Source organism: Lissotriton helveticus, chromosome 2_2 (assembly GCF_964261635.1).
Source record: "Lissotriton helveticus chromosome 2_2, aLisHel1.1, whole genome shotgun sequence".
In the NCBI taxonomy this organism is placed as follows: Eukaryota; Metazoa; Chordata; class Amphibia; order Caudata; family Salamandridae; genus Lissotriton; species Lissotriton helveticus.
In genome coordinates this window covers 224,484,405-224,556,493 of record NC_136060.1, presented here as the reverse complement: position 1 = coordinate 224,556,493, position 72,089 = coordinate 224,484,405, and positions in this window count along the sequence as shown.

Sequence of the window (72,089 nt, the reverse complement as noted above, 5' to 3'; positions counted from 1 at the left end):
CCCTGGAAGTGTTTCAGCCGGGGTGACACTGTTATAATCCAGTAATCCAGGAGGCAGGAACTTGGGTTAAAAGTAGTTTATTTGAATACAACTACATAGCTCATCATCTGCCAGCATCTTCAAGTTTAACAGTCTGTCTTATCTTCAATCATAACATTCTACTTTGCACTGGATGTACATGACATCATAGACTGGATGCTAAGTATGACAAGCATCTTAAAGGAACATTGTACATTCTAACACAATGTAAAATACAACATACCTCCCTTTGTTCCAAAGGAAGAATAATTACAATTCAAAACAAATCAAAAGAAAATAAAAGGAAACTTAACAATAAAAACATCAGGATACTATTCGCGGAACCTGCAAGGCAGATTGATAGATCTAGAACTTTTCCTACTGGGAAACTTAGTACTGTTGGTGGGTATGTCACATTGCTGAGGAGCGACAGTAACTTTTTTAGCTTTCACAACTTTCGAAACATTCCACCAACAACCTCCTTCAAGTTGAACAGCATTACCACCTATCCTCACTATTTTGACAGGCTCACTGTACTTACTTCTCCCTTTCTTTACATGTGTAGAGTTCTTTATTCTTATAAAATCCCCCACACACAGAGTGACCAATTTCGTTTTTTTTTTTTGATCAAACCAACTTTTCTCTTTATCTTGAGCCACCATAGAATTAGACTTGACTGTTTCCAAAACAGACTCTAGATTAACAACAGAAGAACATTTAGACATCCAGCTAGGCCTAAAGCTGGTATTAGCTTTCCTTCCCCTTAAAACTTCAAAAGGAGAAGTCTTTGTGGAGGAATGAGGTGTTGTTCTATAAGACCAAATCATATTTTCTAAAGAAACAAGGACATCATGCCTCGCCTCCACAGCCCACTTGATACAGTCCCCTACAACACGATTCATCCTCTCAACAAGACCATTCGTTTGTGGATAGTAAAGCGAACTCTTGAAATGTTTAATTCCACATGACTTAAGAAATGATTGAAACTCCAAACTAACAAATTGAGTACCATTGTCGGAGACAATTGATTCAGGAAAACCTTCTCTCATAAACACTTCCTTGAGGAATTTAACCACAGTGGAAGAATTAGCTTCCTTCACAACTTTAATTTCAGGCCACTTCGACGTATAATCCATTAAAACTATAATGAACCTCAAACCAAAAGGCAAAACATCAAAAGGACCCATGATATCTATGCCTACTTTAACCCAAGGACTGCTGGGACACTCAATAGGAGACAAAGGTGCTACGGTAGTTTTAAATGACTTCTCAGACACAGAACACACTGGACAGTTCTCAACAAATGTGCGAATCTCATTGTCCATACTCGGCCACCAAAAATACTGTCGTACACGACGTGTTGTTAAAGACATACCTAAATGCCCTTCATGAGACTCCTTCATGATAGTAGGTCTGAGATCATGAGGTGGTATTAATTTGTCACACCTCACCAAAAGACCATCTTCTATAGAAATTTCAGACTCAACCTTCCAATATGGCTGCAGTATAGAAGTTAAAGACCTTTCTTTGGGCCACCCATTTCTGACATAATCAAACACCTCCTGTAACACTCTGTCTCTTGACAACATATCTTTCCAATTCTCTTCAGACCCCACAGCTAAAACTGGTACGTCTATTGAAGCCACAAAACAATCTTCCTTGTCTTCTTCATTCAAATCATGAAAATTCGTGCCTTCCTTCACACCATCACTTTGAGGATAACGTGACAGATAATCTGCCCGTGTGTTTTTCCCACCAGAAATGTGTGTGATATCAAAATGATATTGGAGTAAATTGGTCACCATTCTTGTGATTCTGGGAGTGCAACACTTGCTTGGACCAGCAGATAAAATGGAAACCAACGGCTTGTGATCAGTAATTAAATTAAAACGCCTACCCCAAACATGCGGCTGATATTTATCAATAGCCCACACACACGCTAGTAACTCCTTCTCTATAACGGAATACTGAACTTCAGCACTCCTAAGTACTCTGGAAGCGAAAGCAACTGTAAACTCTCTCTCACCAGAACGTTGAGTAAGTATGGCACCTAAGCCTACTTTGCTCGCATCTACAGTAATATAACAAGGTAGATCCGGATGAAATGGGGTAAGTGCATCACCCTTCCTAAGAATGGCTTTGACTTTAGAAAAAGCACTGTCACAGTCACTAGTCCATGAGAACTTCGTGGAGATCTTGAGTAGATTGCTGATGGGTCTAACAATAGACGCATACCCTGGTATAAATCTCGAATAATATTCCAAAAGCCCTAACAAAGATTTAACTCCTGACCTGTCCTTTGGTATTGGTGCTTTCATGATGGCCTCAATCAACCCTTCCCTAGGCTTGATCCCTTCGGAAGACAATAAATGTCCAAGATACTCAACTTCACTGCAACTGAATTTGCACTTTTCAGTTTTTAGGACAACACCACTTTCTTTAAAAATATTCAACACCTTTCTGACAATATTATCATGCGTCACATCATCCTTAGCATGGATTAGGACGTCATCTTGAAAAACAAGAACGCCCTCAATATCTTTCAACAAGTTCTGCATAACTCGTTGGAAAACAGAGGCTGCAGAGGCTAATCCAAATGGCATCCTCTTGTAACGAAACGTACCTAGTGGTGAAACAAAAGCAGTAAGAGATCGTGAATCAGGGTGAAGTTCGATTTGATGGTATGCGCTGGCTAAATCCAGCTTTGAAATTTTTTTAGCTCCTTTGATGTTGGTGAAAAGATCAGTGATCTTGGGCAGGGGATGAGAATCAACCCAGATCTCTTTGTTTAAGGACCTGAGATCCACACAAACTCTGAGTTTACCATCCCTCTTGCGTGCGACCACAAGAGGAGACAACCATAATGAAGATTCTGTGGGTTCAATGATTTCCTTTTCACACAGCATGGTTATTTCCTTATCTAGGTCTTCTCTGACGCTAAAAGGGACACTCCTGAGTTTGTGTTTTATGGGAGTTGCACCATCCTTTACAATTATTTTGTGTTTGAAACCTGTAATTTTGCCAAGTTGGTTTCCAAACACTGAAGGAAATTCATTGACCCATCTAGTGTTTTCCTCTTCACAGGAAACAAGTAAAACTTGCTCTCTCGTGCCTGGTCTTAGTTGCATACCAAACAACCCTTGGTGGAACCATCCTAAGATATTCAACCCATCAACAGCCACGTATACCTTTCCCCTGATTCTTCTACCTTTGAACTCTAGATAATCTTCGAAGAATCCTGAGAGAGCTATTTTGCGTTTTTGAAATGAAATGGGTTTCCTATCAGGAGGAAATAAAGTTCTTTCACCCCATGTGTTACGGAACAAATCATTGGTAATTATAGTGATTCTGGCACCTGAATCTACTAATAGATTGAGTTTCTTATCACCCACGAGAATTTCAACAATGGGATCTACACAGGTTGAAGGATCGCCAGTGAGTGGGATAGATTCAGAATTAGCATCATCAGTAACAATAGAGATAGTTTCTGTGTCTGAATCCTCATCTGATTCTAAAACACACGCTATAGTTTTCCTTTGAAACTTTTTCTTTAAACAAACAGTAGCTTAATGTCCTACTTTTTTGCAATAATTGCATGTAGAATTTATGGCAGGACATCTTGAACCTTTGTTGTGAATGGGACCTCCACAACGCAAACACATGTTGTTTGGTACAGGACTACCATCCTTGACTCTTGTAGAAGAACTGTCTTTGAGTTTGGAAATAAAATTGTTAACAGGTTTAACAGATCTATTTTTGCTCTTCTTTGATCCCCCAACAAAATTAACAAAATCCACAGGCTTGTCTTCTAACTCTTTTAGAGAAACATGAGATGTTTCAATACTTTTCGCAATCTTGATGGTTTCATCAAGAGTGGGATTGTCCATAGTGAGTAGCTTCTGTCTCGTTTGCTTGTCTTTACAATGACCAACAAATTGATCACGAATCAATTGGTCAGTGAAATTTTCAAACAAACAGACAGAAGCTAGTTTCCTTAGAGTGGAAAAATATGTATCAACATCCTCACAATCCGACTGTTTTCTCATAAAAAACTTATGTCTAAGTACAATTAAGTTAGGTTTCTTATCAAATCTCAATTTAAGTTTCGTGACAGTGGTTTGATATTCATCAGTAACAACTTCATTATCTACAGGAAGTTCAGGCAAATGTTTGAATATAGTTCTACCCTCAAATCCGAGAGAATGTAGTAAAAGACATTTCTTTCGCTCAGGGCGAAACCTCGATGCTCCAATGGCACCTAAATATGTTTCGAAAGCATCAAACCATATGTCCCACTTCACAGGAGGGTCGCCAGGAGAATCAAGAAATGCAGGCGGAGCATTAATGGATTGTAAAGAAGACATTTTGAATTCAGAAATTGGATATGCAAAGTTTGAATAATAAATAAAAGGAACTTTTTCACAAAGATGTCTTCCTCAAGTATTCACATGTTTTGTTCCACAGTAGAGAAAGAAATAAAAAATTTTCTTCTATGATGTCACACTACTGAGAAAAAGAAACGTGGGAAAAACTGTGTGAAAAGCTTCTGGAACTGCTTGTAAAAAGAAACAATTGATTGTCAAAACTTGCAGAGTTCTAAGAGTGTTCAAAACAATTAGCAATCCAGGCTGGAATCTGTCGCTAGGCAGAAGAGATTCTTCAAGTTGTAGATAGGTTGCTTGGCAACCAGACGAAGAATGTAGAGAACGAATGCAGTAAAGGAACCCTTGAGTCAATGGCCAGTCGCTCAGCAACGGAGTAAATAAGAATTCTGCCTTCTTGTATGACAAGCATTAGTCATCTTTAAAAGTAAATAGTGGAAGCGAGCGAACGCGAGAGAGAGTTGACGCGTGCTGGGTTGAAACGTCAACAGTGAAAACGAGCTGCAGTTCGAGGGGGTGAGCGCGCTTGAGAGCGAGCTCCTGCTCGAGGGAGAGAACGTGCGTTAAATTGAAATGTCAACAATGGGAGCGAGCCACCGCTCGAGGGAGTCGACGTGCTGAAGAGGACGTTAAGCCAAAAGTAAACAATATGCAATTGATTGCGCTTAAGCGACAAAATTGTCTTTTGAAAAATGGCTTTAACGCACTAAACACGCTGCTGAATTGAAGTGCTTTTGAAGTACAGCTTTAATGCACCAAACACGCTGCTGGCATTCAGTAGAAAAGCAGGTGATCCAGCGGCCTATAGAAAATATATCATAAATAACGCTACCCAACTTCATAACCTATAAACAAAATTCTATACTAAACTATGGACCCATTTATAAACCTGACATATTTTGGGCCTACTGAATCAGGTGGTCGGATTAAATCTATATACACCTAATTTACAAACTATATACAATATTAAACATTAGCGGAAAGAATATTGTCATTATAACAAATCCTAACTATTTAGACGACCACCATTGGCGACGTGATCTAGCTAATAGTAACCTACACTTCTGAATAATCAAGACCAGCTTGTTTGTCAAAAGTAAGATTTTATTTACTAAATTATGGTATTTCAATTGATAGTTTTATAAATGTTATTTATTAGCATTGAAGCAAACATGATTGTAAAGAAACATGAGAAAAATACAATTTAAGCAAGTGAATCAAAGTTAAAGTAAATATTTAAAGTTTAGCATTTCTAAAACCTAAGTCCCTAACTGAGCTAAATAGATAGAAATTAAAGTAAAGTTCTTTGAGGATTCTTACGTGCTCCACGCAATGTCCGACAGCACTTCACCCTCATCAGAAAGTCAGAAAGCAGCAGCCAGCCCATTCCTAAGGGCATGACTTTTTATACCTTTCTACTCTAACTAAACTACGCAAAGGAAAGTTTTCAGAAACCTTCGACGTCCCATTGGCTGAGAGTGACAAGTGACATGTCACCCACATTTCAAATCTTCCATTAGGTCACTTTTCTTAAAGACCATTGTCCTTTTCGAATGCAACCAGGAGCTTCCTAGGTTTGCAACAAATGTACAATAATGTTCTCACTGCTTCCAATTGACTTCCGCGGATGCCAAGTTAAGGGCTGACAAAATGTTCTTTTTCGACCTTGGCCACGTCCGACAGAATGATGATAGCACGTCAGTTTTTGCTTTGTGAATGCAGCTTTTGACGAACACTTTATTTCAGAATGGGCGTCTCGTGACTTTTGCAGAAGTAAAATTCAGCTCTTAGCAACTCGAGCAAACTAGGCCCAAAAGCAGGCAACTTATGCTTTCTAGTATAAAACAAACACAAGAAAAGTATTAATGTAAGAAATAATGTAGATTCTGTATCCACCCCAGGATTTACTAATTAATTAACCCACCCGATTAATCAAATGTTACCTAGCAAATGCAAACAAATAAAGCAGCGTTTATATCTACCAGTCTTCATTAATCCATGAGACTTATGTGCACCTAGAATAGTAGAAATAACATCACTCAGACAAGGAAAAGCAAAACAAGCACATGCTTCTTTTAAGTTTGCAGCAATTAGTAGTGACAAAAACGAAAACAATAAATTATTTTATTATTTTGCACGAACAAAAAGATGCAACAATTATGCACGTTTATGAGCACACATGTTAGTTCCCCCCATGTGTAAAGTTTAATCTAAGTTGTATTAGCACGACATATCACAAATCATTAATATTATTATTCATGTTATGGAAATGTGACTTCACGAGTTTAAACAAAATTTTGTTTTCTATCTCGCTCCATCAACTCCCTCATCTGGTGATTAACAAATCACCACACCAGCACCCAAAATTTTGGTAATTTAAACTTCCGAGAAATCGATTCAAATTCATTTGTATCAGTAATCCTAAAAGTCTGTTTCTGCATAATCTTTGGAATTAGCATAATGCTCTCTATGTAACTCCTGTAATTCGATCTCCCTTTCTTCTTCTTTTCTAAGTTTATAGATTCTTTTCTTCTCTTTCAACTGCTTCTTTCTTTTATGTAACAAACAACCTATTTTGGTTAAAATAAAAATGAATACTATTATAATCAAAGGTGCCAAAATCTTGCCAAGAATTGAACTTCCAATATCATGAAACCAGTTTTTAATTGCTTGGAACCTTTTTGAAAGTTTCCCTGTAAAATCTTCTTCTTCTAAAGGAATTATCTCTGAATGCATTTGTGTAATATTCTTGATGTACATTTCAATATTCTTACTTTCGTCAGGTATATATGTACAACAATGTTGTACATGTAAAATGCCACAGACTCCTCCCTCTTTTGCTAGGAGTATGTCTAAAGCAAGGCGATCTTGAATTACCATGGATCTAATTGCAATAACTTCAACATTTACTAATTGGAACCCATCAGCTGTGTCTGTTGATAATCTATCAACTATAGTGGACAATTTTCTGATTCTCCCTGCATTTAAGGTTATACCAACAAAAGGTATTACTGCTTGAAAAATATCTCCCAGAACTTCAGTAAAAGTTTCTCTTTTAACCCTATTTACATAATTATGAATTTTAAACAATCCTTCTGAATCTCTGTCAACATGAAACACTTTAGGAAAAACAATTCCCACATAACAAGTTCCATACCAGTGGTCTGGAAGGTTGTAGTAGGCTTTGTCACCACAAACAAAATAAATCCCAGGAAAGATTGGATCCTTTCCACCTTTGAATCCCCAACCTCCCAAAATCTGATAAGTATCTTCACAGTTACTTGCACCAACAAAATAATTATCAAAAAGTGTGTTATCTCTTCTAATGCAAAGCTTTCCACTAACTGGTTTGTCTATGTGAATTGCAATATTTTCAAGCATTTTGCCATTTAACTTTTCATCCTCTTTCTGCCAGAATCTAGACTTAGTCTGCTTGACTAATTCATTCCTCTTATAAATTGCTCTTCTCTCCTCAACCATATTCAAAAATGTCTTTCCTTCAGCACTTAATTTGCAAGTTAGATTATTTTTATAAGCATACTCATAAGTGAGTTCGTTAGTAACTAGGAAAAATTCTCTCATTTGCTTTGCTTTCTTATGCTTATTTAAAGCATTTTCAATCTTAATATTTGCAAAAATCTAGTCAAAATCTGAATAGTAATATTCTAAGCGTCCAGTTTGGTAAAATAAGCTAGTTAACACACTACATGTTACACCATAAGTGAGAGGAAGCATATTATATGTTACTCCCTCAGAAACAGAAGCAGGTAACTTAACGCAGACGTAGCAGTCTTTTGCATCCATTACCTTAACATATTCACTCAATAGCTTTGTGAATGTATTACTTGAAAAATCACTAATTGATTTATCTTGATGAATGTTAGGCTGATGATCAATAACTTTTGCAGATGCACTATGTTTAGTTTGGCTAACCAAAGCTTTGCTTGTTATGTTAACTTTGTGTAATTCTCTGTTCATCTCCAAAGGGATAATCACAGCTAAAACTAACCAGAGCAGAATTAAAATGAGCAGACACACCAGAGTCATCTTACAGCATCTCTTAAAAACAGAACACCTTGAAGTGCTCTCCTTAACATAAGGCATTTTTGGTTAGTTTAGCCTTAAAATAAAATAAAATAAAACAAAACAACATTTTTAAAATCTAAATTTATTTACACCCCCCTTTTAAAAATTTTTTTTTTTTTTTTTTTTTTTTTAAAACCCTAAACAAGATTTCTTCGACCTTATGTCATACATAAGTTTTCTTCAACTAAACAGTTTTTCTTCGACCTTGTGTCAACTAACAAATTTTCTTCAGCCTTTTGCCAATTTAATATTTCTGTACTTCAATCATTGTCACTAATTTCTTGGATTTCGTTTTCTTCTTCACTACTACCATATATGTCAATAACAGGTGGAATTACTAAATAAGTCCACTCAGGAGACTTGTATTTTTGGTTTGGTCTTACTATTCTTTTTCCTTTTCTCGACACCACTTCAATTTTCCTTCCAACTCCAACTTCTTTTCCAGGACTCTTTTGACTACTGATTTCTTTGACTTGTTCTTTTGGTTTCTTGATCAATCTGACTCTCAATCTTCCACCAGGCCAGTAGTCTGCTTTTCTCACGTACTTCTTCCTTGGTTCAGAATTATTTGATTCTGACTTCCAAGTCCTTTTCTTTCTGTTTTCACTTTCACCATCCACGTCACTTTCTTCAGTTTCGTAGTCTGAAATTTCAATTGACTCAGGAACTTCTCTATTCGGCAATTTCACTCCTTCAGGAACTTCACTTTGTTTTCCATCACTGGTACTCGGTAATTCGTCTTCTTCCTCTTCTTCAATTACCCCCAACTTCCAGGATTTCGGATTTCTGTTCCTTACTCCAGAGCTTGTTCTCTGCCTTTCGATACTCTCCTGGTCTGAAACTTCTTTTTGTTCTGCTTCTTTGTCTTCGATAGAGACAACCGAATCCTCAGTTATCTTTCCCTTTAACAGATTCTCTTCACCTTCAGAATCTATTTCAATGATTTCCAAGTCTTTTCTTGTCAAATTTCCATTCACTGGCACAGTTTCCAGATGTCGACTTTCTTGTCGATCTTCAGAATCTGGATTTATTTCACCTTCTGTTTCGCCTTCTACTTCAGAATCAGAATCATCTGTGGTATCACTTTCAACATCAGAACTCTCAGGAGTTGGTACTGGAATAGTATGACTAGGATGAATCCAGCGTTTCAATCCTCTGCACTTTACAGCATTAGTAGTGATCAAAATTATTTGCCTAGGCTTCTGCCATCTAGGAGCTAGACAATTCCTTCTCCGATGTACTTTTGTTCTGACCCAATCGCCAGGTCTCAGATCATGTGTCAAAACCTTTTCATTTGATTGTGCTTCAGTTCCCACCTGATTAGACACAGAAGTTACCATATCAGATAACCTTTTACAGTAATCCAAAATAGCACTGTCATTTATGCTCAACAGTTTACCTACAGGTACAAAAGCTTGTCTCATAACTCTTCCCATTAAAATTTCATGAGGACTCAAACCTGTCTTTTTATCTGGTGTACTTCTTAATGACATCAAAACAAGTGGAAGAGCGTCAGTCCACTTTACACCTGTTTCAAGACACATTTTTCCAATTCTGTTTTTAATTGTTCCATTAATTTGTTCAACCACCCCAGATGCCTCTGGTCTGTATGCACAGTGTATTTTCTGCTCAATGCTCAAAGCTTCGCAAATTAACTTCATCAGTTTGTTATCAAAATGGCTTCCTCCATCACTCTCAATAGTGACTGGAAAACCGTACCTTGGGATGATTTCTCTGAGCATTAGTTTTGCTACTGTAATTGAATCACAATGTCGTGTAGGGAAAGCCTCTACCCATCTTGAAAACAAGCAAACAATTACAAGCACATATTTCAAACAATTGTGTAAGGGCATTTCGATGAAATCCATTTGTAACCTGGTAAAGGGACCACCCTCTCGACCAATTATTCCTGTCCCCACCACTGATTTTCTGTTTGGATTCATTTGTTGGCATGACAAACACCTTTGACAAAAAGATTCTGCAATAGTTCTGAACTTAGTATTGAACCATGTTTCTCTGAAAAGTCTGACCATAGAATCTCTTCCCAGATGTGCTGGACCATGATATAATCTAGCCATGTCAGCAATCAAGCAATTTGGTAAGACTACTCTGCCATCTTTGTAAACCCACACTCCATCTTCTTCACGTGGTCTACAATCTGATCTTAACCACAAGTCTTTTTCTTCATCATCTGCTTCATTTTGTAAATCTCTAATCTCATGCCATGTTTCTACAATTGTTGTTAGCATTAATGAATTTGAATCAGTTTCTTTACTCCTCTCCCGATTGTATGAATAATTTTTCCTTGCGCAGTATTTAGCTGTTTCATCTGCGAAGGCATTGCCCTTGGAAATATAATCAATTCCTCTAGTGTGCGCTGCACACTTAACAATGGCGATTTCTTTCGGCAATTGTATTGCTTCTATTAATCTCCTAATGAAAACTGCATTTTTAATTGGTGATCCTGCTGATGTCATGTATCCTCTCTGTGACCAGAGTTGTCCATAATCATGTACAACTCCATACCCATACTGACTATCAGTAATGATGGTAACTCTTATATCCTTTGATATTTCACATGCACGAATCAAAGCAATTAATTCAGCCACTTGTGCTGAACGAACTCCTTCAAGACATGATGCTTCTTCGACATCTTTAACTGTACAAACTGAATATGAAGCTTTCAAGACACCTCCTTCGGATCTTAAGCATGAGCCATCTACAAAGTAGACAAAATCCGATTCAGATAAAGGTCTGTCTTTGATGTCTTTTCTTGGTTTAGTGCAGAATTCCATGACATCTAAACATTCATGTTCTGTTTCAATGTCATCAACAATTTCAGAATCAGGCAGTAATGTAGAAGGATTCAGATTCAAACATCTTGAAATCGAAACATTATCTGCTCCTAGTATGATTTTCTCATACTTTGTCAATCTGCTACTTGTTAAATGCTGAGTCTTACCTCTTGTCAGTAATATTTCTACTGAATGAGGCACAAAAACTTTCACAGGAAATCCCATAATGATCCCCTCACTTTGTTCGAGACTAATACTTGTAGCTGCAACTGCTTTTAAGCAACCTGGTAATGCTTTTGCAATTGGATCAAGAACTGCAGAGAAGTATGCAATAGGTTTCTTTAAATTTCCGTGTCTCTGAATCAACACAGATAATGCACATCCTTCTCTCTCACTGCAATACAGTTCAAAATCTTTCTCATAATTTGGCATACCTAAAGCAGGAGCTTGGCATAAGCTCTTTTTCAGGTTTTCAAAAGAATCCATCTCAGCATCATTGAGAATAATTGGATCTTTTACATCTGACTTTGTCAATCTTTGTAGTGGTTTTGCAATTACTGAAAATCCACTTATCCATTGTCGACAGTAACCAACCATTCCCAAGAACATTCTGACCTGTCTCTGTGTTCTTGGAGGTAACATTGCTTGTATCATTTTTATTCTCTCAATTGTTACTTGTCTTTTTCCCTTTGCAATTCTGTGACCAAGATATTTTACTTCTTGTTTGCAAAACTGTAGTTTTGCTGGGGACACTTTATGTCCTTCTTCTGCAAGGCGATTTAACAGAATTATTGTGTCTGTCACACAATTTTCTCTTGTCTTTGCAGCTATCAACAGATCATCAATATACTGCACTAACGTAGACCTACCAGGTAAGTCTAGGTCTTCTAATGATCTCTTTAACAGTTCATTAAAGATTGAAGGACTTTCTGTATATCCCTGTGGGATTCTTGACCATCCGAGGGTCTTACCTTGGAATCTGAAAGCAAAGATTTCATAACTGTCTGGATGTAAGGGAACAGTAAAAAATGCATTGCAAAGATCAATGACTGTATACCATTCAGCATCATGTGGAATCTGATATAGAATTACTGCTGGATTTGGAACCACAGGACAACATGGAACGACAATTTGATTAACTTTTCTCAAATCTTGTACGATTCTAAATGTTCCATTTGACTTTTTAACTCCCATAATTGGTGAATTACAAGGACTACTCTCCATTTCTTTTAATACACCTTGTTTGATTAATTTTTCAATTATAGGTGTAATACCTTCAATTGTTTCTGCTTTCATTTTATACTGTGGAATGTTTGGAAATTCTATTCCCTGTTTCAATGTAATTTTTACTGGATCTACGTTTTTCATTAGACCCATCTCGTTCCCAGTAAAATCCCATATATCAGATTTCACTGTTTCTTTGAGCTCTTCAGGTAAATCCTTTTCTTCAAATGCTGGAAACAATTTTGTTTCTTCTGCTTCCATCATCATCATTGTCATTCTGTATAAACCATCTTCCTCCATTGTTTGTAACTCAACTCCATCAGGAGAACAATATATTCTGCAATTCATTTTACATAGGATGTCTCTGCCTAATAGATTCACTGGACTGCTATTACAAACCACAAATCTGTGTTTGTCTCTGTAATTTCCAATTTCAACTGGAACTGGATCAGTTAAGTCAGTCTTAATTTGTTGATTACTTACTCCGACAACTTGGATGGTATCCCCTGAGAGAGGTAGGTTTTCAATTTCCACTGATCTAACAGTAGAACGGGTAGCACCAGTGTCCACTAGAAAAGTGATGTCTACATCATTAACTTTCCCGTTTACAAAAGGACCAGACTGGTCAACCTCAAGAGTGGCTCCAACAACACACTCTTCCTCCTCTCTCGGGCACCGTCAGCAATAATCATCAGAATCGCTGTCTTGACTTTCTGCTAATAAAAACTGTTGTGAAGCATTTTGCATTTGAACTCTTTGCTGCTTTTGCTGTTTCTGCTGTTTTATTACCTGTTCACTTCCCTGAAATCCCACGTTTGGATTATATTTTTGAACTCCCCCACAATTCGGAAAAGGTGGTTGTGGCAATTGATCCTGACGATTATTCACCTGTTGCTGTTGCTGCAACTGTCGCTGAATGTTTAATTCGTTTAACCCCTGTTGCATCTGTAGCTGTCGCTGCAGGTCAACACCATTCTGCATCTGTGGATTCAATAAGGGATTCTTTAAGTTTTTAGGAGGATGAGGACACTCGTCTCTCCAATGTCCAATTTCGCCACAATTAAAACAAGGTAATCTTTGTTTCAACTCCTCAATCTTTGGGCTAAATTTCTTTGGGAAATTATTACTTTTAAACTTTCCTTGTATTTGGTTTGTATTTCCATTTTGAACAAAATTAGTGTTCTTATTACCCATGCTGGCAATCTGTTGCTCAGCCACTTTTACCTGAGCCCACATGGCTTTCTCCTTGAGCTTCTTCTGTTTTACTTCTATTTCATCACTACAGTACTTAGCCTTTCTTAGAATATCATCTACAGAAAGTGATTGCCATCCTACAATGCTATTTCTGATCATTTCTCCAATTTCGGGTTTTAGTCCATAAACAAATCTATAGACAAAATGACTCATATCCTTTTCATCTAGTTTTTCATAACCACTGTATTGTTTAAAGATTAACAGTAGTCTTTCATAAAAAAAATGAACTGATTCTTTTGTTTCCTGTTCTGTCCTTTCTATTTTAACCCAATCGACTTCTTTGGGTGGAATTTTGTTTTTCATCCAAACAATCACTTTTTCATAAAAATCCATTACAAGAGGATTAGGAGCACCTGTTTCTTTGATTCGCTCAGGTTCTGTTTTTGGCCAACTAATCGATATTTTGCATTCTGTCCAAAGATCTGATGGAACGACAATGTCAAAAAATCCATCTAAATCAATCCACAGAACTTTTGACACTTTGATAAATCTATCTACTTGTCTGTACCACTCCACTGGTTTCTCCCTCAATTTTGGAAAGTCATTAGTAAACAACAGAATGTCCTGTCTCGACCAAGGGACATGAACATATCCTCCACCTGCAATTTCTCTCATTGGAAATTGTTTTGACAATTTTTCCAATCTTTCATCTTCCTTCTTTTTCGTCCATTTTACTCTCCACTTATTCAGTTCTCCTAGCTTCTTGATATAAACAATTAAATCTTTTATATGTACTATTCTTCCCATTGAGTTCAAACTCTCGATGTCACTTTCTGAAAAGTCTAATCTGTAATGTTTCGCAAAATTCTTTTGTTTGCTCACATCTATTTCAAGTTCCGCTGCTAGATCCTCTAGTTGATCATATTTATTTTTTGTTTTCCACTGAATGCTTTTACAAATGAACAGTAGTTCATCATCTCGATAGTAATTTAAACTATCTGGACCGATTGTTCCGATTATTAATTCTTCGATATTCGCTTTTAATTTGGCCACATCAAGTTTTGGTGTGGTTACCCTGACTTCAGGACTCCCTACATCTGATATAGCACCCATTGGTGTTTTTGGAGATAAATCCTCATTAAAGGTTAAATCAGGCATTTTTGATCTAGAAGAGTTTATTTCAGATAAGTCTGAATAAAATTTTTCAGTAACCTTTTGAATTTCTGCATTTAAAGGAATAGTTAATCCTGTCTTGTTTGTTTCCTTTTGGTCAAATACAGGCTGAACAGGACCAATCGTTACTGGAACTGTCACAGCTTCCATGCCTTTTGTCATTCTTTTTATTAATTCTTCTTTAGATCTTAAATATTCATTAAAATCGACATTTTCAACATTTCTTGCCTCTCTTGTATAATCTTTTGGAGCTTCTCTTGCCCTTGGAGCCATTGTGAAATGTCTACCTTCATTTCGAGCATTATCAAATTCTGGTCTTCTAGGAGTTTCAATGATTTCACAATTATTTGGATAAAGTTTAGAAGCTTCATTAATTGGAGGTGCACTCGGTGAAGTTTCAGTAGAAACCACCGGAGTAGACCATGATCTAGGAGGTCTCAAAGGTTGATTCTTTCTAGCTGTAGTATATATTTCTTCCATTACTGCATCCTCAGATTCACTTTCCATGGATTTCCCTGTAGGAGTACCCATCACCATTTCTTGAATTAAATACAATCCTTCGCTCATGTTTCCCTGTCTCCACATTCGCAATCTATCTTCATGAGTTTCTCTTCTCCAAGGTGGATTTTTAGAAGGTCTTTTAATTCCACTAGCTTCTCTTTGTAACTGATACATCTCATCTTCCCACTCAACTAAAGCTTCAAATTGAGTTGGTCTCGGTTTTGGAATAAGAGCATTCATTTTCTCTCGTAAATTTCTCAAAACTTTTACGTTAAATGAACCATCATCAGGCCAAGTTAAAACACCGTCGTTCTTAGTATAGCGTTTCCAACTATCAAACCATAAGACAGTATGATATCCATATTCACCTTCCATGTACGCTGCAGGTGTTTTATACTTATGAAGTAGTTTACCACCTCGCGTTTCAATTTTCTTGTCAGGTGAAAATAAATTTTTAAATTTCTGAAATAATGTTGGCTTTTTCTCAACATGTTTAAAATGATAACTCATTTTTATGAGTTAAATCTAATTCATAAAATCGTTCGTAAAATATTTCCGGGATGTTCCGCAAAACAACCAATCCGTGCGCGAAACACACCGACAAGCCAATGACAGTTGAGCTACGTCACTTTTCTGCTCAACCAATAAAAATGGAGTTTTCCTAAAGAACCAATTAGCTTACAGATCGTCAGAGACTCAAGAGTCAATCAGAGTATAGTTTGTGACGTAGGTCACCCAATCCCAGCGCGGCTCTGTGACGTACACAGCAGCTGCGGTTTCTCGTTTCTCACTCCTGGCGCTTACCCCTCCTTCACAAAATCTTTTCACAGCGCCATTTTAAGAACACTTTTCAGTGTAAATTAATTCTTAACAATGACTATAAGGACATCATCTGTTCGTTTCACTATTTAGGATAGTTTACATACATTCAAGTATCCACACTTCGGAATAGACGGCGCTATTCACACAAAGGATAATATTCAATTGTCAGTAGAGTAACCCTTACTCCACCCTTCTAACACGTATAATTAAGTACTCGCTTTCCTCTGAACGCACCGCGAAGTGACAGTTCTAAGAGTTCCACTTGAACATAAATTACAAATCAAACTCGCACTTTCACACTGAAAATTCCCTAATTTCGAACACACATGAAATCCGTACAGGACTCTCACCTGTTTATAGAGATCATGCACCGTTAGCAAAATAACGACGTTATCCGTACAGGGCTCTCACCTGTTTATAGATAATCATGCACCGACGCTACTTTACCCTTCACTCAAGCTCGGATATAACTAATACTCTTATCACAGTGAGTTTTATGGAAGGCGCTTTGTCCCTATTCTCATGCTGCTCTAATTTCTTAGAAAACCCTCACTATTCAAGATTCACACCTAGCCCTAAAACTGTGCTGCTCGGCGACAACACTATGGTACACGGCGATACCTCTTGTGATACTCGGCGATATCACTACAAACAGAACAGATGGCTTGCGTGACTAATTTCTCGTCACACAATCTATACCGGTATAGCTTACAGATAGCACGAAAAACGAACTCAACATGTGTTAAAACATCGATCCTATTTCCATACCATAACACTTTAGTAACCCTTAGCAACCAACATATTACCTTGGTTACCCTTAGCAACCATCAATTTCTGCTACCAGAGAATTGATCCAGTGGCCTATAGAAAATATATCATAAATAACGCTACCCAACTTCATAACCTATAAACAAAATTCTATACTAAACTATGGACCCATTTATAAACCTGACATATTTTGGGCCTACTGAATCAGGTGGTCGGAATAAATCTATATACACCTAATTTACAAACTATATACAATATTAAACATTAGCGGAAAGAATATTGTCATTATAACAAATCCTAACTATTTAGACGACCACCATTGGCGACGTGATCTAGCTAATAGTAACCTACACTTCTGAATAATCAAGACCAGCTTGTTTGTCAAAAGTAAGATTTTATTTACTAAATTATGGTATTTCAATTGATAGTTTTATAAATGTTATTTATGAGCATTGAAGCAAACATGATTGTAAAGAAACATGAGAAAAATACAATTTAAGCAAGTGAATCAAAGTTAAAGTAAATATTTAAAGTTTAGCATTTCTAAAACCTAAGTCCCTAACTGAGCTAAATAGATAGAAATTAAAGTAAAGTTCCTTGAGGATTCTTACGTGCTCCACGCAATGTCCGACAGCACTTCACCCTCATCAGAAAGTCAGAAAGCAGCAGCCAGCCCATTCCTAAGGGCATGACTTTTTATACCTTTCTACTCTAACTAAACTACGCAAAGGAAAGTTTTCAGAAACCTTCGACGTCCCATTGGCTGAGAGTGACAAGTGACATGTCACCCACATTTCAAATCTTCCATTAGGTCACTTTTCTTAAAGACCATTGTCCTTTTCGAATGCAACCAGGAGCTTCCTAGGTTTGCAACAAATGTACAATAATGTTCTCACTGCTTCCAATTGACTTCCGCGGATGCCAAGTTAAGGGCTGACAAAATGTTCTTTTTCGACCTTGGCCACGTCCGACAGAATGATGATAGCACGTCAGTTTTTGCTTTGTGAATGCAGCTTTTGACGAACACTTTATTTCAGAATGGGCGTCTCGTGACTTTTGCAGAAGTAAAATTCAGCTCTTAGCAACTCGAGCAAACTAGGCCCAAAAGCAGGCAACTTATGCTTTCTAGTATAAAACAAACACAAGAAAAGTATTAATGTAAGAAATAATGTAGATTCTGTATCCACCCCAGGATTTACTAATTAATTAACCCACCCGATTAATCAAATGTTACCTAGCAAATGCAAACAAATAAAGCAGCGTTTATATCTACCAGTCTTCATTAATCCATGAGACTTATGTGCACCTAGAATAGTAGAAATAACATCACTCAGACAAGGAAAAGCAAAACAAGCACATGCTTCTTTTAAGTTTGCAGCAATTAGTAGTGACAAAAACGAAAACAATAAATTATTTTATTATTTTGCACGAACAAAAAGATGCAACAATTATGCACGTTTATGAGCACACATGTTAGTTCCCCCCATGTGTAAAGTTTAATCTAAGTTGTATTAGCACGACATATCACAAATCATTAATATTATTATTCATGTTATGGAAATGTGACTTCACGAGTTTAAACAAAATTTTGTTTTCTATCTCGCTCCATCACAGGAAAAGCTGAATAGATATGCGTCAGCGTAGAGTAAATATTTGCAGCTTGTTAGTAAAGAATGAAGGTATTTGCGCTTAGTAATAAATTTTTGAGGATATTGATGCCATAGTTCTCGAGTAGAGTTAGCAGGTGCTGTAAGGCGCTGTGAGGCAGAGTGTCAGGGTAGAAAGCGCAGCTAGAATTGATTAAAGAAAGTAAAAGCCACTTATCTGTAGTTGAAGTTGAAAGGCATTTGAATGTAGATTGAAGAGATAAGTTTCATGCATAGATGGTTGAAAGTTCCTTGAAGGTTCCTTGAAGAGTTGAAATAGAAGTTGAAAGAATTGGCAGATGGTTTGAAGAAAAAATAATGTCTTGAGGTTGAGTACGTGGGTTCAGCTGTGTAGGACCGCGTCGCCAAAAATATGTTATAATCCAGTAATCCAGGAGGCAGGAACTTGGGTTAAAAGTAGTTTATTTGAATACAACTACACAGCTCATCATCTGCCAGCATCTTCAAGTTTAACAGTCTGTCTTATCTTCAATCATAACATTCTACTTTGCACTGGATGTACATGACATCATAGACTGGATGCTAAGTATGACAAGCATCTTAAAGGAACATTGTACATTCTAACACAATGTAAAATACAACAGACACACAAGAGGGGGGCGGTGACAGAGGGTGACATAAGGAGGGAGCGGGACGGAGACAGAGTGAGAGGGAGGGAGGGAAAGGGAGGGAGGGAGATGGAGACAGAGGGAGGAAGACAGAGTGCGACAGAGGGGGAGCGGGAAGGAGACGGCGACAGAGGGAGACAGAAAGGGAGGGAGACAGAGGGAGAGAGTTAGGAGAGACAGAGGGAGTGGAAGGGAGACAGAGAAAGGGAGACATAGGGATACAGACAGAGGGAGACAGACAGAAGGAGGGAGACAGAGGGAGGGAGACAGAGGGATGGAGACAGAGGGAGAGGGGGGAGTGGGACGGAGGGAGATAGAGGGTGACAGAGGGAGGGAGAGGGAGGGAGACAGAGTGATTGGGAGACAGAGAGAGGGAGACAGAGAGATACGGAGACAGAGAGAGGGAGACAGAGGGAGGGAGACATAGGGAGGGAGACAGAAGTAGTCATAGGGAGGGAGACAAGGGTGACAGACAGAGGGAGACAGAGTGAGACGGACAGAGGGAGGGAGGGAGACAGACAGAGGGAGGGAGACAGAGAGAGGGAGAAAGAGAGAGACAGAGGGAGACAGTGGTAGGCAGTCAGGGGGAGACAGGGGGAGGGAGAGGGAGACAGAGAGAGGGAGACAGACAGAGGGAGACGGAGCGAGACAGAGGGAGGGAGACAGTGGGAGAGAGACAGAAGGAAGGAGACAGTGGGAGAGGGAGACAGAGAGAGGGAGACAGAGGGAGACAGACAGAGGGAGGGACAGATCTGTGTATGCTGGGTCTGGTGGCTCAGTGGATGAAGGCGTCCCTACAGGGACCTGTGTTCAGCCTCATGGTCACAGTTCTTTTTTGTTGCTCTAGCCCCGCCCCCACCCCTACTGACCCCACCCCCGCCGGTGCAGCCCTCAGCCACAAACCACACTGTAAATTTGGTGCCGAGATAAAGTTTGTGAGTACCCGTGATCTAAACTAAACAAGCCCAAAACGACAAAAATACAACATACACAGTTAAAAATATGACTTTCAAAATGTTTCAAAAACTTGTACCATAGAAAACTATGGATGTGCGACTTTTCACCAAAGCACCTGTAGATGCGAAAGTTCCAAAAGCCAAACAGCCACTGAGTTTGAAAATAAAGAAATGCATCACTCCTGAGACCTTGAGGAGGCGATGCAACAGTTCTGTCGCCTGCAGAAAACAAGTTGCATCGAATCCGGTCTGAATGGGGAGTGATGCATCCATTCTTCATGACGGTTCAGGTGCACAGGTAATGGGTCGGGAAAACTTGCCGCACAGGTACGATACATGGAAATCGGGGGTGCTTCGACGATGGATGCGCTGACATCAAGTGGTGCTGCGACGGTCCTCCAGCCGCGATCCCTCGATGCGTTGATTCTTGCCGCTGTGACAGGCGCTGCGTCGGTCTTTCACAGCGGCATGGCGATATGGGAAATTCTTCTTGTGCCGTGAAGATGTTTCGGAAAAACAGCTGCAGGAAGAGCATGGTATTGATTTCTGTAGTTCTTTGAGTTTCTTCTTTCTTCCCGCTCCCACATAGCTGTATCAATCTCCAGAGGCCCAAAACTGGCACAGGCACCTCTTGGCAAGTCATAACTCACAGCAGCAGAGTTCAGGGGAGCTGCGGGTGAAGTATTTGTGTCCTTGATACTTCAGAACAGAAGGCAGGCACACACAGGCCCTTGGAGATCTCCTTCAAACATGAGACACAGCACACAGCAAAGTCCTTTTCCTTTCCTTGGCAGAAACTGCAACTGCAGGCCAACCCCACACAGCACACAGCAAAGGGGCAGTGCTTCTCCTCAGTCTCTCCAGCTCTTCTCCTTGGCAATGGTTCCTCTTGAATTTCAAGAATGATCTAAAGTTCAGGGGCTTTAGGTCTAATACGTATACCCCAAAATGTCTTTGTTCTCTTTGTGCAGAGAAGGCCTGTGCCCAGCCAAAACCAGTTCTGTCCTCTCCGGTGCAGCTTCCTGACAGGAGGTGGAGACAGCATTGTGCAAAGCAGACCAGGCCCATTCAGGTGAGACAAAATCTCCTCCCCCTACTCTAAATGCAGCCCATGTCTATTCAGCCCAGCCCTGACTCATCAGGCTTGATGGAGCCACTGTTCCTACCTAGCCCATGACACTCCAAACCCAGACGGTCAATACAAATCCTAGCAGAGGCGCATTGGATGGCTAAACAAGAAAATACCTACGTTCTAAAAGGGGTATTTCAAACACAGAATGTAAAAATCACCCTCAGTTAAAGATGCCTTTTAACATTCTGAGTTCAGGCATACTAAACTTTATTTTCCTACCTTGTTCTTATATTTATAAGATGTTATAAACAAACTCCCCATTCTGTCCTAAGGGAACAGATAGCCTTGCAATAGAGAAAAAACAAAATTGGCAGTAATTCACTATCAGGACATGTTACACACGTCAGCACATGTCCTACCTTTCACATACACTGCACCCTGCCCAGTGAGGTTCCTTGGGCCTTCCATAGGGGTGTCCTATATGTTAGAAAGGGGAAGGTTAGGGCCTGGCTAGTGGTTGTACTTGCCAAGTCGACATGGCAGTTAACAAACTACGCAAATGCACCGCGCGGCAGGCCTGAGACATCTTTTCAGCGCTACTCATGTGGGTGGCACAATCAGTGCTGCATGCCTACTACTCACATTTGATGTACCAGCCCTGGCACACTCAGTGCACTTTACTAGGAAACTACTGGTACATCAATTATGCCAATCAGCGAGAACCAATCACAATACCTATTTACACTGGGACAATTGCACTTTGACACTGATCAGCAGTGGCACAGTGCCCTAAGCATCTAAGCCAGCAAAAACAAAATTCCTCACAGCATCAAAAACACAGGAGGTTGAGGCAAAAAGTCAGGGAAAACCATGCCAAGGTTGACAGGTCTAACACTGGGGAATAGAGGAGAATGGGAAAGGATAAAAGTCCATAGGAAATAAAAAAGAACGAAACTCATGAAATATCTGTATTCTATTCCTGCCATCACATTTTTCACCTCATTGAAACGCAAACACGAAGACCAGATTTCCTTGACAGAACTCGGAACTACTGATATCTTTACTGATCTGATCAATTAATTGATTCAATCTTGTTCTTTGTAGACTGGGTGGAGGAAGAAACAACAAGCGGGAACATGCAAAAGCGGCCACCATGCTTAAAGATAATGCGCAGCAGCAATGCTGATTATAAGCAAACTCATAACCCACAACCGCCCCGCATGCCGGCCCATTAATAATAACAAGCAATGAAGAAGGGAGGGAGAAACAACTAGTGGGCACATGCTTAAATATGAAGCAGAGTGACCAAGCTGATTATAAACATTTAGATAAACCACACAAGCTGTGCATATCGGCTCATTGATATTAACAAGCAATGGAGCAGGGAGGGAGAAACAAAATAGCGCAAAAAATGCCGGGTGGCAAACCTGTCGAAACACATACATCAGAACACGAGGTGTAGCAGGAAACAAAAAAATTCTCTGAACAATAGTTAAACAGTGTAAGGAAACTGCATTTGGTAGGTGCTCCTCAGCTAAGAATAGAAGTGACATATCGGCTGGGCGAACCAGTTAGGTAGCTACAAAAAAAAAGAGCAACACTGGAGTCAACCAATGGTAAGCAGCAGGCAGGATCAAAGTCCTTTTAGTGAACCCAATAGATCTAGGTTCGACCTAACAAACCGCATCCTAGAGTGCTGTCCATGAACCAGAGAACCATTAGAAATCGGTTCCTTAACGGCCTGCTCACAGACCGCATATCAACGCTCCCTGTCCCAGCCTTGCACATGAACTGGGAGCGCAGTCACAAGCAGTGTAGTGAAAACAAAGCATGCTGTTTCAAATACTAATGCTCTCTGTCTCAGTCTCACACATAGATGTGGAGCACAGCTAAAACAAACAGTAAGTACATATCATTACAGGCAGATATTAATAGACGAAAAGCATGATGCTTCCTTGTCTCAGACAGGAGAAATAAAAGGTCTGTCCGAGAGAGGGAGGAGCCTCTAAAGGGATAAGAAAAACAAGCATTTACAATGCAATGGTCTCGGCATTGTTAAAGTTAGAGATATTGGCATTGCTCATGACATTATTTTTATTTATGTTTTTGTTTTTAAAACATAAATAAATGGCATTGTCATTTACAATGCCAATAGCTTAATCGCTCGCAAATGCAAGATCTATTGCATTTGCACCCACACAGAGCCACACACACAAAGCCACCCACACACACATACAGAGCCACCCACACAGAGTCATTCACATAGAGCCACCCACACACACACACAGAGCCACTCACACACACAGCCACCTACAAAAAAGCTACCCACACAGAGCCACACACACACAGAGCCACACACACACAGAGCCACACACACACACACAGACCCACACACACACCGACCCACACACGCACACAGACCCACACACACAGAGCCACACACACACACACACAGAGCCACACACACACACAGCCACCTATGAAAAAAGCTACCCACACAGAGCCACACACGCACAGAGCCACACACACACACACACAGAGCCACACACACACAGACACACACACACAAAGAGCCACACACACACACAAAGAGCCACACACACAGAGCCACACACACACACACACAGAGCCACACACACACAGAGCCACACACACACACAGAGCCACACACACACACAGAGCCACACACACACACACAGACCCACACACACACAGACCCACACACACAGAGCCACACACACACACACACAGACCCACACACACACGCAGAGCCACACACACACACACACACACACACACAGCCACACACACAGAGCCACACACACAGAGCCACACACACACACATACACGTGTTACCATCCTTGTGGGGACTATGTGTGAATACCTGCATTGTGGGAACAACAGAATTGAAGGTGGTTCCCCGTTGGGATTTAGTATACTGGCAGGCCAAAAAGGGGGTATAGCAGTACAATAGAATCAACAAAACCCTGCCAGGGCATATATCACAGTCCCATAAGGGATCCTTCAATTTAAATGAGTGGTGACAAAGATATGTATCAGAGCCAAATACACATCACACAATTTTCATTTTACATTTTTTCATTAATTTATTATTTTGTTTAGATACTTTCGATTTGCATGGGTCACAATAGGATCACCATAATTTATTCAATAAATACATATAACACAAGTTACAAAAATGCAAATGCGTCCCACACACTCCCATGCAACCAAGCTAAATTCACACTCACTTTCAAACTAAACGGGTCAGTCAATTCCACATACATTTATACATAACATTCATACTGGGACAGCAGGGCCAGCAGTGAAGATGAAATATAACTGCATAAACAAAGGTAGAGTCTGTGGGGGCGAAATACGTTGGAAAGAGTTATTAACAATAACTAGGCTTCTGCCATCCACAGGAACCACGCCAACGCGCGTTTCGGTGTAGGGCTTTTCAGGCCGCACCTTCTTCAGGGCGGTGATGTACCATGGGGTTGGGGACACACAAACTGCAGATAAAAAGTTTTTTTCATTAAAAATACATATGTACAGAGTGAAATACAATTGATAAACAATGCCAGCATATAAATAACATTTTACTTAATAGTTTGGTGTGTGAAGGCTCTGATATCATGGGGTCACTCTAAATATTAGATTTCCTTCCTCAATGGGAAAGAACGCACGGTCAAACATGATGGAACAAGGGGAGAAATGTAAGCCCAGTGTTTAGGCATATCTTAGACGACATTCATCAGTCATCACCCATTCAGAAAGTTAGTCGGGACAGCTAGATTAAAGAGGGGAAAAAAGCCCTAACGGCAGGAGAATACATCCGTTAAAGACTTCTTTATGAGTGGCCGTGTAATGGCCATATTGGCGTTATAGTGACAAGGATAGCATATTAGGTCATCAGATGGTCAAATCTTAGTTACCTTTAGTTTAGGCTCACATAAACAGTATATATATATCCCCCAGTCTATGTCCAGGCAAAAGAGGGGTCAGGATTGAGGATGCAGTCTCCTGAAATACAAATAGTAAGACTAAATCAAAATGGCGCGTACGCCCCGCTCGTAAGAGAAAACTATGTCTAGACGGTCTAGGTCAGAAATTACATTTGATTACATCATGTTACAAAAGCTAACCTCAAAGGGCAGATTCCATCCGAGTTTGAAGATACCGTCAAGTGGGGGATGTAGGGGGTCCGGCTTCGAGGCATTTTACTAAACTGATTGACGGATCCCCTGAAACATAAACGAGGGTCTCAGATAATTCCACAGTTCTTCTCTATAAATGCCCAATTAAAACCGAGATGACCAACAAGCCAGATAGAGCGGGCATAAATGGCCATCAGAGCCATCTGTAGAGAATAGACTTACCCTGAAGAGGCGAGATCCGTGTGGACCGCGAAGCTGCTGAAATCCTCGACAAATCTGGCGTGATTAGCCACGCAGGCGAGGACATTTAAAGCCCGGCATTCGTTCTAACAATTGGCCTCTGGTGTCTCAGATGTCGGCATGGAAAGCGGACTGGGTCCGGATCGTTCCCAGAATAGTCGCCATCTTTGAGTGGGTTCAATTCTCACAAATTTAGAGGAGCGTGATGTATTTACTTATTTTCGATGGTCATCTGCCTGTCCACCCCACTGACTGCAGACAATCTGCAACCAATCGGGGGGGGCTCAGGATGGTTATCAAAGATTTTGGGGCATGATAATCAAATTAAGGTCTGACATCAAGTAAACATATTTATATAATGAGTATACATGGCCCATAGGTGTCAAAGCCCAGCTCACCTGAGTATCCGTTCAGTTTTGATGGAGGTTAAAGATAGTCCAACCTCACCCTGAAACTGCTTGTTCCAGCACACTAGTTTTAGACAGTGCACTAAGAACCAGAAGCTCAAGGGAAGGGGGGAAGTGGATAAAATAAAAAAAGAGAGACAACACCGTACTTGCGTTTCCACTGTTGAAGTGCTGCTAAAATCTGCGGCCCTCTCTGACTTCAGTAGAAACTGGTGCCTAATGAAACATAAATAAAGAACAGGTAAGTGCAACCTATTCCTAAATGTGTTCCTGACTATCCCTTTATCTATTAGAAATTCTCTTCTAAAAGTACCTCTTGGATCCTGGTATCTAGCTTCCAGGTTTGGAATGTGTTACTGTTCTGGGATGTGCTTTCTATTACTGTAAAGCTTCAAAAAAATAAACAAATACCATAATCAGAATTACCAATATCAAACATTCACCTTAATATAATTAAAGCCTAAATTCTTAATAGCAAACTCACTTTTCACACATTTCCAGAATTTTTATAAAACGAATACTGTACTTTTACATCAAAATACAGCAGGTAATTTGTGCAAGTCCTTGATTTACTGTTTGCCTTACTGTCAATGGTTTCCACTGCTCGATTCTTAAAAGTTCCATGTAAAACAATGTTTATTTCACAAAGTTCCACAAAGTATTCTTGTAACAAAGGGTTTGAATCACAATGTTCGTGGGAGGTATCTTGTTCCAAATTGTCTATACACAAATCCAGAAATCGCTGTCAAAGTTCTTTCAGGTAATAAAAAGTTTTGCACTTACTTGTTGCTGGGAAGGGATACTGATCAGTTTAACCTTGTCCTCTTTCTCTTTTGCAGATCGATTGTATTGGACAGGAGAGGGTCTGAGGCAAGGAGGAGCCGGAAACTGGAAGAAGGAAGAGCCACCAGCCGCGCCCGTTGAAGCCGATGAAGGTCTGTAGAGAGCAGGAGTGCCAGCGCCGAAGGATCTGTTCTCAGGTAAGCGGGAGGTAGACGAGCACAAGCACTGGGTGAGGCTCGGGGGCTGCCTTTTATAGACAGGGCTAGGTGCGGTTCAAAGAGCTGGGTGTGGTTCGAAGAGCTGGATGTGGTTCTCACATGCTGCACATGTTCTTGAAAGGTGTGCAGAGCTTCAGGTATTATCCAAATGAGTTGAATTAACACATGGCCTAGGGAGGGGTGCTCTAAAGAAGCCTTGGTAAAAGCAAGGTCCAATGTGTAAACAAGACAGCAATGTCCAAACTTGTGAGTACATTGAGCAACATACACAGAAGCCTCAGGGGGGGCTGAGATAACAAGAAAGGCTTTCAATAGTATGTTTAAAAGAGAACTATTACAGAGACCACTAGTGCAATGATAGGGGACATGCTCTTTGCTGTGCAGAAACCCTAACAATAGGTCACATCGTACGGGGGGGTCAATCAAAATCCTTTTTATAAGAAGGCATTAGGCCATGGGAACGCTTCATTGAGGCCATTTTTATCAGAATTAAACATAAAAATCCAGAAAACCTCTCTCTTTTTGCGCAGGCATGTGGGGTCTACTCCAGGTTTGGCCAACATTTTCTCCAGTATAAACCACCTGAGATCTTTCTCCATATGTGATTTCTCCAACCAATGAGAAACAATAGGGGCAGAGGTTTTCTTGTTTCTAATGTTAGACTTATGTTCACCTATCCTCAGGCGGCATTCACGCCCGGTTTCCCCTACATAGGGTAAATTACACGGGCACAGACTAACATAAATGATGTTGGCAGTACGGCAGTTAGTCATTTTCTTGTTGTGTGCCACTGATATGGTGCGTTCAGTGGTGCTCACTGAGTCGCAGACCACCACATGAGGGCATGCGTGCCAGGTGTCACATCGGTGATTGCCAAAGATGGGATTTAAATTGGTAACCGCAGTTTGAACACTGGAAGGGGCCTCAGGTATCTTGCCCTTTACCAGGTAATTCTTTAAGTTTTTGTTCCTTTTAAAGGCAAATATAGGTCTCTTGAGGGGAGTTTTATCTTTCTCCAGGTTTAGCAAATGCCAACTAGAGTTTATTATCTGTCGCACCTTGTGGTTCAAATTGGAGTGGCGGGCGATACATACCAGCTGATCAAGGGGTTCAGTTTGTTTTGGTAGGAACATAAAGTCCCGGTTGGAGTAGCTCGATCGTTTGAATGAGTCTTTGACAAGTTTCCTGGGATAACCTCGGTATAATAGTTTTTCTTTTAAGATATCCATTTGAGTCAGGAAGTCCCGCAAATCAGTGCAATTCCTTCGGATTTGGAGGAATTGGCTGTATTGGATACTGTCCTTTTGGCATTTCGGGTGAAAGCTGGCGTATTGGAGCAGGGTGTTCCTGGCAGTGGGTTAAGTATACAGTGACACCCTTAATGCGTTGTCAACGTGTTCCACCCAAATATCTAGAAATTCGATTCTAGTATTGCTGGAATGGCAGGTGAAACGCAAGTTGGGATCAGCCGCATTGAGCCAGGAGATGAATTTATCTAAGGAATGATGGTCCCCGTTCCAGATGAAGAAAATGTCATCGATAAATCGAAACCATTCCTTCACATTCTCATGGAAGGGGGCCATTTCATTAAAGATGTTGGTTCTTTCAAAGTCACCCATGTACAGACACGCGATACTCGGGGCACAGCTGGCCCCCATGCTGACACCTTTCGTCTGTCTGTATACGGAGTTGTGAAACTCAAAGTAGTTCTCGTAAAGTACCACTTCAAGACACTGCAGAATGAAATCAGTGTTGGTAATGTCCGATCTGGTAGTCAGTATTTTCTCAATAGTATTATAGGCACCTCTCTGGGGGATGTTAGAGTTTGAAGATTCAACATCCAGGGTGACTAGCAACTCACGAATTTCAAAATAGGGGACGCCTTCTACCTTGCTAATAAAGTGTCCTGTGTCCTTGACATAGGATTCCAATTCAGTCACCATGGGTTGAAGAAATCTGTCTATATATTTAGACAGAGGTTCAGTAGCCGACCCTATAGTAGAAACTATGGGTCGGAGGGGTGGATCTACACAGTTTTTATGTATTTTAGGTACCCCATATATGATGGGTATTCTAGTGGTACTAGGGGTCAAAAATTCTGTTTCCAGTTCGCAGTTCGAATTCATATCAACAGCTTTCTCTACAAGGGCCAGAATTTGTTGTTTAAGCGAGTTTTCATGGTTAAGGGTAATCCTCTGATAGTGGCCTGAGGAGGAGAGAAGTTCATTCATTTTGTTGGTATAGTCAGTGTTGTTAAAAATGACAATCCCTCCCCCCTTGTCACACGGTTTGATGGTAATATTTTTATCGCCCTTCAGTTCCCTGAGGACAGTGTCTTCATGCTTGGACAAGTTTGGGTCAGGGATGGGCACATATTTAATAATTTTCTCAACTTTTCCAATCACCACCTTCTCAAAAATATTGACTTCAGGGCCAACCATTTCAAGAGAGGGGGTGAAGGAAGACGGGGGTCTCAAACCAGATTTGTTGTCTAGGTCTTGGGTGGGAGGACACTCAGAAAAATACTTTTTAAGACAAATTTTTCTGAAGAAAAGGTGGAGATCCCTTGTGAACTCGAACTTATCAAAGTTCGCAGAGGGGACGAATGACAGGCCCCTGGTCAATAGATTGGTGGCAATGGGATTGATCTCTTTGCGGGTTAGATTGAAAACAGGGATACCCCTTATGTTTTCCAATATTGATGGCTGCGTGTTTGGACACACATCTGGGGTTGTCCCCGACCCGGATGGAAATTCGTCGAGTGGGGGGTCCGCATGGTGGGGCGCGAGTTGCCCCGGCAGTTCCCCAAAAAACGAGTCTGAGGGTTATTTCGTTCATAGCCTCCAACTCTGTTCGATCGGTTGGTATTGTATCCCTGATCAAAATTGGGGTCATATTCCTCTAGTATCTCCCCTTCTGAGTCTGTCGTATCGGAGAAGGTTGTGACCCTTTTGTTGCCCCATCGAGTGGAATGTCCGCGTGGGGTTACTTCATCATGGTTGGAATAAAATCCTGTGGACAAATAGGGATATGCCCGCTCCTGGGAAAAGAGACGGATATCCTTGCGGGACTTATCCGATTTTCTTTTAAGGAGATATTTCGTAAAGGAGTCAAGTTCCTGATGTATTTCTTCCAATTTCCTCTTCCCACGGTCGACAGCGTCTCCCTCCTTCAATTTGTCCTCCAATTCTAGGATCTCTTTATTGAGAGCAGCGATCACCACACAGAGTCATTCACATAGAGCCACCCACACACACACACAGAGCCACCCACACACACAGCCACCTACAAAAAAGCTACCCGCACAGAGCCACACACACACAGAGCCACACACAGAGCCACACACACAGACAGACCCACACACACACAGACCCATACACACAGACCCACACACACACACAGACCTACACACACAGAGCCACACACACAGAGCCACACACACACAGCCACCTACGACAAAAGCAACCCACACGGAGCCACACACACACAGAGCCACACACACACACACAGACCCACACACACACAGACCCACACACACAGACCCACACACACACAGACCCACACACACAGACCCACACACACACACAGACCCACACACACACAGAGCCACACACACACACACACACACAGAGCCACACACACACACACACAGAGCCACATACACAGAGCCACACACACACACACACAAAGAGCCGCACACACACAGAGCCACACACACACACAGAGCCACACACACACACACACAGAGCCACACACACACACAGACCCACGCACACACACAAAGACCCACACACACAGAGCCACACACACATACACAGAGCCACATACACACACACACAGACCCACCCACACACAGAGCCACACACACACAAAGAGCCACACACACACACACAGAGCAACACACACACACACATGGCCACACACACACAGAAAATACAAAGATTGTTGCGTTGTTCCTAATGACAGAGAAAGGTGTTGGTACAGTCTGTAGTGCAAGTGGATTAGAACAGGGTAGCCTGGTGGTCACCCTGGGAATCCATTTTGTTGGATTTAATGCCCTCACACACCCTTTCAGGTGTCATGCTTCATCATTTGGGCCTGCTCCTCGTTGGGTCGGCGGTGCAATTCCCGGCGGGCAACACCTCATAGAGGGGCTCTTTGGCGAAGATCTTTTTCCAACTGCCGTGTAGATGAAGTGCGGGTATGGGGCCAGGATTCAGGGTAGACGTAGCTAAGTGAGATAAAATAAAGCTAGTGGTACCAGAGACACTTTATTCAGGAAGGCCACTGCTTTAGTTAAAAATGATATCCTAGAGGAGAGTAGTGGAAAGTGATGTTTCCCACTCTCTTCTGGAATGTGTTAGAGTCCGGTCAACATGTTTCTCGCTACTCTAAAATTTATTGAGCGATTCTTCAGGACCAGGGGGACTAATTTAGCAAGTATCTAGGAGTATATGTAACTGTCTACACTATTGCCACATGGTATGGTGTATGTAAGCTCATATGGCTACCATCCTAGTGGGTGAAAAAAAGGGGGGGGTTAGTATTACTATATTACCCTTCTTCAGGTTGCGATTGTCAATACCTGTTGGAGGCAAAAAGGAGGGGTAAAGAAACATATCGCAAACAAATTATAACACATTGCATTACAGACTGTGATACTTGTGTGTCACGCATGCTGTGAATCATGCGTGGCGTAGCATTGTTACACAAGTGCGTCAAGCACTCTCAACAGTGGGAATTCAGTGGGAGTGACATGTGAAGATAAAATCTTGTGTTAAAAAGAAAATACCAAGTTGGTATTTGTTGCACACAGCTATTCATGACTCACCTAAGGTTAAAAACAATCAGACAACAACAGTGTCCAGCGGGTAAAGCTTCAGGAGATCTTCAACACCAATGCTATATATAGAGGGGAAAAGATCTCAGTAGTATATACAATGATAATAGTGACCAGGTGATGTTCACAATCTATGGTCAGTAAAATACATAAATATATACAGGCGTATTTTGCCAGAGTACTCAAAGTTTGTGTATTGCTGTGATTGGACATATTCAACACTAGAAAATGAGTTCTAGACTAAGGGTGTTTATAAAATAATATAATAATATATAAACCCATATTTAATGTATCTGTGATACTGTTTCAATGTTTTGTTTTAAGTATCTAGGTTGCAGGAGGGTGGCAGGTAACTCCATTAGATAGATTGATAATGCATGGTTATGGAACAGGCAGAATATTTGTTGTCATAGTTAAAATAAGGCTATGTTTATTGAAGTTTCCAAACTAGGGGCAGTATCTCTGTGTGTGTCTAATATAGATGCCCCAAATGTAATGTTTAGAGTATGTTCCCTGGTGGACATGTGAACATTCTGTGATCGCAAAGGGGTGTCAGCCGTGTCCCACTCGTGCGAGGGAGTGTATTCATTATCGGGTGCAGTCATGTTTAAAGTGCAACCCCGCAATCCGTTGTACGATTGCTTAAAATCGGGTGCCCTGTCCTGCTCGAAAATCCTCTATAAATAAACAAACAAACACCCGCCCGTGTGAATTATACACGCAGAAGTCGGCGAAATCTGTTGTATGCTTGATTTATGTTGAGTGCACTGTCCTGCTCGAGCTCCTCTATAAACAAACAAACGCCCGCCCGTGTAAATTATACACGCGGACGCTATTGATGCCTTATACCCGTTCCGATTGTATCCGTGCATTTCAATACTATTGTACCGCTCGGGTAAGACCACGTGTGTATATACACGCCGCTAGATTCTCTCACAAGGTTATACTCTAAGCCGTGCTAGCAAGGAGGTTTGCGGGCACGATCTCATAACGCGCATATGTTTAAACAACACGGAGTGTGATCTAGAATCATGGCGAATTATCACTGTGTGTTTGTATTGTATATCGCATTTCATGTCACTTACTTAGTGAGTGCCTGAGCTTCGTATCAAGCACCTACCCATCGCCGCTGGAACCGGGTGGAGGCAGTGGGAGGGGTTGGGATTGTTTTTAAAAGGAAGTGTACATGGACCCCATTGGTTGGTGGTAATGGCAGCCATCTTGTAGTGGATGATGGTTGCTATATGTATATACACAAAAAAACAACTATGTGCCTTTATAATTAAGTATCTGTGTGCATATTGAAAGGGAACCAACTAAGTAGGACATGAAACCTCACGCTAATATAGTAATTGACTCTTACGTGTAAGTTCGGAGCAGTGCCAAGATCTATCAGTTAGTATTGCCATAATCTCAAACTGCAGTGAGGGGAGTTAATCGTTTATGTCCACTACCTCGTGCTCGCATGTTGACCAGGCAGCAAGGATCATGATATCCCTCTGGTGCAGATGGTGTAAGGTTATTGAGTTTGCAGTAAATGCTCATATGTATAATGAAAAAATATATTTATAAAATGTCGCCCATTTTGGAATGGTTTCAAACTAATTGTAATCCTAGATCTCCTATTGAAGTGGATATCTTTTGGATAGGTAGGGATGTGATTGGGGTTGCCTAGTCTTTTAGTGACAAGACATTTATCTCACATCTTAAGGGAGCAGTATACGGTTAGATCAGTATAGTGTAGATGGTGTGTTCCCTCTAATGGTCATTTTAGAGGCTTGCCCAGGGTATGTCTTCGTTTAAGCCCTTGCTATTGGAGGACAATCTGTGAATCCAACTTGTTCTTTGTAGAACAGTCCTTCCTTGGAAGTCTGAGGACTGGCTTCGAGGACAAGCCATTGAAGTGAATCAGGTGTATGTTGCATTTCTAGGAAATGCTTGCACATTTTGGTATTGCCCTTTTTACACCTGAAATTGCTTCGGTGTTCAGATATCCTGGTCTTCACATTGCGTGTTGTCATGCCTATATAATATAGGTTGCAAGGACATATGATCAGGTAAATACAATTCGAGCTATTACAATTTGTGTGGCCTCTCATTTCCCACCTGAAGGTGTCAGATAAGATGATTGATTTGTATTTTTTGGTGAGAGGGCACGCCGTGCAACTCCCACATGGGTAGTGTCCGGCAACTGGTGGCAGGCCCCACAATGTTGCTTGTCGGTTGGGTTCATTTTTTGTCTTGGGTCTAGTATTGATAAGGATATCTTTCATGTTCCTTGATCTTTTGAAGGCAAACCTCGGTTGGTCTATGTTGAGGGTGCCAGTGTTTAGAATAGACCAGTGGCGTTTCACAATTTTCTTTATTTTGTTGGAAATTGGTGTGAAAGTTGTCACACAAGTCATGGGTTGGGCGGTGGCGAGGTCTCTTTCTCTGGGTTCAATCAGGCCCTCTCTGTTGTTGTTCTGAGCTCTTTTCGAACTTCTTTTTATGTCTCTGGTAGGGTATCCTCTTTCCCTCAGGTTCCTTGAAAGGATGGCAGATTCAGTTCTATAATTGGCCATGGTGCTACAATTGCGCCGTGTCCTGAGGAATTGCCCATACGGTAAGTTAGATCGTAGGGCTTTAGGATGGTGGCTTTGGTAGTGAAGCAAGCTATTGCGGTCAGTGCTTTTTTTGAATAAGGTAGTATTGAGGGAACCCCCTTCCAAACATATCGTAAGGTCAAGGAACGCTATATGATTGTTTGAAACAGTCATGGTAAAGGACAAATATGGGTTCAGGGCATTCATCCATTCAAAAAACTCTTTGTACGAGTCTTCGTTGCCAGACCAGAAGATCAAGATGTCATCTATATAACGTTTATATAGCTTTATATTCTCATGGAAGGGGTTAGTCAGAGGCGCTATGTTGGTCTCTTCGAAATGTGCCATATACAGACATGCTACACTGGGGGCTACCGTGCTCCCCATGCAAGTTCCTTGTATTTGATGGTAATGGGTGCCCTTGAATTCGAAATAGTTCTCAGTCAGAACCTTTTCAGCACATTCCATAATAAAGCTGATGGGCGTGGCAGACGTCCATTCAGTCTTTTCCAGGGCCGTGGCCATAACACCTAGGGAGGCCCTCTGAGGAATATTAGTGTAAAGGGCCTCCACATCTAGGGTTATAAGGAAATCAATGGATCTGGTCTCATTGTAATCCTGTAGAAGGCGTAGTAGATCGGTGGTATCCTGAATGTAGGAAGGTATTTGTTTTACAAGTGGCTGTAAGAAGTGATCACAAAATTTGGACAGGGGTTCCAGTACCGAGTCTATCCCGGAAACGATAGGGCGACCCGGAACTGGAGTAACCCCTTTGTGTATCTTTGGCAGCGTATAGAAATACGGAACTTTCGGGTTCTTTTTGACAAGAAACTCAGCCTCCTTCTTACTAAGCCAGCCCTGGCATTCTGCTGACTCCACCATACTCACAATTGATAATGCGAGTCGTTCTGTTGGATTTTGGTTGATGGCCTTGTAGTATTTCGTGTCATTAAGTTGTCTTTGGCACTCTGTCTCATAATCTACAGTATCCATTATGACAGTGGCGCCTCCCTTGTCTGCTTGTTTGATTGTTAGCAGAGGGTTGCTGGATAGAGTGTCGAGAATCGTTCTTTCTTCTCTCGACATATTGCTATATGCCGAGGTATTTGTTATATTGCTGATGTCTCTCAAGACTGCTTGTTCATAAGTTAGAACTTCACTAGGTACCATGCCGCTATGGGGGGTAAAGGTAGAGGCGTTGTGTAACCCTGAGTCCTCTATGGGTTCTTGTGGTTTCCCATCAAAGAAGGCATGAAGTCTTATTTTTCTGAAGAATTTTTGTAACTCCACTGTTTGGAGAAAATCATCAATTTTGGGTGTCGGGACAAAACCAAGCCCTTTTTGGAGGACCTTCTCTTGTTTGTCAGTTAGTTTGTGGGAGGAGAGGTTTACTACGAGACTCATTTCTTGCTCGTTTTGCTCCGGGTGTCCATCCCTTGGGGTGTCGTGTCCTCCCATTGCACCCGTTTGTCGGTTGCGTTCCTTCTCTTTTGCCCTCGCCCTCTGCCCCAACCTCTGTCTAAAAAAGGCCGGTTCCCTTGGGGGGCAAAATGAGGGGGGTACTGTGGTCCAAACTGTGGTATGGCCTGCGGAAACTGTGGATATTGCCACATCGGGTGTCCTGGGAATGGTAGTTGTGGGGGGGATATGTGTATTGCCCCCTTCTCCCACCTCTTCCACCCCGTCGTGGGCGTGTTTGCCATTCATCCCCACTGGAATTGCTGTCACTATGGGACCCTCTTCTTGACGAATTGTCACTCGAATCAGAGAGGTATCCTCCACCCGAAGGTGTGTAGTCTTTTTTCAGGTATGGGTATACTTTTTCCTTGTCAAAACGGTCAATATCTTTTTGTAGCTTATTGACTTTTTGTTTCATCAGATAATCCTTATGTTCACTGATTTCTTTATTGATTTCTGCCAATTTAGTTTTAAAACCTGGGTTGTTCCCACTTTTCAGTGTCGCTTCTAATGCCTGGATTTTTTCCAGCAAAGCGTCCGCCAGGCGTTTTGAAGTATTGACAATCAAGATTAATAAGTCATGTGTACACTTCCAGGATATCTGGGACCATTCCACCTTAAATTGACCATCTTCCCAAAATATCCTGGGGAAGTTTTTGACAATTAGTCCATTCGGAGCAATTTTGGCCTTGAAATATTCCGCCATTAAAGCGCCATGTAGGCTGATCCTTATCCACTCTCTTTTAAGATCGGAGAGTGTTTTCCAGTCAGCTGTATTGCTACCCGTTGCTGTGTCGCTATCCATGTTTAAAATAGAGGGAGTCCTGAGGATAGCTGCGGCATCATCCTCACCAAAACTTAGTCCTTGTCCTTCCATTTTGAGTGGGGGTGGACTGGGATGGGATGTTGTTTTGGGGATCCTGACCTGGCTCACTGTAGCTAGGCAGGGAGGCTAGATAGGGGGACAGAGCTAATCTTACCCACCAAAGGAAACACTCCTACGGGTGTGAACCGTGCAGAGAATTAGTATCAAAAGAGAGGAGTCTTGGGCTATTACTGCTCTTATCGGAGCAGAAGGTCCATACACGACGTGCCCAAATTACACAAAATACAAAGATTGTCGCGTTGTTCCTAATGACAGAGAAAGGTGTTGGTACAGTCTGTAGTGCAAGTGGATTAGAACAGGGTAGCCTGGTGGTCACCCTGGGAATCCATTTTGTTGGATTTAATGCCCTCACACACCCTTTCAGGTGTCATGCTTCATCATTTGGGCCTGCTCCTCGTTGGGTCGGCGGTGCAATACCCAACGGGCAACACCTCATAGAGGGGCTCTTTGGCGGAGATCTTTTTCCAAATGCCGTGTAGATGAAGTGCGGGTATGGGGCCAGGATTCAGGGTAGACGTAGCTAAGTGAGATAAAATAAAGCTAGTGGTACCAGAGACACTTTATTCAGGAAGGCCACTGCTTTAGTTAAAAATGATATCCTAGAGGAGAGTAGTGGAAAGTGATGTTTCCCACTCTCTTCTGGAATGTGTTAGAGTCCGGTCAACATGTTTCTCGCTACTCTAAAATTTATTGAGCGATTCTTCAGGACCAGGGGGACTAATTTAGCAAGTATCTAGGAGTATATGTAACTGTCTACACTATTGCCACATGGTATGGTGTATGTAAGCTCATATGGCTACCATCCTAGTGGGTGAAAAAAAGGGGGGGTTAGTATTACTATATTACCCTTCTTCAGGTTGCGATTGTTAATACCTGTTGGAGGCAAAAAGGAGGGGTAAAGAAACATATCGCAAACAAATTATAACACATTGCAATACAGACTGTGATACTTGTGTGTCACGCATGCTGTGAATCATGCGTGGCGTAGCATTGTTACACAAGTGCGTCAAGCACTCTCAACAGTGGGAATTCAGTGGGAGTGACATGTGAAGATAAAATCTTGTGTTAAAAAGAAAATACCAAGTTGGTATTTGTTGCACACAGCTATTCATGACTCACCTAAGGTTAAAAACAATCAGACAACAACAGTGTCCAGCGGGTAAAGCTTCAGGAGATCTTCAACCACAATGCTATATATAGAGGGGAAAAGATCTCAGTAGTATATACAATGATAATAGTGACCAGGTGATGTTCACAATCTATGGTCAGTAAAATACATAAATATATACAGGCGTATTTTGCAAGAGTACTCAAAGTTTGTGTATTGCTGTGATTGGACATATTCAACACTAGAAAATGAGTTCTAGACTAAGGGTGTTTATAAAATAATATAATAATATATAAACCCATATTTAATGTATCTGTGATACTGTTTCAATGTTTTGTTTTAAGTATCTAGGTTGCAGGAGGGTGGCAGGTAACTCCATTAGATAGATTGATAATGCATGGTTATGGAACAGGCAGAATATTTGTTGTCATAGTTAAAATAAGGCTATGTTTATTGAAGTTTCCAAACTAGGGGCAGTATCTCTGTGTGTGTCTAATATAGATGCCCCAAACGTAATGTTTAGAGTATGTTCCCTGGTGGACATGTGAACATTCTGTGATCGCAAAGGGGTGTCAGCCGTGTCCCACTCGTGCGAGGGAGTGTATTCATTATCGGGTGCAGTCATGTTTAAAGTGCAACCCCGCAATCCGTTGTACGATTGCTTAAAATCGGGTGCCCTGTCCTGCTCGAAAATCCTCTATAAATAAACAAACAAACACCCGCCCGTGTGAATTATACACGCAGAAGTCGGCGAAATCTGTTGTATGCTTGATTTATGTTGAGTGCACTGTCCTGCTCGAGCTCCTCTATAAACAAACAAACGCCCGCCCGTGTAAATTATACACGCGGACGCTATTGATGCCTTATACCCGTTCCGATTGTATCCGTGCATTTCAATACTATTGTACCGCTCGGGTAAGACCGCGTGTGTATATACACGCCGCTAGATTCTCTCACAAGGTTATACTCTAAGCCGTGTTAGCAAGGAGGTTTGCGGGCACGATCTCATAACGCGCATATGTTTAAACAACACGGCGTGTGATCTAGAATCACGGTGAATTATCACTGTGTGTTTGTATTGTATATCGCATTTCATGTCACTTACTTAGTGAGTGCCTGAGCTTCGTATCAAGCACCTACCCATCGCCGCTGGAACCGGGTGGAGGCAGTGGGAGGGGTTGGGATTGTTTTTAAAAGGAAGTGTACATGGACCCCATTGGTTGGTGGTAATGGCAGCCATCTTGTAGTGGATGATGGTTGCTATATGTATATACACAAAAAAACAACTATGTGCCTTTATAATTAAGTATCTGTGTGCATATTGAAAGGGAACCAACTAAGTAGGACATGAAACCTCACGCTAATATAGTAATTGACTCTTACGTGTAAGTTCGGAGCAGTGCCAAGATCTATCAGTTAGTATTGCCATAATCTCAAACTGCAGTGAGGGGAGTTAATCGTTTATGTCCACTACCTCGTGCTCGCATGTTGACCAGGCAGCAAGGATCATGATATCCCTCTGGTGCAGATGGTGTAAGGTTATTGAGTTTGCAGTAAATGCTCATATGTATAATGAAAAAATATATTTATAAAATGTCGCCCATTTTGGAATGGTTTCAAACTAATTGTAATCCTAGATCTCCTATTGAAGTGGATATCTTTTGGATAGGTAGGGATGTGATTGGGGTTGCCTAGTCTTTTAGTGACAAGACATTTATCTCACATCTTAAGGGAGCAGTATACGGTTAGATCAGTATAGTGTAGATGGTGTGTTCCCTCTAATGGTCATTTTAGAGGCTTGCCCAGGGTATGTCTTCGTTTAAGCCCTTGCTATTGGAGGACAATCTGTGAATCCAACTTGTTCTTTGTAGAACAGTCCTTCCTTGGAAGTCTGAGGACTGGCTTCGAGGACAAGCCATTGAAGTGAATCAGGTGTATGTTGCATTTCTAGGAAATGCTTGCACATTTTGGTATTGCTCTTTTTACACCTGAAATTGCTTCGGTGTTCAGATATCCTGGTCTTCACATTGCGTGTTGTCATGCCTATATAATATAGGTTGCAAGGACATATGATCAGGTAAATACAGTTCGAGCTATTACAATTTGTGTGGCCTCTCATTTCCCACCTGAAGGTGTCAGATAAGATGATTGATTTGTATTTTTTGGTGAGAGGGCACGCCGTGCAACTCCCACATGGGTAGTGTCCGGCAACTGGTGGCAGGCCCCACAATGTTGCTTGTCGGTTGGGTTCATTTTTTGTCTTGGGTCTAGTATGGATAAGGATATCTTTCATGTTCCTTGATCTTTTGAAGGCAAACCTCGGTTGGTCTATGTTGAGGGTGCCAGTGTTTAGAATAGACCAGTGGCGTTTCACAATTTTCTTTATTTTGTTGGAAATTGGTGTGAAAGTAGTCACACAAGTCATGGGTTGGGCGGTGGCGAGGTCTCTTTCTCTGGGTTCAATCAGGCCCTCTCTGTTGTTGTTCTGAGCTCTTTTCGAACTTCTTTTTATGTCTCTGGTAGGGTATCCTCTTTCCCTCAGGTTCCTTGAAAGGATGGCAGATTCAGTTCTATAATTGGCCATGGTGCTACAATTGCGCCGTATCCTGAGGAATTGGCCATACGGTAAGTTAGATCGTAGGGCTTTAGGATGGTGGCTTTGGTAGTGAAGCAAGCTATTGCGGTCAGTGCTTTTTTTGAATAAGGTAGTATTGAGGGAACCCCTTCCAAACATATCGTAAGGTCAAGGAACGCTATATGATTGTTTGAAACAGTCATGGTAAAGGACAAATATGGGTTAAGGGCATTCATCCATTCAAAAAACTCTTTGTACGAGTCTTCGTTGCCAGACCAGAAGATCAAGATGTCGTCTATATAACGTTTATATAGCTTTATATTCTCATGGAAGGGGTTAGTCAGAGGCGCTATGTTGGTCTCTTCGAAATGTGCCATATACAGACATGCTACACTGGGGGCTACCGTGCTCCCCATGCAAGTTCCTTGTATTTGATGGTAATGGGTGCCCTTGAATTCGAAATAGTTCTCAGTCAGAACCTTTTCAGCACATTCCATAATAAAGCTGATGGGCGTGGCAGACGTCCATTCAGTCTTTTCCAGGGCCGTGGCCATAACACCTAGGGAGGCCCTCTGAGGAATATTAGTGTAAAGGGCCTCAACATCTAGGGTTATAAGGAAATCAATGGATCTGGTCTCATTGTAATCCTGTAGAAGGCGTAGTAGATCGGTGGTATCCTGAATGTAGGAAGGTATTTGTTTTACAAGTGGCTGTAAGAAGTGATCACAAAATTTGGACAGGGGTTCCAGTACCGAGTCTATCCCGGAAACGATAGGGCGACCCGGAACTGGAGTAACCCCTTTGTGTATCTTTGGCAGCGTATAGAAATACGGAACTTTCGGGTTCTTTTTGACAAGAAACTCAGCCTCCTTCTTACTAAGCCAGCCCTGGCATTCTGCTGACTCCACCATACTCACAATTGATAATGCGAGTCGTTCTGTTGGATTTTGGTTGATGGCCTTGTAGTATTTCGTGTCATTAAGTTGTCTTTGGCACTCTGTCTCATAATCTACAGTATCCATTATGACAGTGGCGCCTCCCTTGTCTGCTTGTTTGATTGTTAGCAGAGGGTTGCTGGATAGAGTGTCGAGAATCGTTCTTTCTTCTCTCGACATATTGCTATATGCCGAGGTATTTGTTATATTGCTGATGTCTCTCAAGACTGCTTGTTCATAAGTTAGAACTTCACTAGGTACCATGCCGCTATGGGGGGTAAAGGTAGAGGCGTTGTGTAACCCTGAGTCCTCTATGGGTTCTTGTGGTTTCCCATCAAAGAAGGCATGAAGTCTTATTTTTCTGAAGAATTTTTGTAACTCCACTGTTTGGAGAAAATCATCAATTTTGGTTGTCGGGACAAAACCAAGCCCTTTTTGGAGGACCTTCTCTTGTTTGTCAGTTAGTTCGTGGGAGGAGAGGTTTACTACGAGACTCATTTCTTGCTCGTTTTGCTCCGGGTGTCCATCCCTTGGGGTGTCGTGTCCTCCCATTGCACCCGTTTGTCGGTTGCGTTCCCTCTCTTTCGCCCTCGCCCTCTGCCCCAACCTCTGTCTAAAAAAGGCCGGTTCCCTTGGGGGGCAAAATGAGGGGGGTACTGTGGTCCAAACTGTGGTATGGCCTGCGGGAACTGTGGATATTGCCACATCGGGTGTCCTGGGAATGGTAGTTGTGGGGGGGGATATGTGTATTGCCCCCTTCTCCCACCTCTTCCACCTCTTCCACCCCGTCGTGGGCGTGTTTGCCATTCATCCCCACTGGAATTGCTGTCACTATGGGACCCTCTTCTTGACGAATTGTCACTCGAATCAGAGAGGTATCCTCCACCCGAAGGTGTGTAGTCTTTTTTCAGGTATGGGTATACTTTTTCCTTGTCAAAACGGTCAATATCTTTTTGTAGCTTATTGACTTTTTGTTTCATCAGATAATCCTTATGTTCACTGATTTCTTTATTGATTTCTGCCAATTTAGTTTTAAAACCTGGGTTGTTCCCACTTTTCAGTGTCGCTTCTAATGCCTGGATTTTTTCCAGCAAAGCGTCCGCCAGGCGTTTTGAAGTATTGACAATCAAGATTAATAAGTCATGTGTACACTTCCAGGATATCTGGGACCATTCCACCTTAAATTGACCATCTTCCCAAAATATCCTGGGGAAGTTTTTGACAATTAGTCCATTCGGAGCAATTTTGGCCTTGAAATATTCCGCCATTAAAGCGCCATGTAGGCTGATCCTTATCCACTCTCTTTTAAGATCGGAGAGTGTTTTCCAGTCAGCTGTATTGCTACCCGTTGCTGTGTCGCTATCCATGTTTAAAATAGAGGGAGTCCTGAGGATAGCTGCGGCATCATCCTCACCAAAACTTAGTCCTTGTCCTTCCATTTTGAGTGGGGGTGGACTGGGATGGGATGTTGTTTTGGGGATCCGGACCTGGCTCACTGTAGCTAGGCAGGGAGGCTAGATAGGGGGACAGAGCTAATCTTACCCACCAAAGGAAACACTCCTACGGGTGTGAACCGTGCAGAGAATTAGTATCAAAAGAGAGGAGTCTTGGGCTATTACTGCTCTTATCGGAGCAGAAGGTCCATACACGACGTGCCCAAATTACACAAAATACAAAGATTGTCGCGTTGTTCCTAATGACAGAGAAAGGTGTTGGTACAGTCTGTAGTGCAAGTGGATTAGAACAGGGTAGCCTGGTGGTGGTCCATTTTGTTGGATTTAATGCCCTCACACACCCTTTCAGGTGTCATGCTTCATCATTTGGGCCTGCTCCTCGTTGGGTCGGCGGTGCAATACCCAACGGGCAACACCTCATAGAGGGGCTCTTTGGCGGAGATCTTTTTCCAACTGCCGTGTAGATGAAGTGCGGGTATGGGGCCAGGATTCAGGGTAGACGTAGCTAAGTGAGATAAAATAAAGCTAGTGGTACCAGAGACACTTTATTCAGGAAGGCCACTGCTTTAGTTAAAAATGATATCCTAGAGGAGAGTAGTGGAAAGTGATGTTTCCCACTCTCTTCTGGAATGTGTTAGAGTCCGGTCAACATGTTTCTCGCTACTCTAAAATTTATTGAGCGATTCTTCAGGACCAGGGGGACTAATTTAGCAAGTATCTAGGAGTATATGTAACTGTCTACACTATTGCCACATGGTATGGTGTATGTAAGCTCATATGGCTACCATCCTAGTGGGTGAAAAAAAGGGGGGGGTTAGTATTACTATATTACCCTTCTTCAGGTTGCGATTGTTAATACCTGTTGGAGGCAAAAAGGAGGGGTAAAGAAACATATCGCAAACAAATTATAACACATTGCATTACAGACTGTGATACTTGTGTGTCACGCATGCTGTGAATCATGCGTGGCGTAGCATTGTTACACAAGTGCGTCAAGCACTCTCAACAGTGGGAATTCAGTGGGAGTGACATGTGAAGATAAAATCTTGTGTTAAAAAGAAAATACCAAGTTGGTATTTGTTGCACACAGCTATTCATGACTCACCTAAGGTTAAAAACAATCAGACAACAACAGTGTCCAGCGGGTAAAGCTTCAGGAGATCTTCAACCACAATGCTATATATAGAGGGGAAAAGATCTCAGTAGTATATACAATGATAATAGTGACCAGGTGATGTTCACAATCTATGGTCAGTAAAATACATAAATATATACAGGCGTATTTTGCAAGAGTACTCAAAGTTTGTGTATTGCTGTGATTGGACATATTCAACACTAGAAAATGAGTTCTAGACTAAGGGTGTTTATAAAATAATATAATAATATATAAACCCATATTTAATGTATCTGTGATACTGTTTCAATGTTTTGTTTTAAGTATCTAGGTTGCAGGAGGGTGGCAGGTAACTCCATTAGATAGATTGATAATGCATGGTTATGGAACAGGCAGAATATTTGTTGTCATAGTTAAAATAAGGCTATGTTTATTGAAGTTTCCAAACTAGGGGCAGTATCTCTGTGTGTGTCTAATATAGATGCCCCAAACGTAATGTTTAGAGTATGTTCCCTGGTGGACATGTGAACATTCTGTGATCGCAAAGGGGTGTCAGCCATGTCCCACTCGTGCGAGGGAGTGAGAGGTGTGGCGCCGCGGCCAGGGCGACTGACGCTGGAATCTGGGGATCACGGTTCGATCCCCGGCTCCGGCGGCAGGTTAGCCCAGCACCATGTGACTCTGGGCAATAGCTCGCTTAATCTTCCCGACGGCCCCCCAGCGCCTAGAGACCCTTACGGGTGATTGTGCGCTTTACAAATGTGGACTTTACTTTACTTTTACTATTCATTATCGGGTGCAGTCATGTTTAAAGTGCAACCCCGCAATCCGTTGTACGATTGCTTAAAATTGGGTGCCCTGTCCTGCTCGAAAATCCTCTATAAATAAACAAACAAACACCCGCCCGTGTGAATTATACACGCAGAAGTCGGCGAAATCTGTTGTATGCTTGATTTATGTTGAGTGCACTGTCCTGCTCGAGCTCCTCTATAAACAAACAAACGCCCGCCCGTGTAAATTATACACGCAGACGCTATTGATGCCTTATACCCGTTCCGATTGTATCCGTGCATTTCAATACTATTGTACCGCTCGGGTAAGACCGCGTGTGTATATACACGCCGCTAGATTCTCTCACAAGGTTATACTCTAAGCCGTGTTAGCAAGGAGGTTTGCGGGCACGATCTCATAACGCGCATATGTTTAAACAACACGGCGTGTGATCTAGATCACACACACACAGAGCCACACACACACACACAGAGCCACACACACTGAGCCACACACACACATTAGAATGAAGTACGAGTTTGGCACCTCTCTGCAACACAGCCACTCGATGCCCCTAGAAAACAGAAGACTAGGCAATCAAGCTCCAAACATGTTGATCTGCCATCATGATGCACACTCAGACACGCACCCATTGTGTAGAGAGATGGAGCACTGCAGAATTCACACATTCAAAGGGAGCAGGGACGGGTCAATAGATACTTCTAGAGATACAGCAAGGCCCAGATTTACTAAAGGTTTGTGCAAGAGATCTTGTGACACAAGTAGCAGAGTAAATCAATTTTTGCATGAAAAACGCCAATGCAGTCAGGCACAGGCAATCGGTATAGTGGTATATTGCCTGAAGTACCTATTTGTACTGGGGTTTTTTCCCTGAATGACGTATATTCCATGTCTGATGTCTGTGCTGCTGTCTAAACATAGGAATGTGTACTGGAGGATGTACAGCGAGTATACGCTATGCATGGCTGGTTCACTTTTGTGCCATAGTGCGAAGCTGAACACAATGCAGAACATTAAGAATTATTAAGAGGACCAAGAGGCCTTTATGTGGGATCACTCCACTTCCACAAATGTACACTAGAATCATAAAATGGGTTTCCAAAGAGTGACATGGATGGTCACCTCCTCTGCTGTAAAATATAGGCATGTGCAGTGCTAACCCCCTGTCCCACTGGCTGTGTGCACAGTCAGACACACACATTATGTGTAGAGGCAGGGTAGTGGAAAATCAAAGACAAACTCGTAATGCAGGCATGGTGTAATACAGCACCTAGGGCTTTTAAGTATATCAGCAGTGTGCACCCACGTGAACCACCTACTGAATGAAACTCTTGTGGCTGTATGTATGCTTCCAAACAGTGCAGTGTTGGGGTGGCGCACACTCAGGCACATACCTAATATGAACAGAGCTGACTTAATGTACACTCACTGTCACACTCCTGCTGTTTGTAAGTTTTTTGACTGTATATGCACACCTACTATGAACAGATCTGGCTCTGCTCACACTCGGGCACATAGTGCGCATGCTCAGCCAGCACACGCTTACAGACACACACCCAGTGTGTGCATGCCTCATAGACACACAGCATGCTCAGGGCTAGAGAAGTGCTAACTCAACTCACAAACGCAAACCTAGTGTGTGCCAGTTGGGACTGTATGCATTCTCACATTTGCAGACCCAGTGCATGCAGGTATCCTGGACATGTGCAAATCAAGCAGTGTGCCCCGGCAATGGTAGGTACCACACAGTGTGCGCATGGCGCATGCTGTGCACCCAGTTAGACACAGAGCATGCACAGAGGGCTGGAGAGGTGTAAACGCACAAGCAGAAAGCTAGTTTGTGCCAGTATCATGAACGTATGCGCTCTTATGTTTGCACACCCTGTGCATGCAGGTATCATGACTGTGTGCAAGTCCAACACCCGCTGTCCACCAGCAATGGCAGGTACACACACAATGCCTACATGTTTCCTGGCAGTTCGAACACTCAGACAGCGGCAAAGCATTACCAGTCACACACAAATCGTACACACAAAGCACTCTGCGAAAGCTGCCGCCCTATATACTATGTATATCAGTGTATTTGCATAATGATTTGCATATAGCTCGCGTTTATAATTACACTGAACACGCTAATTACTGCAGCTGATAGAGCTGGCAGGAGGCGGGACTTCTGTTTAGAGAGCTTCTGTGACATGCCCATCCAGCTGAGAGGAGAGGGCATGGGGGTTAGGCAAATCTAGGTTTTACGTCGGGGCGGATGGGGCAAAGTCACCATACTCTTCCAGACATTCACGCCAGTATACAACACTGTGTAGGTTTAACAACGTAAATAATAATCATCAAAAGGTTATTACGCTGCATTCTATTTGCACAAACATGCGTGCACACCCACTGATTACCAGACACTAACGTGGACAACGAAAAAACGAAATGCACGCAACAGCACAAAAGAACTGGCACACATATGCTTGCAGTCTGCGATGTATACTTATCTCTGTGGTCATTGTTTGTGCGTGTCTATTTTGCACATGTGTAAACACAATCTCAGAAAGCACGCACTCATGAAAGCGTACGCATTTACATTCTCACGTGACTTCGAAAGACCTGACCGGGCAGAATAGGGTATGTAAGGCCATGTCATCTGTCGCGGAATGTAATGTCATATCGCAGTGTTTGGCTTTTACGGTGCCTCTCACCGTGGAGGCAGAGTAATGTCACTCCTTCCTTTCCTCTGAGGTACTTTAAGACCTCCGCTGCACATGTTCGCACCGTCTGCATTATGAGCGGGCAACATTTTTTTGTTTGAAGCCCCTGGCACACCGTGCTGCCAGGCGAGAGAAACATGTTACATGTTTTCCAGACAAATGTTCTTTCTTACAGAATGACCTCGTACTGTGATTGTTTAGTGGATGTTGTAAAAAGAAGTGATGTGCTCCAAATACGTTTCCATCTGCTGATCCCAAAAGTCGCATGGAGACTCTTAGACAGCTTTGCTTTTTGATGAAACGATAGTGCCTGAAACAGCCACAGTTTGGGACAGTCCAGCTGTGTGTTAGAAGGTTACTTCCCCGGCGCCCAGCTCAGTGGTTCTATGGAGTGAGCAAGCCTCCAACACAACTGCGAATACATAATCAGTGCGTGGTTAGAGAGTTCTAGAGAAGTTACCACACAGAGAGTTCTAGAGAAGTTACCACACGCCGCTTGCTAAAAAATAAAAAGACGAGTAGCAGCACACATAACAACATGCACTCACCGGCTGGGGCGAGGAGGCGACTTCTTCCGGCGGCGGTCGGGGGGAAATGGCCTAACAAAAGCGCCACCATTTCCGCGATTCGTGGGCATGTTTTTGAGCAGTTGAGTGATGGATGACGTCACTGATTAAAAAATGCAAAAAACACGCCCCCGAATGCGCTCAAGCCGGGGCTAGAACCGAGTGACGCCCCTCTCCTCCAATGGCTGGCCAGCATTTACGAAGCCAGCCAATGGAGAAGAGGGGCGGGTTCAAGCCCCACTGTAGGGAAAACATAAAATCTCGGGCTCCGCCCAAACTGCTTACGCAGTGTGACGCTAGGCCCGAGACCTAAAAGAGCAGACTAGCGCGTGAAGTGCCTTTCTAGGGGGTAGGACTGCCTGACTATGTGAGGACTGGAACAGGAAGGGCTGATGAGGAGGTAATTCGTGCTGACAAAAACAAGGCAAAACCAAGGCTTCCATACAGAAATCTACTTACTGAAACAGAAATGTCTGCGTACTTGTTGCTTTATTCTGCTTGCGTAGGTAAGTCAGGTTTAGTATCAGGAAAACGAGCTGAGAGCTATGTAAAGTCATGGGAACAAAAGGAGGAACTTTTGGGTATTAACAAAGCGTTTTCATGGCGAGCCCCCACACTTAGGAAAGGAAAAGGAACACACGCATATTTCATCTGAGTGTAATTAAAGAGTTTTCTCCATAAAGCAAAGTACTCTTCTCTGGAGAAGAAAATAAAACATCACAAAACAAGCTTTGTGCCATATTAACTAAGAGGTTGTGCTGATGCAAAACATCACAGAGCGCAAGATTGTGTAAATGATGCTAGACATTTTAATATACTTACCTTTATCTCGCAGACGGTACCCCTACGATGATTCTGTCAAATGTAGATGGATACCCAAATGGGTTGTAGATCTCTTTGTGTAGCTTTATGGATGTTTGTGAATGTTAAAGATATAATACATTTATTGCAAATGTAGACCCACTTTAATATTAGGAGATTTAATTTTGTAAATCGGTGACTATTGCCAGCCCCTCAAATGACAACCATGAACTATGTATTTCTTTTTATGTCAACGTTTCTCCAGTCTAAATGGAAACACAGAGGCCCTCGTGACTTTTCTGGTAATATTGGAAGTTCATATGAAGTATGATGATACTTAAAAGTCTCTGTATGATAAAACCCTGCATCGTAGTACCCACAAAAGCTGGCATTGCCCCAGCCCAGCCCTTTTATATGGGAAAGAATTCCCCATAAACAAGTTGTAGAGATAACGGTAATGTATTATTGTGCTGTTACCACAAAAGGCTTCACATACTCATAATTAGGATAAGAGAGGTAATTAGAAATTCTTGGACTGAACCCTGTCACTTTATTCCAATCTTAGTGAGTTAACCCCGTCCATGTCTTTTTTTATCAGTAAGAACTGGGGTGCTAGATTTTCATGTGTGCACTTCCCGTGAAAATGGGATTCAATGAAATATGTCTTGCAAAGAGAGAAGAATGTTGTCTTACAAAAGGGATGCACGTCCCTTTTGTGATATCAAAATGGCATTTGCATTTATGGACGGTGCATCAGCGATATTCCCTAATTGGGATGCAAGGTAATTCAGAAATGTGTCATTATGCATGCACTGGTGGTTTGACATCAGCATGGTGGGAGTACAGTTAGTGTACCTCTACAAAGGTTGGGTACTGGGCACCAGAAACCCTCTGGTGTTTCTGCAAACACACGAATGAAGTAAAAGACCGGGATCTTTTTTCCCACTTCTTTTACAAAAAGAATCTGAAGGTGCCCATGCGCAGATGTTGACAGTTTTACATGGGTTACAATGTCAGCAACTGCGCTTGTTCCCTCTACAACGTGCCACGTATCCTGAGGCATAAAAATGGCCACGAAGATGGATGTAAGCTCTGAATGCACCGAAACTCATAGGTGCCTTATGTGAATGCACACAAACATGTAGATGTCTTCAGATCAGGTGTCTGCGTGGTAATCTGAGTCCCCTGCTGCAATCTCATCTGGACAGCACACGTTCACATGACTACATGAGATAGTGCTGCTCCCACATCACTATGGATTTATTTGGTGACAAGGTACACATAGCACCATGATCCATAACAGGATTGCCCTAAGTAGGGACAACACATCCTAATGGAGCCTGTGGCACATGCTGGGTGCGCCATCCCTATTTTATATACACTGTTGGATAAACCAAGGACATGCACTCTTTTGACAATGCAATCCCTACCTCTAAGAATCATAAATAAGTAAAAGCTAATGAATAACAGTTAACTTAATTGCATTGCCTTGTGATGACCAAGCGACGAACAGGGTGAATTTCAACGTAAAGTTTCTAAATGTATACAGTACATATGTACTGATAAAATAATCCTAAACTGCAAAAAGGTTAGTAGATAGCATAAGCAGGACATTATTAAAGGTGCATAAATGTTAGTGAAAAGAAATGTCATCCAATGGATGGTTTCCACACAATTTGATTCATTTTCCCAGTGTATGCACGAAGGGCCAATTAACAGTTGCCTATCTTAACATCCCGACATCTAACATTCCAATCTCATGGGAGGGCAGGGTTTGGTGAAGTGTTCAAGTATGCTTTAATGGAGACGCTAATTGCCTCAAGTGCTCACGTATCCTTTAAATTAAAAGGGGGATCTAAAAAGAGAATAATCAGGAAATGTGATCCCTCCAGCGGTGTAATACTTTGCCAAAGCGACGCAATTTCATCTACACATTTATGACAAATAGATTTTAGAGATAAAATATTGTTCATGCTAGGAAAGAGTAATTTTCTCATGCTTAACTTTGATAATTAATTCTGTAGACGTTAATTTCGTTTCCTTAAGGCTTTAACTCGGGTACACCACGCCAATTTTATGTTCTCAAACATTTGACTTCACGTCTATTGATACATGACATTGACACACTATTCTACCCAGGGGGTCTAAATGTTGATGCGGCTATTACCTTGTCAGTGAAAGTTCACTTCAAAAGGTTGTCATAGAGCCTCCCTCGTTCCCTTTGTAGTGTTCGCTGAATCTCTTGTATGCATTAGTCATATTCTGTGCTTTAAATGTTTGATACTTCCTCCAAGTCACTGAATTTGCATATATAACACCCAATGTATTTACAGATTTACTGCGTCTAGTTCTTCATTGTCTTCATATCTTCACACATAGTGCAACGTCCTTTGTAAACTACATATCAATATTTGTTCTTTGGTGACAAAGTCTATTAAATACTTTTTTCACTGACTGCTTGCAGTCTTCTCAGTTTCGTCACCTATTTAATGTAAGAGTGCCAGCTCATAAGTGTAGCAAATTCACCTTTTCTACGTGGTCTCCGCTATTTTTGTCTCTGCTAGTTGTCTGTGCATTGCAAAACTGGCTTTCAGTGACACAGAGCATGTTCTCTAGCCCTAAAATTCTAATATAAAACGTTATTTTCCAGGAAGGCTATTGTTTGCGTTGATAAAGAAAACGTGGTCATAATCATCCCAGCACTTCTTGCACTCTGGCACTGTCTTTTTTTGTTTCCCTATGCTGTTTATCTTATCCACTATGGACTGCCATATGGCTTTTTTCTTCCCTATGGCAATATGCAGATGACAAAGTGAAGGTGTTCATTCCTTGTCACCTCCGTAATTATGATTTGGTTTTTCTCCACACTGAAAGTTCTCTTTCTTTTCCTCTGGGGTTCTGTATGGACATCTGAGCTGCTGTAGGGGTTGTTGCCCTCACTTCTTGTGCTTGTAACTCTCTCAATTTCTTCCATTTGCTGTTTTGGCAAGGTTTTTTGGTTGCCACTGTGTTGCTTGTTGTGGCATTCCGACGCATGTGGTACTCCAATGTAACTCAAAGCTGATTTCCGGCACCTGGGATTGATTTACAACCCACAAATCAGCTTAGCATCACTTTGACAGCAGATGCATTACATTCCTTTGTGCATTCTGTTCCTCTGATGCATACAATATATTTGACGCACTTTGAGAGCTTACAACATGGTGTGGCGTACCATAAATACAGCGTATCCGTGTCATTTTAAAGTGGCATCCCGTAGCACAATTTTTTCTGGCACATCGCTGCTTTACCGCAGCGATGGGTCAAATCTCATAAATATGCCTCTTTATTAGAAACGGGATTACTGGTTGACTAGGGTATACACCTAAGCCAGGCAGCACCCACTATTCTAGTCAGGGCAAATCAGATACACACTAAGATAACCTGTGCTCATCCTATGGCAGGTTGGTGCAGAGCAGACAGGCTTATCAGAGGCAATGTGTAAAGTGTTTGTGCAAACCACTCAAAAGCAACACAATGAATACACTATAAAAGAGACTGCACATAGGGTTATATAAAAATATGTTGCATACTGTATAATACACATGGAGACCAAAACTACATGTATCAATAAGTACTTTGAAAGTAAGGCAGATTGTTAGGGTAAATCACATAAATTACAATGAAAACACAGGGCACTGTGCACCTGCCTGCGCTCCTATTACACTTGGTGGTTTCTCCTGGCAGCCCAGTAGTCCTCCTGGCAATGTGCAGATGTGGAGCCAGCAGCCTCTGGTAACAAATCCCACGTACTGTCTCCAAACATGGCATCAGAGCTCCAGTACTTTTACTCTAAAATATCTTTGAAGTAGGAGGCAACTTCAAAAGAGCCCTCAGGGGCAACTTCAAAAGAGCCTTCAAGGTATGCAGAGCTTCCTTTTAGCCTAGCTGTGACTCCTGACAAACAAAAGGGGGAAGATTTTCCCCATGTGTGAGAGCAGGACACAACCTATTGCAAGTAAAGTATGAACCACCTCTCCCTCTCCCATCACAGGAAGACTCTATATATGTAGACAAATGCAGCTGTATCCCCAGTCACACCCAGCCCCTCCCGTGTTGTGGCTTTCTGGAGAGGATGCACAAAGTGTATCTGTCACCCAGCCCAGACGTGTATTGGAGACAAGTGCAAAGCACAAAGAGTCATAAGCATTGTAAAATGCCCACTTTAAAAGTGGCATTTCTAAACTAGTAATGTGAAATCCACCTACAAAAGTAAATAAGATTTATCACTACTGTTTAAAACAAACCAAACATGTGAACGTCTCTCCTTTCTGATCAGGAATTACCACTTATAATTTAATAAGGGATTTCCCAATGCTAGCCAATGAGAGTAGTAGGCCTTACAGTAGTGAGAAATCAAATAGGTTCTTTGCCACCATCACAACATGCCAAACATAAAGGTACATGCCCTACCTTTTACTTACACAGCACCCTGCCCTTAGTGCTACCTAGGGCCTACCGTAGGGATGACCTATGTGTTATTAAAGGGGAGTTTAAAGCTTAGCAAGTAGCTTTAAATACCAGGTCAAGGTGGCAGTGCACTGTGCACACAGGCCCTGCAGTGGCAGGCCTAAGACTGGCTTGAAATGCTGCTTCTTTGGGAGGCACAAGCAGTACTGAATGCCCACTAGAAATATTTAGTTTACAGGCCCTGGGTATATGGTACACCACTTTATAAGAGTCTTACAAGGAAAATCAAATATGCCAAACAGGTGTAAATCAATCATACAATGTTTAGGGGCAAAATCACATGCATTTTAGCACTGATTAGTAGGGGTAAAGTGCCCAGAGCCCTAAAGCCAATAAAACAAATGTCAGAACAATATGCAGAAGAAGGCAAAAGGTTTAGGATAAACCTGCAGAAAGGGCCAAATCCATAACCCTGTGTTTATTTGCTTTTCCAAAATGCCCCTGTGCTCATCGTTTTGTGTTGCCATTTTCTAATTTGGATTACACCTGATCCAGTGGAAGTGGTGTAAAATTTGTGGGCACAAATATAAGTTACCCACCGCATCGTGATCTCAATCCTCAGCTTCACAATTCACACATTACAGAGTTTGGCCCATAGAAACTCTACAAACAGTCACAATTCATAAGGTCCTCCGAGAGATCTTTGTATGAGCTAATAGGGACTCAGGTAACTAGAGACGGAGAGACACCCCTTCATTAGGACCTATAATAAAGAAGTACCTGTCTAACAATATTCCCAAATTGTCAATAAAATCAAGTAAGGACAAACACATGAATTAGTTATCAAGAAACCTTTATCTACACTTCAAAGTACAAACCACAAAAGTACATTAGAATAATTTGATAACAGCTATTCATTAGTATACAGCTATAATCACAAACATCACAGTTCAAAGCTAATACATCACAAATTCAATTCTTGGAGTGAGGGTGAGAGAGGAAAAAGAAAATAAATATTGCAAAATAGAGTATGCCATTTAGAATCATACAAACCAAAGATTCAGTTGTAAATTTAACATAAACAGGTCATGAGAGAGACCCAGTAAGACAGCAGAGCACAGCCTGAGAAAGCTGGAGTCATCAACCATTCAGCAGAAAGGGAAGTTACATTTCAGACTGACTGCATGTCAGGCTCAGTTATGCAAGAAAATAGCCACACATCTCCTTTTCTCATGAGGCAATTATACCCCCAAATGTTTACGGTTCCTGCCCACAAAGTCACTTTTTGCTCAGTTTGCATGATTTCTATTGGTCAAAGTCCATGGCTTGATCATGGTGTGATCCTTCTCCATCCCACAAATCATCTGGAACCCATACGTAATATCTTTGTTCACTGTTTCTATGAATGTGTAATAACATTTCCCCTCGGAAATAGGAAAATAAATTTGTAACCAAACATGTCTTCTCCACACGCTCTCTTCCGAGCTTGCAACAAGGTTGTTACAATTCAAATGAACAGAGAGAATGTCCATTATTCAAAAGTAAAGAAAGTCCAACGATAATACTCGTAGCTATAATGCAATCAGGTCAGCATTTTTAGTCTATTCAGAGGAAATAATGAAGGAGAAAATACATTTTTGAGGCATACAATGTGAAAGCACTAAATCATAATTTTCTAAAGGAAAATGCTTACTTCGAAAACATTAGAGAAATAGAAATGCATAAGGAATTAATATAAAAACACCATTTCATTATGGTTACAAGCATAGACTATTTATCATTTCATTAATAAAGAAGCAAACATTTTCTTTTATATTTATATTGAAGCAGGAATCATTTAACTTTAGCATTTTCATAATCATTTTTGATTAAAAAAAACTTATAGTTTTCATTATTACACTTCTCATTCTCGTTTTAGCACATTAATAGTTTTGTTCTCTCAGTCATGAACAACTTATTCTCAAACCAGTTTAGCGACCCTCCTGCATGCTTTTACGATGCAGTTTTTAACTTTTCATGTCTTAGGAGACTCCAATCTTTCTGCATCCTTTTACGTTGCAGGTTTAAACTTTCGTGTGTTTCACGAGTTAGTTATGTTTCTTATGTATATATTACTATCACACCCAATGAGCAGGAACTGATCGAGCAAAAACTTTCTAAAATAATCACGCTCCATCACACCTTAGGATTTACTTACAAACGGAGACTTTCAATGACACAGATGTGCTACCCAATGTCTGCCTAAGGCAAATTGATTCTATGCTCACAAAAGTAGGAAACGATGGCGTGTGTCCCTAATATGATCTTGTTTGAAGAGGGCATAACATGCACCATGCTTACCAGTCCTGAATATGCACAAAACAGCTCTTTTACCACTGTTAAAATGGATTACATTAGCGTTTATTCTGGTTTGTGGTTTTGGTTTACTTCCAAGACTGGCCTTTATGGCGCAGTGACCGCATGCATGGGTGAGGCTGTAAGAGACCTTTACATTTTGGACACGCTGGACCTCAGTTCAGTTGCACATAAACATTCCTAGCATTTTCCGCCCCACTTTCCCATTAATGATGCTTCCAGTAAGTATGGGGACCGATGAATACGAAAGTGTGAGTGTCTGTGGAGCAAGATGCAGAAATCAGCCATTTTTAGCTGATTTCTGCCTTTTTTCTCCTAGCATTCCTCCCCGAGGCTTCATCTGTTTATAGTAGACGAAGTCTCCAGGTGGAATGCCACTTATGAGCAGTGTTTCCTGATGTCAGGTACGATGGGCCTGGTAACTCCTTTTATCATTCTCATTGATATAAACAGGCCACTCTAAATGACGATAGATGTGTGAGAACGAGTATTCAAAGATAAAGAGAAATCTGCCATAGCAAAACGGGCGGGAGTTGCTCTAAAGAATACATCTGTTGTAAGGTTGGAGTCCGCTTCTACACAGGGGACATTTGTGGCTTTCAACTACATCTGTACGTGCCTAGAGTAGTGGTGACTCTGAGTGCAGGAATTACAGCCTGATTCATCATTCTCCCGTTTTGCGAGCCCCTAATAGCGATTCATAACGAATCGCTATTAAGGACTTGCAAAACGGGATTCATGTAGGAATTGCAATAAATATTGCGATTCCTACATGTTCCTTATTTGCGATTAGCTAATTGCTAATCGCTAATAAGGATTAACAGCCTGATTCATGAAGCGAAATAGCGCCCGCAATGGCTGCGAAAACGCAATTGCGGGTGCAAAACACGGAATCGGCATTCAAGTACGAAATAGCGAATTCGCAAAACAATAATAGCGATTGGAATAGCGATTACGCTGTAATAGTCGCAGACTCCGGGAAGTCGAGCATTAGCGATACGGAAATAGCGACCAACCACGGAATCTGCGAAATGAATAGCGAAACGCAATATTGTCTCAATCGGCATTCATGAAAGAAATACATTAGCGAAAAAGCGCTAAATCGCACGTTTGCGCGGCGCAATTTAAGGACAACTCAAAGCAGGTGGTAACCATAAAAGCCATGATTAAGTAAAATTTGAAAAACTGTTGGTCAATCACCAACAGGTCCAGGCCTGACCAATCACACATAAGGACATTCAGCAGCAGCATTAGGCGTTCCACAATGCCTGGGATGTACATGGTGGTGAGGCGGCGAAGGCTACAGCGAGCAGCACGGAGGAGACGCATGAGGCAGGCAAGGATTTACCGGCAGCGGGTCACCTTGCTGGGCCAAACCAGAGAACAGATTTATGCAAAATACAGGCTGAATGGGGAAATGATCACCTGGCTGATACAAGAACTCGACCCCATCATGCAGCACCCAACAAGGCGAAACAATTCTGTGCCCACACATGTGCAGGTATTGTGCAGCCTGCACCTCCTGGCCTCCGGCAGTTTCCAGGGCATAGTAGCCGCTGCTGGGGGGATATCCCAGCCCACCATGTCACGCTGCATCCACACTTTTGTTGACGCCATGCTCAGCCAGCTCCACCGGCACATCACATTTCCCACGAGCCAACAGGAATTGGACCTGACAAAACTACAATTTTATAATGTCGCCCATTTTCCCCATGTCCTCGAATGCATAGACTGTACCCACGTCGCCATCTGCCCACCAGCTGGCACGGAGTATATGTACCACAACAGGAAGTCCTACCACTCCCTCAACATACAGATGGTCTGCAATGCCAAGACCATCATCACTGACATTGTGGCCCAGTACCCAGGGAGTACCCATGACTCCTTTATCTTCAGGCACAGCGGACTCCACACACGACTGATCAGGGGAGAGTTTGGGGAAGGACACCTACTTGGTAAGTACACTTTGTCGACAATGTCACATTGCTATGAAGTAACTGCGCTGCACAGGCAATCAACATCTGCTCCTCTCATTCAGGTGACAGTGGCTACGCCCTACGGGAATACCTCCTGACCCCTTACCTCAACCCTGCCACACCTCAGCAACGGCGCTACAATGTTGCGCACATCCGGACAAGGAACTGTATTGAAAGGACATTTGGCCTGCTCAAGAGCAGGTTCCGTATACTGCACAAGACAGGTGGGGCCATGTATTACAGTCCTGCAGCGTGCTGCCGCATTGTGGCTGTCTGTGCAATGCTTCATAACATTGCAACCAAGCGCCGGATACCAGTTGACATCTCAGGCAGTGAATCTGAGGGGGACGACCGGCCACCAGCACATGCGCACCATGCACGCGGGGAGAACCCAGCTGAAGGCCACAGACGTCGCAACCACATCACAGCTAACAATTTCTAGCCCACCCCCTTCCCCCACCCCACATATCACAATTGCATGCAAAATGTAATGATTACACAAGGCGAATGTGTGCAGCAAAATAAATGTATTTGTTTGATTCACAAGAAAAAAGGGTCATGGTAACAACTATTTACAAAATACAGTATTCCTGCATACTGCATGTGAAGGTTCATGGCAGGCTTAGCGTCAGCCTGCGCCTGTGTCCCTCACACAATGTCATTGGCGCCTCCGGCGCGTAATTCCCAGGCGCCTGTGAGGCTCTTCCTCATCCTGGGCAGCTGTACCAGGCGTAGCCCTGGTGCTGCGCCTAGGTGGGGGGACCTGCGTGGCAGAGTGGCTGCTCACACTGGAGGCACCCTCACTCGCATCGTCTCCCCCTACGATGGCCGGTAGCACAGGTGTATGCAGTGCGGTAATGGCGGTGGTCAAGTGCTCCAGCACCCGGGTAATGTCCTCGCAGCACTGGACCAGTTGGTGCTGCTGGGTCAAAGAGCGCCGCGACAGCTGGGTGGTGGCATTCGCTGCCACATAATTTGAGCGACTATAGGTCGACAGCCGGCTCAACAGTTGGTGGTGGCGCCTGCTTGCAACACTGCGGTGTTTCACGAGCGCTGCAGTATTGTCCTCCATTGCCGCCGTCATGCGGTCCATGGCCGCCGTCATACGGTCCATCCGCTCGCCGACTCCCGCCACATTGCGGCCAATCTTATGCAGCTGGAGCTGGATGGCTCCTTGCTGCTGCGACTGGCGCTGGTGTATTCGGAGCATGCGGCGCTCCACGCTCATGCAGGCATGGAGATGCCCATTGCCCCTCCTGCTGTGCGGCCGCTGTGTTGCGGATGTGGCTGGCCCAGATCTGGTTGGACGAGCTGCAGGTGGTGTAGCAGCTGGTGTTGCAGGTGCGGCAGGCACTGGAGGCACATTGGTGGGGTGACTGGCTCTGGCAGCCGGTGGGCCTGCAGATGTAGCAGCAGGTACGGTGGGGGCTCTGGTCTTGGCAGCCGGTGGGCCTGCAGATGTAGCAGCAGGTAAGGTGGGGGCTCTGGTCTTGGCAGCCGGTGGGCCTGCAGATGTAGCAGCAGGTAAGGTGGGGGCTCTGGTCTTGGCAGCCGGTGGGCCTGCAGATGTAGCAGCAGGTAAGGTGGGGGCTCTGGTCTTAGCAGCCGGTGGGCCTGCAGATGTAGCAGCAGGTATGGTGGGGGGCCTGACTGCAGTGTTGGCGCAGCGGCAGGGGCTGGTGGCTGGGTATCGGGTAGGTATTCCTCCTCCTGGGCCTCCTCATCAATCAGCAGCCTCTCGCTGTCACTGCTATCATCGGCACCTGTGAGGGTAAGTGGATACTCATTAGGTGCATGTGACTGTCAGACGTGCAGATGTTACATGCATGCTGGGTGTCATTCCCTGGATGGCTGTGGATTTGCGCACTTTGGAACCTTTCTGGCCGCATTGTGGTACTACTACATTGTGGACATACTACGTCTCCCACAATGCTTCAGGGCTTTTCCTGATGCACAACATAGGCATGACTAAGGGCCAATGAGTGAGCCTATTTGGTCAGGGACGGTCATAGGGGACAGGGTCACAGTCGCATGCCACTTACCTTGGGTGTCTTGGGTGGGGCGGGAGGAGTCCAGAGGGGTCACGCCAACACACGCCTCCCTCTCCAAGGTGTCCTCAACCTGGTCCTCCAGGGGTGTGTTGGGTGGGACAGTTGGTCCACCACCTCCAGTGCCTGATGCCTCACCAAGGCGCTCCGCCACCCTCTCCTTGGCACGCCCTCGGAGGTCGTACCAGCGCTTTTTCAGCTCCTCCAACGACCTGTCCGCAACGCCCACAGAGTTGACGCTGGAGGCAATCCCCACCCAGATCCTGCGCTTCTCCTGCTCTGGGACCCTCCTGGAGTTGGCACCAAAGAGCTGGTCGTGGTTGGCCACCACCCCTTCTATCAGGTTCTCCAGCTCCTGCTCGGAGAACTTGAGTTTGCGCTTGCGGCCAGCGCTGTTGCTGGGGCCAGGGAGAGGTTCGTCGGACATGGCGGTCGCTATTTCAGCCGGTACGGGAGTCGCTAACAGAGGTTTAGCGGCAGCTTTCCGTCGTGAACACTCGAAGGATAGCGTCACTGTGGTGTTTGGGGGTGGGATTTGGCTGCTTCCTGGTTGTGATGTCATCACGGTGCTCGGAATGCGTCTTCCCGTTTTCCAGATCCCGCGAGAATGCGACTCGCATTCCCGATCGCACGGAATTGTGACTCGCAATCCCGTGCGATCGGGAATGCGAGTCGCAATCCCGTGCGATCGGGAATGCGAGTCGCAATCCCGATCGCAGGTAGCCGGAAATAGCGATTTTTCTACGTTTTTTGTAGGTCGCTAACGGCTTTAGCGCCCGCGTGCGAGTCGCTATTTGTTCCCCGAAAAGTACATGAATGCCGTTTTGCCTTTCCTCAATAGCGAGTCGCTATTAATCGCTATTAGGGACACGCAAAACGGCCCGTACATGAATCAGGCTGTAACTCCCCATGCATTCCTATGGGCCTACAGGCCCATAGGAATGCATGGGGAGTTATTCCTTATTTGCGATTAGCAATTAGCTAATCGCAAATAAGGATGCGATTTCAAGGGTGCAGGGGTGTCCAAAGGACACCCTGTAGCACCCCTGAAATGTAATCTATATTGGTGTTGCGCACACACATGTCCAAAGGACATGTGTGTGTGTAACATGCAACTTAGAAAAATGCATTTAAATGCATTTTTCTACGTTTTTGCTATTTACCGAGAGGTCTGACCTCTCGGTAAATAGCGGCCCAAAATTGCATTTTCGCAATTTTAAAATGCTTCATGAATTGCATTTAAGGAATCTCAAATAGAGATTCCTTAAATTCAATTCTTCGCAAATGTGCGAATTCTTAAATAGCGAATTTTGCATTTGGGATGATGAATCCCAAATGCAAAAATTGCACTCCCAAAAGGCAAGATTCTGAGAAAAGATTCTCAGAATCTTGCCCTTTGCGAGTGCAATTTAGCTTGATGAATCAAGGTCTGTAAATGTGTTTTTCGCTGTGGTAAAGGCCGATAAAATATTTTTAGAGCATGACCTTGGAATTTCCATACCTCTGGTGCCCTGCATGAACGATGTTTTATTAACCAAGATTCTAGAGAGCTTTAGCAGATTAAAGGAAGTTTGAGTTGTGAATTGAGTTTTAACTTTTTAGCTTGGTCTTAATGTTTCATATTAAAGGAAAACCCATTATAGTTGTGACATGTGAGTTCACAGACATTCGTGTAAAAGGAAATGCACATATTAATAGTAGCTCTAACAAGCTAAACTACTCAGCAAGGAAGAAATGCTGATCGGAATTACTTTTAGAAATCTGAAGGAGTTGTAATGCAGTTACTATTGATTGGCTAATCTTTGGTATAATGATGATACACTCAGGTCTGCATTTGACCTCAGCTTTTAGCGTGAGATGAAGCTGTGTGCAACTGAAAAGGAATGTATTGTCAAGGAGAATCATAAAATGAAACGCGATGAGCATAAAGATAATGATAACATCGTTTACGGAAACATTGACGTGTTAAATGTTAAACCAAGGTATAAACATGAACATTAAAGGACCTTTATTACCGGATATGAGCTCAATGAAACATGAAGCCTTTGAGTTATGTAATCACCAACCCAAGCATGTGCTTGATTATAAGAAACATAATGAACCATACGAGTTGTAATAATAGTTGTAAAGCAGACATCATTGTTCGGTAGGGCTGTGTGGTTTTATGAATTATGCATTAGTAAACAGTGTTTTATGAATGATTTACGCAATGAATTGTTGATGTCGCCGTGTTAAAAGTCAGTCCTGAATAAATAACGTAAGCAAGAATAGTGTGCAGTTTACATACATTAATAAAGAGAACGTGCATAACGCCTCCTTCTCACTGGGTTAGGAGATGCATTATAGATAGTGTATTTTAAGAAAGGCTACAGTTGTGGGGCAAATGCTTTAGTATACATTAGACATCAATAACGCGCTCTGAGAGGAAGATTTAAAGAGCACATCTTTTGAGACACATTGGCTATGGAATTTTAAATATGAGGGTTTTATTTTGTATTATAACAGAAAACAAATATAGGCTCTGTTGCCTGTAGATATTGGAAAACATATTTGAGCTGTAGGTAAACTTCCTTTCAATTTTTTGACTAACTGGTAACTAAACTTGAGAGAACATAGAAATCTTTAAATTCTTGTGAATGTTCGTTCTGTGTCAAAATATGCCAATGCAATGTTAAAAAAAAAAAAATAGGTAACATTAACGTTTTTACTGATTTCAGACACGAAAAGAGTTGGTGCAGAGAGTGACTCCTTGAATCTAGCAAGAAAGCGCTACAAAGTGGGGAATGTGGAGTACCACCAGTATAGGGATGGCCATGTGCATGATATAATTAAAGAAAGTCTTATAGGCATAAAAAAGGGCGGGTTGGTTCCGGATGGCGAGGTACGTTATCGGAAACCCCTCAAACATCTTTTAAAATATATTTCTACATTGTGTTTTCCACCAAGCAAACATCGCCATACATGCCTATTAATGTTTACTTCGCATCTTCATTCAGGTATGCTCCTCTTTGCTTTTCTTGCCATCTCTTTCTACTCCTTGTTTCCTCCCCCTCCTTTGTCCAATCTCTTACTCCCAGTTACATCCGGGCTTATTTCTTTTCCATTTCTGTCTCATGGAATGGACACGAGATCTAGGGAGGAGAGAGGGACCAGGGAGGGAAAGAACAGACACGGGATGGGATAGGAAGCAAGGAAGGCAGAGGGGGACAAAGAAAGAGCAGGGATACAGAGAAGAAAGGGTGTATGTACATTGGTCAGGAGATTTCGGTGCGTGGGTGAAAGAAGAGAGGATACATAGATGTATGGGGGAGATTTGACTGGAAGTCGAATGGACACTGCCAGAGTGGTAAAGAACTGGTCAAGACGGCAAGTCATTGAGAGCATACAAAACATGGAATGATGGAATAATAAAGTAAGTCAAGAGTTTAAGAAGGGGTTGAAGAGATGATGAAGGGACCCAAATCAAGAGGGGAATTGACAACGAAGGGAGAGAGAGTACACAGAAGTGAGAGGAAAAATGGGAAGCTGGGAAATAAAGAGCGTGGACTGGGTGAATGAGACAACATTCTTTGTTGAAGGGACCTGATGGAGCAGAGCTTATAGTTCGTGCCCTAGACTCCATTCCCGTATCTTTCCAGTGGCCTCATGCCAAGTGCGCAAGGCCTAAGCTACGTCTTTCTGTTTTTAGGAAACGACATGTTCAATTCTGGGACTTTTACACAAGTTATAGGGCTTAAGTTGCTGTTGACTAAAAGTTTTCATCGCATGGGGCCTCTGTCGGCACTGTGTAATTGGATGCATTCCCTCATTATGAATAAAGAATATTCCGGAGCCTCTCTCGATTCTACTTGTGTGTGTCCTACGCGCCCCCCCTTCATTAATCTCTCTGCTGCTGACACCCCATCCTCTTAGAAGGGGTTAAGGGTCTCACAGGTGTGTTATGCTCCATTCTGCTAAGAAGCTGCGAGGCACATGAAGCCGCCGTGTGAGCATCATCGCCATATTGCTGCGAACGAGAGCGGTTGAAATAAAGCTTTGATCAGAAAGCGCAGCAGGGAACGGCTCCCTGTGTGCACCAGCAGATGCAAACACTTCAGAAAATAATAACAAAACGCGGGAGAGCGAGTCTACCATATGCAAGTTCTATTAAACATGCATGATATGTCTCCTTTAAGGTCAGGCCATCTTCTGGAACATGAATAAAGCACGTGCACATCGGATGTCCAGGCCCCATTACAGAGAGCAACCTTGTTTTTATCTGCGCAAGCTGTTTGACAACGTGACGCATTTTACTCTGAACTTTGCTTTCTCTTTTTCCATAAAGGGGTTCAAAAGACTGGCAGCCCTGATGGCATCACGCTGGTTCTTGGCTGTCCCACACATAATACTAGCCTATGCGGAGGAAGGATTTTTACTAAACTATTCATAAATGAAAAGGTCTGATAATTGCTGGGAGACGCTGACATGCCTTTAACGGAATATCAGCAGGGGCATAGCCTAGGTCACTGCACCCACAACCCTTCAGGGGGTTGGGTGGGAGGGGCATGCAGCCCAAGGGCAATCACTGTCTGTGAGATATGGGGGGGCTCAGAGACCCCTCATCACATTCTGCAATCTAAGCAATCTACTCGAGTTGGTCACTCTTTCGTATCACTCACAATATTTCCCCAGTGGAGGCTTGGCTGTTCGTCAGCTGTAGAACTCGCTTTAACTGGTCTTCAGCTTTTAACTGTTGATTTGGCCTGTAGGATGTAGTGTCCCACTGGACACGTTCTAGTGTTCCAGACATATACTGTCATCAGCCACTCCCCAAGGGCTGGGTCCACTCACCCTACACCTATCCATCACAAGCGTCACCGGTCAGGTGACCCTGCCAATAAAAGGGGGCCGGGCGCATGTGCCCCAGGCCAGTTACCAGTACCAAGTATACGTGTCAGTACACATTATTTGCGTAGCATGTGTGCCCAGTGCCCACAGCACCACATCGATGACAAGCGGAATCGACCCGCATGTATGAAGGCTGCTGTTCAGCTGCTCCTCGTGCGGGAAGTGCCCCCGCACCTGCTGCCAATTGATGAGCAAGGACGATGGTGCCTGCATGTTAATGCCCCTGCAGCAGTTCACATGCTGTGAGCCAGCACAAGTACAATGAGGGGTTTGTCCCCAGGAGCAAGGAGAAGGCGGAGAACCGGACTAATGTCCCATTGCAGCGACCCCAGTAAGGCAGTGGTGGACCAGGAGAAGTGCCCATTTACTGACAGGGCAGGAGGTGGGCCCCCCAGGTAGCAGTGTTCAGCTGTGAGTGAAGGAGATTTAAACAAGGGGGTGATGCATTGTAGACCAGCCAGCATGACGCCCGAAGCACGCTAAGCTGCTGACCTGGACCATATGGAATGGAACCCTACAGTGCTTGCACCACCCCGCTACAAGAGAGGAGCTTGAAGCTCAAAGAAACAGAGCACCGCCAGAGGTGAGAGACAAGCGGATGAGCCAGTGGGTGGGCCATCTCATGCTGCAAGATGAACTAAGGAGGCAAGCCCAACACCGCCCTTAATGCCAGGAAGGGTCCATGGCCCCCACCATTGAAAGGGCAGCACCCCTTACCTGGTCATGTGTGGCAACCCTAACTGGTCAGCATCGTTAGAACACTAGGGCTACACAACGTGGCTCACAGCCCTGTACCACCATCTCCGGTGACAGTAGAGGCCCACAGTTGGAAGAAAGACTGCTGCGACACTGGGAAGAGAGGCGCCCACAGCGCCACCTAGCAGTAGGCCGCTGCTCTGCACCGGGCCCTACCATGTAAATGAAACATCAGGTGACCTCGGCAAAAACGACCACCGACCGGCTGAGTGCCACGTTGTACAAGGAAGATTATAAAGTTGGTCCTGTCGGGTGCGTACCATTACTTTGATAATTCTCAGATTAATACATAAATTTGTCACAATAAACCAGGCTTAATCAAAAGAAACCCAAATCCAAACCATACGGGATATTTCAAGAATTGTTATAAATTTAATCATTTAATCATTTATAAATACTTTTGTTTCAACATTTGTAAGGCTGTTAAGGGCACATAGTGACATATATTATGTGAAGAATGTGATATTTTGTGCTCAGTGATATGGTGAGGGTGTAACATATACAATGGTGATTGAGGGAACAGGAGGAGGAGATAGAGTTGGCCAGAAATACAGGATTTTATTAAGTTAAATCTGCGGACTAAGTGAATGAGTCTGCAGGGGAACACAGGAGGAGGTGTCACATACTTGCTGCCGAGCAGCAGAGCCGCCAAGGTTGCCGAGCTCCGGGCTATCGAATACTCCCGCTCCCACTCCCGCATAAAATCGCCGCATCACCCGACTCACCCGATTTTTCACCTGATCGCGGGTTTTACCGCTACCCGCTAGCCCCCACCCGCCACCCGCCAGCCTCCGATGGCTGCTGGTTGCTGTGCCTGCCCCATTGCCTCTGCTTCGCCTCGCCTCAGCTCGGAAGTTTTGGCGGTATCGGCGATTGTGGGCTGGGCGCTCAGGAAGCGAGCAGACAAGCAGGGGGGGGGGCGGTGTAGGCCCTAGAGAAGCGCAAGCGTGGGTGAGCGGAATAGCCTCACCTGTTGAAGATCCTGAGGCGTGGTGTGTGGAGAGGAGGAGAGGAGAGGAGGAGGTGAGGAGCCGGTGTGCCAGGGCTCAGTTTAAACACTGTTCAAACATTGTCCAGCAGTGAGCCACGAGGAGTGGGGGCGAACCCTCACTTGCTGTGAGTTGTTGGGGGTTGTGAGGAGGGAGTCGCCCTTTGAGACCGCCTTTGAAGGGGGAGGCCGGGAGTCAGCGTGCAACCACTGGGGTCGTTCGCACAGGGAAGAAAAGTGAAGCGGAGAGGAGGCCACTACCGAGTGTTCAAGTGAGCCCGTGTCGGACCTTGTGTTGGACCCTGCATTGGCCCAGTGCCCCTGGGATCAGTTTGCATCAGGGTTGCGCTAATCAAGGATCAAGCAAAGACTGTGTGCCCATCCATTTTCTTTCTTCTTCTACTTTGACATAATACAAACCTTAGTCTGTGATCTGTGGATATGAGATCAGGCTGTCAACGTGGGGCTCTGCCTATACAGAAAAAACAACAGAGGAGCTTATGGATGTTGTAACCCAAATCAAGCCAGGTCAAGAAAATGAAAATGAAGGAGGTCATGGTGCTTGTGCTCCGTTAAGGGATACAACTGGGCATACAACTGAGCCAGCTGAGGCAGCGACATTGGTCTTTAGAAAGGAGCATTTAAATGACCAGGCACAATTGGTGGTTGCCCCCGCTACCTCAGGTCAAGACCGTAAGAACCTGCCACACGTCACTCATTTTATTCAGCCATCTATTAAGAACTTTTTCTTTAAGTATCAACAAAAGCAGTCTCAAAATCAACAAAGAAAAAACAATAACAATACCAATTGTGGGTCTGTTGATATCTGTGAAACGCACCCTTTAGCATCCGTGCCATTGGGTAAAAAAGGTGCTCACCCATGTGTATTAATAGAGTCCTCATTGGAAATAGATGAGCAAAAGGAGGATGTAGTTTGCCATAATAAGATCATTTCTGATAAGGGCAAAAAGGGGAATAGTTATGAAAATGTTGAAACAGCAGGGATATCATCTGAATTCAAACTCTCCTTTTCGTCTCCTGGTCAGATTGGGGCAAAAGCTCAAATTCACAAATCTCAAATTCACTCGCATAATTCTGTAGTATGCTGCACTGGGTCTACTGGGGTTGTCAGTAGTCAGGACGCTTTCTGCAATCAGACAGCCGGAAGGCAAAAAGAGCAAGGTTTAGTCATTGATATTTCCTCAAGTTTAGAACAGAACACAAGTGAGGAGGTTTTTGTATCAGATAGGGCACTATCAACCGTCGACTTAGTATCTAGCCCAAATGGTCATTCCATCAAAAATGGTAATGTAAGACCCCTTAACCTGGACCAGTCAAGTATACCTTTGGAGAATAGTTTTTTCTTGAATAAATCATTATTGGTTCCAGGTGTGGTTAATGGTGAAAAAGATCCCATTGTTAATGATGGAAAGAAAATCAATTAATACAGACTCAAACGATCGGTTGAATTCATTGGATCTTTCTTTGCTAACCAAATTTGACGGGAATTTTCAGGTAAGATCAGGGCAAATAGAAAAAAAACTGGTCTTGAGGGTGGTTTATGGGACAGTCTACTTCATACTATGGATTCAATTACTAATGGCCTTAACTTCCATTCAGACAAATTAGACATGCAGGTTGACATTTTACACACACTGGCATCACATGTAGTTGGAATAGATGAAAATTTACACCATCTATCTGATCTGATTACTAAAGTACAAAAGGACAAAGAAGGTCCTGTACCTGTGCTCAACTGACTGACAAAATCTCAGATCTACAGTCAATTGTTAATTCTATGGTACAGGAGGTAAAATTGTTGTCTGTTAGAAAGGTTCAATGTATCAAAGAGGGTATCAATTGTCTTGGTAAACAAAATATTATTAATGACCCTACTGATGGTGGGGGGACTACTATAGATAAACTAACCATTTCACATGAAGGCAGAAACAGCGCAACTAAAGGTGGTACAAACAAGTTGCATTTGATGCCTGATAAATTGACAAGTAAGAGCCCGGAGGGAAATAAATCGCCAAATGCTATCATCAAAAATTCCAAAAGCCAAAAAGATCCCAGAAATTGGCCAAGTTTTGGGTGCAAAAGCTAACCCTGGGATCTTATCAAAAAGGGCTAGAAAAAGGTTGACGAAAAATCATAACAAAATCCTTCAGGTATTTGAACTCCCCAGAGAGGAAGCAACCATAAACCCTAAAAATATCAAAGAACCCGAAAGAGAGGAAGCAACTACAAACCCTAAAAATATCAAAGAATCCGGAAAAAAGCCCTATTTCCAATATTCAGACTTGTAGAAGTCCCTGAAGCTAATTTAAGGGATAAACAAAATGGCCATTCTACTAAATACCCAGTGCAGGGTGAGGCCTATGCTAGCATGTGGCCTGAGGTTTCTCAAATAAGAGACTCCATGCCTGATCAACAATATGTTGAATCGGTGGAACAACATGGAGAGCAAACCACCCCCAATTGGGAAATTGTAAACTCTATAAATCCACATGGCTCCAGAAATAAAACTTATGCTGCTCCCTCGTGCACTCTAGCCCAAAAATCAATTGAGTTGCCTGCCTCACGTCAGCAGACAGTGCCCGCATTGGACCCTGTCGTTGTGAGGAAGGCCCCGGTTGTTTCTAGAGTTAAGGACGAAAAAGAAATTACAGATAGTCGGGTTGAAAAGAGGAAAGTAGTCTTTTGCCCTCAGTGCACCACGAGAGGGTCTTATGATATTCTGAATTGCGGAAATATTCTGAAGTTATTTAAGGCAATTCCAGATCTGAAGGACGTAACATCGGAAGATCTGGAATCTGTGGAGTTTAAGACCGATGGCAATAACGAAACATCTGTTACTACTTGGCGAAGTGAGGATATTGTCAGCAAAATAATTTTCAATGTTGATACATTTGACAAATGGGGCATCAAAGTCAGGAATATTTGTAGTATTCATTACCCAACTCTGTTGATTCCTTCTAAATCTCCTTGTAGTATGACTCAAATAAAGGGCAGACAAAAACTAGCTCAGGGTTCTCCTGTTAGAGTACTGAAAGGTGCTTCAGGTCCATCAACCGAGCTGAACTTGCTTCGTGGTATTAAGATCAGGAGCTGTCAGTCAGGTTCACGAGTATGTGAAGAACTAAGGACTACCCCAACCCAATTGAGGATTGGAGTTGGCTTCCTTCAATTCTATAAAAGGCTAATTCTGCAAAGAAAGATTGATGCCAACCTTTCCCTGTAAAAACATTAAAACCTTTGAAATTCTGTTCTTGGAACACTAATGGTTTTAAAACACTTCTTGAGGACTCAAGTGTAATGAGTTTTCTGAATTCTTTTGATATTTAAATATTACAGGAGACTTGGCTCATGTGTAGTGAACCTATTATCGGCTATTTCGAATACTTGAATGTGGCAACTCGTGCGGCCTCTATAGGTCGTCCTAGTGGAGGCCTCTCAATATATGTTTCCTTAAACCTTGATGTAAAACACTTTCAGATAGATCTTCAAGTAAAATGGGTATTGTGTGTTAAATTATTTTCTAATTATATCAAAAATCGAATAAAGCTATCTTTGAATTGAAAAATTATTTTTCTAAATGTTTATTTGAGTTCAAAGAAAAAGATCAGGTCTACACAACTCGTACAGTTATGGGAAACGGTAAAAGTGTTATACTATGACCATTTGGACTCGATGATCATCATTACCGGGGATTTTAACATGCACCTTTTTTCATATAAAAAAGGGATCGCACGGTCAAACATTTTATTAGAATGGGCCAACTGTGAGCTAATAAAATATAACTTAAATACCCTCAAAGACGCTGATAATACACCAATATTTAGCAAAAGTGTTAGTCCTTCCATAATTGATTACAGCATAATTTCGGAAAACTTATGAAGGCAGTCCAAAGCTATTAGGTAGTACCAAGGATCGGGAGCGACCATAATCCTCAAGTTATTACTCTTGTTTTTGCCTTTGATTATCTACCAGAGTCGAGAGTAATTAAAACTGTGCCTTCCGCCTTCAATCTAAAAAGACTTATATGGAATGATAAAATTAAAAAAGATATCTTAGAAGTGCTGGCCGGTCTAAATGTAGATCTACAAGATGCGATTTCATAGGGTAATTCGATGGTAGAACTTTGGCCTTGTTTATGTACTGCGCTTTTGACTAATTTTTCTAATCTAAAAGCTTCAGGTGGTAAGACGTTAATTCCCAGGAATCCAGGATGGTTTTCCCATCGCTTACAATACCTTAAAAGTAATCTTAACAAAACAATAAGATCAATATATAGGAAAGCGAACGGATCTTCATACGTTGTGGCAGCTCAACAAATTAGGAAATTAAAAATTGTTTACAGGAATGAAATTTGGAAGGCTAAACAAGCATATTATGAAACTATTTGGTCCAAATTACATCATGGCTGCAAATCGAAAGATCCAAGGCTTTTCTGGAGTATTATTAACAATTTAGAAAATGGAAATATTAGAAGCAATAGCGCAAATATTGACGAATCAACTTGGGTGACCTTTTTCAATAATTTTAAAAGTGTTAATTTAGGCCCTCAGTGTATTGGTGGTAAAACTATTTTTACTCGCAATAACCGTCAAGAGATAATAGAAATATCGGGCAAGATCCAATACGCACCCCGGATATTGAGTCATGGACGGTAGATAAAGTAAAAAAAAGTGATAAATAAGATTCGATCAAACAGTGCGCCAGTTCCCAACGGAATGCCAAACGCCATCTTTAAAGCCACTTTAAAGGATTGGCCAGAGGTCCTTACGCTCCTGTTCAATGATGTACTCAGAACCGGTAAAATTCCTATTTCTTGGCAGGGAAGCATCATACAACCAATTTATAAAAGTGGCCCCCAAGATAACCCAGCAAACTATAGACTAATAGCCCTAACAGATGTTGATGCCAAAATATTTGCAAGCTGCCTTCTAGAGGAATTGGAATCAAGGGCTTCAAGAGAAGATCTGATACCAAACTTACAAACTGGTTTTAGAAAGGGCGAATCAACTTATACAAACTTGGTTTTATTATCTCTATTAGGCGAAAGAGCTAAATTCAGGAAACAAAAACTGTATATATGTTTTATTGATTTAAAAGCTGCCTTTGACTCTGTGCCCCGAGACTTATTATGGACAAAGTTAGCTAATTGGGGGATATCTGACACACTTTTAAAAATTATCAAATTATTATACTCCGATACTTGGGTCCAGATCAAAGTAGGCGACGGTAGACATACAACTCGTCGCCTTGAAACCAATATCAGCTTGAAACAAGGTTGTGTTTTGGCCCCTTGCATTTTTAATCTTTTTATGTCCAACCTTCCAGCCCATTTTAAAGACATTAATGCTCATTCACCCGCTGTGATGGGTAAAGAGATCAAATACTTACAATATGCTGATGACTCTATTTTACTAAGCCAGACAGTTATAGGTCTTAAAAGATTAATAGACTCTTTTAATCTAAATGTTAAAGGAAATGATCTAAAAATAAACACAAAAAACCCCAAAAATTATGACCGTGGGAAAAGGTAATTTAGGAGTTAAAGAATGGAATATCAACGGTCTGGTTATTGAGTGTGTAAAATTTTACAAATACTTGAGGATTACATTTGATCATAATTTTTCTTTTAGGAAACATTTTAATAACCTTGAAGCTAAAGGATCATCTCTCACATTCTCCTTTAGAAAACTGAGAGATAAATTACTATGCCCAA